Below are 72,089 nucleotides of genomic sequence, written 5' to 3' on the forward strand. Positions count from 1 at the left end.
CTTTCCTTACTTGACATAAATAAGTATTCCCAGAAAAGCTGATTTCTTAAAATAGAAAGAACTCCAGTGATTCTGGTGGTCAATATCAGGCAACTACTGTTTTCTGCTGTAGAACAGAAAATGCAGTTTTTATTTAATGTGTATCAGGTATATTTTATTGAGTTGGGGCAGTTGTGAGATTGCTTGTGACAATTCATGAGTGCTTTTAGTTAAACAGCTCTAAGTGAGGACAACACAGGGTACAAATTCCTGAATCACTCTTATTTATGTAATTGTAGTGATAATGTCATCCAAATGTGATCCATGATCTCTCTCCCTATAAGAAAGAAAAATATGTCATCAAGGTCATTGTCCTCTTAAGGAAAACTGTGCTTTTATTTGTGTGTATTTTTGTTTGAAAGTAGTTTGTTTCATTGACTTGAGCTAATTAAGAAAAAAATAATGAATTTAAATTGTGCTGTTGAAACACATTGGCTGCCATGCTGTGGGGGGAGTTATTCTGTAGACTACAAGCCCTCATGTAAACTGTGTATGAAGAGTCTGCATGTATCAGCTTTGCCCACACAGTGTGAAGTCACAACAGTGCTACATGGACCTCACTTGGGTTTGGCACTTGTCCAGCCTGTAAATTAATCCATTTGAGTTGTGTTTCAAAACCACTAAAGATAAGACACTAATACACTGTTTAACTGTTTTACCATGTACCAGTGTTTACAGATATCACTGGCATTAGTTAGTTTTGATACTTTAATGTTTATTCCCAAATTATAAATTTGTATACACTTTCTTTCCCACTCTGGCAGAATTTATATTGCACACTTTTAGAACTCCTGTTGACAGAGACAGCTTCCTAGAGTGAATGGTGCACTTTAAGGCTTTCAGATATTTGATAATCTTCTTAATTTCTTGTCACAATTTGCAGCAAAGTTCATTTCACATCAATTCCTGGGGGAAAAATTATGAAAATGCAGTCTTCCATTATTTCTGTGTGGACTCCTACAAAGTTAATAGCAAATTCCTTTACTCGTAACACTATAGTGTTCTTTAACAGGAATTAAGATGAGTTCAATTGTCTGCTTTAAGCTAACATGCATCAAGAGATAATCATACATTCACCAGTTTGAATTTAGTTTGCCTGGGTTAATAGAGTCAACTATGGGATTATACTGTAACTTCCTATGGATTTTGACTTCATGGAAATTCTGCCTCCCTGATGAATACAAAATGTTTCCATCAGAAATTATGCCCTTATTGGGACTCTGCCTCATAAAGGAAAGAAATTTGCTGTCCAGGTAGCGCACTAAAGAGGTGTGTAAAATAATTTTTTAAATGTTATACGTATTTCTCTTGACCAGGAGTTCAATTATTGAACCCATATTGCAAGGGAAAGTACTTGGCCCCAGGATCTACCATCAAAGTATGGATGACTTTAATAACACTTGCTCTTGTTAATGTGTAACTCATACAAAGACTGTAAACCCAACAATTGTGACCCTTTGTCACATGCATTCCAATTATGTCAATTCCGCTTCATGCTCCATGAATTTCATAGTTACATATTAGTTGTCCATTAAACTCACAGAAAAAATTCAGGCTGGAATAGAACAATGTAGGTCCCGCTTTCAATAAGTTATATTCATACCATGTAGCTGTGAAAGATAGAAAACTAGAACTCCAGGGTCTCATTCCATTGGTAAACTCTTTAAAAATTTCCTTCCTTTACATCTCGCTCTTTTCCTTGTAGTTATTTATCTGTCTGTACCTGATTTGGCACTAATTCACCTTCCTTCTTGCATTTATTGAATATGCCTGCAAAAAAAAGAATCTCAGAATTGTATATGTTGACATATAAGTATACTTTGTTAATAAATTTAATTTGAATTTTGGTTTAAAGGAATATATGAAATAGAGGCAGGTGCAGTTTGTTCACTATAATTGGGGGTGAATTTCTATAGCAACGCTTCTCTATTATTTCCCTTAACCTTCATTTCCCTTATCTCAGAAAATCAATCAATCATGATTTTAAATATATTCAACAACTAAGTATCCTCTGCCCCCTGGAAATATTAAAGAGATAGATTTCTGGTTCCATTCCTCAAAATGTTCTTGTCAACAGTTCATGGCAAAATAATTGAGGAGGATAAGAGTCTGTAAGACCTTAGATATCCTAATTCAACACATTTTAGAGCAAAGTTCGAAGGACTGAATTTCAATTGGCTCAAGAGATGTTTCTAAAATGAAGGCAGAAAATAGTGTGAGGAGCAGAGGCAAAAAGAGCAAGGATCTCCCACCCGGAGTGAGATTATATGGAATGCTGAAGAAAGAAAGCTTCTGAAAATCAAAAAGCTGAACTGGAAACAAGTAGTATTGGGAAACAAGCAACAAGTTAGTCAGCATCTGAAAGAGTAAAACGTTTTTCCTTTGTTATCTAGAGAGCCAAATTTTTCAATATAATGGCATTCTGCCAAGGATAAATTTAACAAAACTTCAAAAAGTAATTAGCCACAACAGCCCAAAGGCAATAAACATAAAAATAATAGTCAATTTCCACTCAAGTAGGCAAGCTGAGTGCAGAGTGAATTAATATTCATGGATATTAAAGTTATGATCCAGAAAATATGGGCACTGGAAGGTGATATTATACTATAATGCTGTTGAAACCCATTCTAATCATATTATAATAATGGTGATAGGCTTAGTAGTAGGAATTTCTACTAAGCATCATGGTTGAAAAGAAAGCATCGACGAATGTACTTCAAGAAAATTTCATCTAATGAGCATTTCATTGCATGTAATGAGATACTTTGAAACTCACCCAATATTATTGTACTGACTATGCATTTCACAAATAACACAAAATCTTACAAACAATAAGAACTTTTTCAAGGCGGTATTATTGCCATATCAACAGTTCCTATTCTTACATTGGAACAAGGCTGTCTTCTTCCATGCTGTGGAAAATGTACCTATATATCTTACAAGCAACAGCCTCGTGCTTTAACATTGCAGCTGGAAGATGGCAAAACTGCTCTTGCATTTCACATGGTCCAGCCAACCAAAAATGTTGCTACTGGAGTACAGAGTAAATATGGGAAATGAAAACGTAAACCTTCATTAAATCATCAACTTTAAATGTGAGTTGGGGGATGGTTGTGTTTGAAAATGGTGAGGAGTATTAAAAGGGAAAAGAGGGGGTTTAAAGAGGGAATTCCAGAAATTACATGAATAATTGCAACTGTAATAATTGGATGCTGCCTAAAGTCACAATTACTATTCTGTGGTTAGATTGAACTACTATTAAAGTACTTACTAGTCAGCATTAGAAAATTATTAAACTTGAGAATTGAATGGAATTCTATGCCCCTTTATGCTTAATGGTATTACATTTTTGTTGTTAAGCCTTTTCACTTCTAAACACCAGAGGAATTCCATGATCCAATGCACCCAGCAGGGAAATATACGCACAGGGTGTGCTCACCAGACATTAAGGCTACATCTCTGTAGCCCTGAATCCAGTCCATGCTCCCTTCAAAAGTACCTCTCCTGCTGGGAGCATGATATCATGAAATTGACTCTAACATGTGATGTTAAGTTTTCCAACGGTGGTGAGGTGTTCCTCCAGCTCAAATCATTAATCACTCATTAATAGCTCAGACATATAATGACAGCTGAAGCTTGGGAGCCTGTTCCTGGAAGCTGAGAATTTATGAATAACAATTAAATGTTTAGTCTACTTTCTCAAGTTTGAAAACTAATAATAGCCAATTTTCAAGCTTGTTCTCCTTGGAACAAAAAGCTTTTTTCGATATGACAACTGAAACTCCTCACTCAAAATCTTATTCTGCTTGTTAACTTTGTAACATTGCTGGGTGGTTGCTGTCTGCTGCATCTGTTTTATTTCAAATCATAGGTGCTTACAATAGAAGGAGGCTATTAGACCTGTCCTGACAATGTTGGACTAATCCAAAAGCAACCTAGTTCCATTGCCACCTTCCCTGCTTCTGTCTCAAGCTTCAAATATTTAATTAATTTTACTTAGTGGTTGCAGTGGTCTTCCACTCAAATTCCTGGAGCAACCCCCTCTATAATTTAACAACTTGCTGTCTAAAGTACGTAACCTCATTCCTCTCTCTGAGTGAGCACGCATCTCAGTAACTCCTAATTTGCAGAAAATAAGTTAAACTGCAGAAAATTAATATTTTCTAAATTTTCTTTCCTACAAAGGAAACAGGTCCAATAACTCAAATCTCTTCAATTTGCACAATTTCGCGTTACTGGTATCATCCTGAGGAATATTAGCTGTAGATCTTAAAATTAGCTTTAAGGCCTTAATACTAGTTCTGCAATGCTGTGCTCAATCTGTACACAGTACTTGAATTGTAGTTTAGCTGTAGGCAAACACTTATATTCTTCAATCATATCATTATTTTCTTTTTATTAACTTACAGGGTATGCAATTCATGAGGCACCAAACTTGAACCCCACTGATAAACTCAACTCGCTTAGTGATCTTCAACTGCCTTACAACCTCTGCGTTTTATTGTTATCAACTATCCCCTTGCTTATGATGTACAATCCTACCCCAATTGCCTCCATCTCTGTCACCCCTTCTACTTCATGATATCCAAAACCCATCACTGTAAGATTTCCAACTTGGTCCCACCCACCCTGCTACATCAAGGGCTAAAGGGCAGGAAAACAAACCTGTTGAGATAATTTAAAAAGACATCATATGGTTGATTTTATTAAGGCATTTGTGACTGTTCCAGATTGTCCAGACTGAATTCCTTCCCTATTCCCTTTATAATCCCAAATAAATATTGGGATAATATCATTCTAGGAAGACAACTCATCTATATTTTTTCTCTCTCAAAAATAACATCCACCATTGGCCCTGTACCTAAAAAGACCATAAGATATACGCCATTCAGCCCATCAAGTCATGGGCTGATCCAATTCTTCCAGTCATCCCCACTCCACTGGCTCCTCCCCATATCCTTTGATGCCCTGGCTAATCAAGAACCTATCTATCTATGCCTTAAATACACCCAATGACACTCATGGCAACAAATTCCACAGATTTACCACCCTCTGACTAAAGTAATTTTTGCAGACCAAGGTAACATGTCTGCACAACTGGTGTCCTGTTGCACTCACCTCAATGATACGCAAATGCTTTGAGAGGCTGATCATGGACTACTCATCCAGCAGGCTACCCACACTGGACCCCCTACAATTCGCCTACCGATACAACAGATGACGCAATAGCCACAGCTCTACACACTGTCACTACACACCTGGAGAGGAGGGATGCTTATGTGAGAATGATGTTCTTGGACTACAGTTCAGCATTCAATGCCATAATTCCCTCCAGGTTTGACCAGAAGATCAGAGGCTGAGGCCTTCACCCTGCCTTGTGCAGCTGGATATTGGACTTCCTGTTAGATCACCAGCAGTTGGTAAGTGTGGGCTCCCTCACCTCTGCCCCTCCGACCCTCAACACAGGAGCCCTCTGGGCAGTGTCCCAAGCTCCCTCCTTTACCCTCTGTATACTCATGACTGTGTCGCCACCCACAGCTCCAATCTGCTAATTAAATTTGATGATAAAACAACATTGATGGGCCTAATCTCAAATAATAATGAGGCAGCCTACAGAGAAGAAGTCATCTCTCTGACACAGTGGTGTCAAAAAACATCCTCTCCCTCAATGTCGCAAAAACAAAGGAGCTGGTTGTGGACTTCAGGAGAAACAGAGATAATCTCAGCCCTCTTGATATCAATGGATCTGGGGTCAAGAGGATAAACAGCTTCAAGTCCCTCAGTGTACACATCACCAAGAATCTCACTTGGTCTGTACATACTGGCTGTGTGGTGAAAAAAGCACAACAGCACCTCTTTCACCTCAGACGATTGAAGAAGTTCAGCATGAGTCCCCAAATCCTAAGGACTTTAAACAGGGGAACAATTTAGAGCATCCCGACTGGGTGTATCACTGCCTGGTATGGGAACTGGACTTCCCTCAATTGCAGGACTCTACAAAGAGTGGTGCGGACAGCCCAGCACATCTGTAAATGTGAACTTCCCACTATTCAGGACATTTGCAGTGATAGGTGCATATAAAGGGCCAAAGGATCTTTGGGGACCCGAGTCACCCCAACCACAAACTATTCCAGATGCTACCATCTGGAAAATGTGACTACAGCTTTAAAGCCAGGGCCAACAGGCTCCAGGACAGCTTCTTCCACCAGGACATCAGACTGATTATTTCGAAGCTATATTGACTGCTCTGTTGTATATCTCACTGTACATACTATTTATTACAAATTTCTTTCAGATGAAGACGTAACATAAAGATTTTTACTCCTCACATATGTGAAAGATGTAAGAAATAAAGTCAATTCAAACTTGGGTTTATGGCCATTTACCAACCTGTTTCCACCTATCTGGTTCCTTAAGGTTGTTATAGCTGGGATGGTAATGGGTACAAGCTCCCACAACCTATTTAATGCTCCCAATGGTGTGTGCCTCAAATAGCCTTTACAAATGCCCAGCTCCTGGCCTTCACATGTGGCTTAGCTACTAAGCCCAGTGGAGCCATTTCTCTTGACAGGAGAAGGGTCAAAGGCGAGTTAGTGGTGCCTTAAAACCAGTCATTTTGGGCAGATGGGGCTCATCAGCTGAGGAAGAGGAAGAATACACCAAGCAGTTGGGCTACACCTAGGGACATCTTTGAAGAGTGGCCCAGGACAGAGGATTCTGGTGAAGCTGCTGGCCATGGACTAAGCCCCATTAGAGGTTGATGGGTTTAAGAAGAAGACCACATTTGTTCCCATTATATCGTGAACTAAATTTTAGGTCTAGAATTATGCCCAGGCTAAGTTGGAAATTCCGAACAGGTCAGCCCTTATACGTTGTGAAGAACATAACGATGTTTCAGGTCAATGACCATTCATCAGAACTTGTTAAGGAAAGACATTGAACTGAAATAGTATAACTCAGGGGTTCCCAACCTGGGGTCCACAGACCCTCAGTTAACGGTAGGAGTCCAACTCTCTCTCTCTCTCTCTCTCCCTCTCCCTCTCCCTCTCCCTCTCCCTCTCCCTCTCCCTCTCTCCCTCTCTCCCTCTCTCTCTCCCCTCTCCTAGGTTCTGACATGAAGATCATTTAATCATTAATTGAATACTGGGGAGTGTTTCACTATTAAGAGAACTGCACCCCGATATTTGTCAGGGTTTGCCAAAGAGAAACATTAAGTGGAGGGTAAACATCCGTAACTATTGAATCATGTAGCCCTCTGCAACATGTTTTAAATCAATCAACAAAGAAGGTTAATTAAAATTTAAAAGAAAGTATAGGAGATTATGTTTTATTGTGCAAAGTAAAATTGCTCATTAGAGGATTTTACTGGATATATGACTCCTTCTTTAAAAGGCGAAGAAGGCACCTGCTAATGAAGTGATGGCTTTCCGCTGTCCTTGCGTCTGGTTTTGTACAATGAGTTTTTTCAAATTCCAGGCCCTAGTTATCTCTCATTTTCCTTAATCCCCCTACTCAATTGGAATTAGCATTTGATCAAAACTACATAAAAAATAAAACCCTTCCCCCTCTTCCCAAAGAGAGGGATTTGGGGACACTCATCTCCCCTTTCCCACAGCTTGCCGAACGGGCCTGACCACTTCTGCCTCTAGCCACTGTTCTTTAACTACTGCCAATTAACATTGGCTTTAGCCTTTCAAGAGACTGAAAGAAAGTCGAGAGCCTCAGGACTCTTTGAACAACTGGAAGGAATTTCATTTTCTGTGGCAAGCCAAGGTAAAGATGCAAGAGCTGGAAACCTAATTAATCTGCACTCAGCTCTGGCACATATTACTGAGAACTTTCAGTAAGCATCAACTTCAAATGCTAGTGCTTGGGTTTAGAATGGAAATCCAGGACCCACATAAATAAATAAATAAATGGATCTTAATCCTTTCTTAGGTCATTTGATATCATGACGTACATTAATGCTGCATGTCTTTGCACAGTCCAGTCATTTTTGTCATATCACAGTGGAGAGCGACTACCAGTATGAAGCATTCAATTAAACTCTGCTTAGTCCTTTAATTAAATGAAAACAAACATTTGATATGCCTTATACAACAAGAGGCCAGAGGCATATAAAGTAGAACATTCATGCCACTGGCAGACTCTTTCATCTTCACAGAAGTTGTCTGCAGCTTTTACAATGCCTCAAGCTTAAAGCAGAGTGACCTATAGGTGGAAGAGGGATTGGAAGTCAGGTCAAGAACAACTTTAGATTTGTAATAACTGACTTTCTTCTCAGTTTCAAAGGAAAGATTTCATGTTCCTGTGGCCTGAGGTGCACTGCAGCTGAATTTCATGGTGAATATCATTCCAAGCTAATTGCTTTGATATGCAACATTCAGACAAAAGAGTCGAGTATTTCCCCTGCGAATTCTGGTGAACTATAGAAGTGTTGTGTTTCAAAACAACGTACACAAAAATATACTCCTCGTGGAGTGAGTCAGTATATTTTTTTCTTTTTCTTCAGCAGTCCCTAAGGGCTGTGGGCGACTTGCATCCACCCCAGCTCTGGGGAGGGTAGGAGGCTGACGTGGCTAAAGAGATTTACGTAGAATAGGCTGCCTCTCCCACAGGCAGAACAAGTAAGGATTAAACAGGGCAGGTGGATAGATTGTTGGACATCCTTCCCTATTATCTTGGTTTGCACATGCTCTCAGTAGGGAAACTCTAAATTCACATGACTTCAAGCTACCTTGAACAAAGAATTCCCTTATGATGGGGACAATATTATTGTATTTTTTTCATATCTGTTCTGAGGATGATGTTGAAGTGTTTTCTCCGTCCTCGTGAAAATCACTGAGACAGAGTTTGGAGAAGAGTGCTTGTATAAGTGCCCAATAAGTGGAAAACATGTCCCACCAATTGAATTATTTGAGTGTCATCAGAGTAACCATGTTGGGCACTGACATTGACTGGATAGAGTTACTGTGGAGAGGCTGTTTTCAGTAATGGGAAAGTCTAGGACCAGCGGGACTCGGAATAAAAGGACATCCCTTTAGAATAGAGATGAGGAGAAATTTCTTTAGCCAGAAGGTGGTGAATCTGAGGAATTCATTGCCAGAGACAGCTGTGGAGGCCAGGCTATTGAGTATATATAAAGTGGAGGTTGATAGGTTCTTGATTTAGTGAGGGTGTCAAAGATAACTGGGAGAAGGCAGGAAAAAGAGGGAAAAAATAGCTCAGCCTTGATCAAATGACACAATTCTGCTCCTACGTTTCATGGTTTTATATTTGTTCATCTTTCCTGCCAGTGCATTTGGGGGATTATGTGGAAGCAATGTTAGGGCTACCTTTCCTGTGCTTTGCCATGCCCAATAGAGTTCCTTCATGCATCTGTTGGTTACAAGAAAACACGGATCTCAGCTGCTCAGTTGACCATGAACTTGGTGCTGACTTTAAGGTTTGGGTTGCCAACAATTTTCTGCATTTTGGACATAGCAGTGGATTTTGGCGACTTCTGAAGTGACTCATATTGGCTAGGGTTCTGTCATAGAAACATAGAAAATAGGTGCAGGAGTAGGCCATTCAGCCCTTCGAGCCTGCACCGCCATTCAGTATGATCATGGCTGATCATCCAACTCAGAACCCTGTACTTGCTTTCTCTCCATACCCCCTGATCCCTTTAGCCACAAGGGCCATATCTAACTTCCTCTTAACTATAGCCAATGAACCGGCCTCAACTGTTTCCTATGGCAGAGAATTCCACAGATTCACCACTCTCTGTGTGAAGAACCTTTTCCTCATCTTGGTCCTAAAAGGCTTCCCCTTTATCCTTAAACTGTGACCCCTCGTTCTGGACTTTCCCAACATCAGAAACAATCTTCCTGCATCTAGCCTGTCCAATCCCTTTAGGATTTTATACGTTTCAATAAGATCCCCCCTCAATCTTCTACATTCCAGTGAGTATAAGCCTAGTCGATCCAGTTTTTCTTCATATGAAAGTCCTGCCATCTCAGGAATCAATCTGGTAAACCTTCTCTGTACTCCCTCTATGGCAAGAATGTCTTTCCTCAGCTCAGGGTACCAAAACTGCACACAATATTCTAGGTGCAGTCTTACCAAGGCCTTGTACAACTGCAGTAGAACCTCCCTGCTCCTGTACTCAAATCCTTTTGTTATGAATGCCAACATACCATTTGCCTTTTTCACTGCCTGCTGTACCTGCATGCCCACCTTCAATGATTGGTGTACAATGACACCCAGGTCTCGTTGCATCTCCCCTTTTCCTAATCAGCCACCGTTCAGATAAAAATCTGTTTCCCTGTTCTTGCAACCAAAGTGGATAACCTCACATTTATCCACATTAAATTGCATCTGCCATGAATTTGCCCACTCACCTAACCTATCCAAGTCACCCTGCATCCTCTTAGCATCCTCATCACAGCTAACACCGCCACCCAGCTTTGTGTCATCTGCAAACTTGGAGATGCTGCATTTAATTCCCTCATCTAAATCATTAATATATACTGTAAACAACTGGGGTCCCAGCACTGAGCCTTGCTGTACCCCACTAGTCACTGCCTGCCATCCTGAAAAGGTCCCATTTACTCCCACTCTTTGCTTCCTGTCTGCCAACCAATTCTCTGTCCACATCAATACCATACCCCCAAAACCATGTGCTTTAAGTATGCACATTAATCTCCTGTGTGGGACCTTGTCAAAAGCCTTTTGAAAATCTAAATATACCACATCCACTGGCTCTCCCCTATCCACTCTACTAGTTACATCTTCAAAAAATTCTATAAGATTCGTCAGACATGATTTTCCTTTCACAAATCCATGTTGACTTTGTCCGATGATTTCACCTCTTTCCAAATGTGCTGTTATCACATCTTTGATGACCGACTCTAGCATTTTCCCCACCACCGATGTCAGACTAACCGGTCTATAATTCCCCAGTTTCTTTCACCCTGCTTTTTTAAAAAGTGGGGTTACATTAGCCACCCTCCAATCCTCAGGAACTAATCCAGAATCTAAGGAGTTTTGAAAAATTATCACTAATGCATCCACTATTTCTTGGGCTACTTCCTTAAGCACTCTGGGATGCAGACCATCTGGCCCTGGGGATTTATCTGCCTTTAATCCCTTCAATTTACCTAACACCACTTCCCTACTAACATGTACTTCCCTCAGTTCCTCCATCTCACTAGACCCTCGGTCCCTTACTATTTCCAGAAGATTATTTATGTCCTTCTTAGTGAAGACAGAACCAAAGTAGTTATTCAATTGGTCTGCCATGTCTTTGTTCCTTATGATCAATTCACCTGTTTCTGACTTTAAAGGACCTACATTTGTCTTGACCAATCTTTTTCTTTTCATGTATCTATGAAAGCTTTTACAGTCAGTTTTTATGTTCCCTGCCAGCTTTCTCTCATAATCTTTTTTCCCTTTCCTAATTAAGCCCTTTGTCCTCCTCTGCTGGTCTCTGAATTTCTCCCAGTCCTCAGGTGTGCTGCTTTTTTTGCTAATTTATATGCTTCTTCTTTGCACTTGATACTATACCTAATTTCCCCTGTCAGCCATGGGTGCACTACCTTCTCTGGTTTATTCTTTTACCAAAATGGGATGAACAATTGTTGTAGTTCATCCATGCGATCTTTAAATGCTTGCCATTGCATATTCACCATCAACTCTTTAAGTATCATTTGCCAGTCTATCTTAGCTAATTCACGTCTCATACCTTCAAAGTTACCCTTCTTTAAGTTCAGAATCTTTGTTTCTGAATTAAGTATGTCACTCTCCATCTTAATGAAGAATTCCACCATGTTATGGTCACTCTTACCCAAGGGGCCTCGCACCACAGGATTGCTAACTAACCCTTCCTCATTGCTCAATATCCAATCTAGAATGGCCTGCTCTCTAGTTGGTTCCTCAACATGTTGGTTCAGAAAACCATCCCGCATACATTCCAAGAAACCTTCTTCCTCAGCACCCTTACCAATTTGGTTCACCCAATCTATATGTAGATTGAAGTCACCCATTATATCTACTGTTCCTTTATTGCACGCATTTCTAATTTCCTGTTTAATGCCATCCCCAACCTCACTACTACTGTTAGGTGACCTGTATACAACTCCCACCAGCGTTTTCTGCCCCTTAGTGTTATGCAGCTCTACCCATATCGATTTCATATCCTCCAGGCTAATGTCCTTCCTTTCTATTGCGTTAATCTCCTCTCTAACCAGCAATGCAACCCCACCTCCTTTTCTTTCCTGTCTATCCCTCCTGAATATTGAATATCCCTGGATGTTGAGCTCCCATCCTTGGTCACCCTGGAGCCATGTCTCTGTGATTCCAACTGTATCATATTCATTAATAACTATCTGCACGTTCAATTCATCCACCTTGTTACGAATGCTCCTCGCATTGACACACAAAGCCTTCAGGCTTGTTTTTACAACACTCTTAGCCCTTATACAATTATGTTGAAAAGTGGCTCTTTTTGCGTTTTGCCCTGGATTTGCCTGCCTGCCACTTTTACTTTTCACCTTACTACTTTTTGCTTCTACCCTCATTTTATACCCCTCTGTCTCTCTGCACTTGTTCACATCCCCCTGCCACATTAGTTTAAAGCCTCCTGAACAGCAGTAGCAAACGCTCCCCCAGGACATTGGTTCCAGTCCAGCCCAGGTGCAGACTGTCCTGTTTATACCGGTCCCACCTCCCCCAGAACTGGTTCCAGTGCCCCAGAAATTTGAATCCCTCCCCCTTGCACCATTTTTCAAGCCACGTATTCATCTGAAATATCCTCCTATTTCTACTCTGTCTAGCACATGGCACTGGTAGTAATCCAGAGATTATTACCGTTGTGGTCCTACTTTTTAGTTTATCTCCTAACTCCCTAAATTCACCTTGTAGGACCTCATCCCGTTTTTTACCTATATCATTCGTTCCTCTGTGGACCACAACCACTGGCTGTTCACCCTCCCATTCCAGAATGTCCTGCAGCCGCTCAGAGACATCCTTGACCCTTGCACCAGGGAGGCAACATACCATCCTGGAGTCTCGTTTGTGGCCACAGAAATGCCTATCTATTCCCCTTACAATCGAATCCCCTATCACTATAGCTCTCCCAATCCTTTTCCTTCGCTCCTGTGCCGCAGAGCCACCCATGGTGCTATGAACTTGGCTGCTGCTGCCTTCCCCTGATGAGACATCTCCTCCAACAGTATCCAAAACAGTATATCTGTTTAGGAGGGAGATGACCTCAGGGGACTCCTGCACTACCTGCCTACTGCTACGCTGTCTAGTGGCCACCCCTTCCCTTTCTGCCTGTGTAGCCTTTACCTGCGGTGTGGCCAACTCACTGAACGTGTTATTCACGACTTGCTCAGCATCGCAGTTGCTCCAGTATGAATCCAATCGCAGCTCCAGATGCTCAATGCGGTCTGCCAGAAGCTGCAGTTGGACACACTTCCTGCACACATGGTCATCAGGGACACTGGAAGTATCCCTGATTTCCCACATGCTGCAGGATGAACAAACCACGGGGCCGATCTCAGCTGCCATGACCTACCCAATACTTGCCTCAACTTTTGAAACTTTCTCCTTTGAAAGGAACTTACCTGGTCTTACCTCACTTGGAGTGAAGCTCGTCCTCAGCCTCTTCTCGTTGAAGCCTCTCGAGTCAAAGCCTCAAATCTCCACTCCTTCACTGGCCACTCCACTTGAGGTATCCCTCTATTTATTTGTTTGAGCTTTTCAAACTGCTTGGTCACCTGATTGCCCAATCAGCTGCTTTCTGCTGAGTCTGAACTATTCAAATCTTGATTGTCTAATCAATGGCTTTCTGCTGAACTATTCAAATCCTGATTGACTTGATTGCACAGTCCAACTGCCAAAACTGCCAGAATCTCTCGAGTCAAAGCCTCAAATCTCCACTCCTTCACTGGCCCACTCACTCACTGGCCGCTTTCCAGAGGCCGCTGTCATGCAAACAGTTTGGCAAAGGACTTTTCTTCTCCAGATGCTTAGTGTAAGGCCTCTCACACAATTTGACGCAATGACAGTTTGGAGCTCAGCATCAAGGGCACACAATTATTTCCATATGCATACTGTAAATCAAAGTCTGACCTTGTTTCCAGAGTGGAGACAACAAAGTTGGAACTGTTTCCGCCTCGTCCTTCAGATTAATTCCATTTCATCGTAGAGCCTGATGTACTACAAGGAGGAAGATTGAAAAAAGTCATGGCTAAGTGCAAGTTAGAGGAACATCTCACATTCCTCCTTGGTAGTCACCAAACTGGGCATGGACATTGAATTCTTCATCTTCCAGTAACCACACTCCCTCTGTGCCTTTTCACTATTCTGTTTCCCCTCTTCTCCTGATCCACCAGACCTCCATCACCCCATCCCATACCTTGCCATCATCCTCTCCATCAGCCCATCACCCATACACTGCTCCCACTGGCTCTCCTTCCCACCTCTCTCTCTTTATTCCTTTTTCCACCTTCTTCTCCTGTCAGATCAACTTCAGCCCTTTGTCACTTCCATCTATCACCTCCCAGCTTCTGATATCATTCCTGGTTTCCCCTCCTCTTTCATCTGCCTATCATGTCCGTCACTGGATCCACCAATCACCTGCCACCCCTTGCTCCACCTCCTCTCAACACCTTGTTTTAATCTCCTCTCTTTCAGATCAGATGAAACATCAGCTGTTCACTTTCTTCTATAAAAGCTGCCTGACATGTTGCATTTGAAAAAGATTGTTGCAGAGTCACAGATTGGTTTTACCTATTCTGAAATGGCTTAGACTAGAATCGCTCTATTATGGACCCAATCATAAGGATAATGGTTTTTAGGTTATCATGGAGCAGCTGGTGAATGGTGGTGAATTTTCAGGGACAGCCAAGAATCCTCCACAATCCATCTCTGTTGATAGGATTATAGACTTTTGTAAGGCAAAGGAAGAAAACATACAGTTCTCGACTTCTTTTCTCAGATTTGTCACTCATTGAAGTTCATATCCACTGTATATCTTGACAGCTGGAATCCACATTACAAATCTGGAAGTAGGTATTGAGTACGATTTCCGTGACGGGGAGCTGAATGATCCCGACGGGAAGCCTCAAGTAGGATATCTCTTCTCAAAGTTTCTAACTCACAGATAAAAACTGGGAGGGTGAACATTACCACTACTTTCTTTATGTAGGTCAAGGAGAGGACCAGTAACACCCACCACTGAAAATCAGACTGGCACGCAGCAACTAAGCTCCTACGTGAAAACTTGTCCCCAGTGCAAGGAAATGAGGGACATCTATTGTCTGTGGAACTGTATCCCTGGGTTAAGCTGCACTTTCGGGAAAGAAGAAAGGGAGGAAATGGGTGGAAAGGGAAGAGCTGAAGAAACTTATAACATTGTTTGGAAAAAAAGGTGAAGAGGAAGGGAAAATTGTAAGGAAAAGATGGAAAACACAAAAAGCTTTACTTCTTCTTAAAGAGCATTAGATCAATCAGCCGCCTGTCAAAGAAAATACAATTCTCACGACAGACACCAGCTTCTATGTGAGCTCGTTTATGAATTATAAAAGTTTCCCCTTTTAATAATATCTTTAAAGGTAGTACTTATATCAAATTACCAGACTCATAGCAATCCTTTTCAGGGACTGAAATGGAACAAGATACAAGTCAGCTAAGTGCATGCAGAATGTAAATACTATTAATACAATAATTTTTTATTGTTTGTACCATACAAACATGACCATTTATTTGATATCTTGTTAACATCATCTTTATTGTTATGACAGGTTCTAATTTCAATAGACATTAAGTAAAAGCTTTTTTAACAGTGGATTATGGATTGCTTTGCTCCCCAGTGAGCTGTGGAATTTTGCTTTCACGGAATATCAAAGACTGTTGAAAGAAGCCACACCTCGCATATTTTGGCATTAATATTGCTTCCAAAAGGAGTGTTATGTCGTCTTGCGTTTTAGTTTCCATATCATTTCAAACATTGCTTCAATAGCATTACTCAAAAAAGTTGTAATCGTAATATGGAAATATCATTATAATATTGTTTATATTTTCCATAAGTGAAAATCTATCATATGCTCCATATCCTCTAGACATTGGCAAAGGAGTTTAAAAAATTAACTCTTTATTTGTCTTGCTGTTTTAAAGGTCTCACACACACCTACGTAAGTTCACGCGTGCCTACGTACACTCGCTCAATGGATACACACACATATATCAACATGTGTACCAAATTCTGTGCAAGCACACACAGAAGCATCTAGGCAGACTACTCATTTACACATGTTAGTGAAAATGTAGACAAGAGTGTACACATAAACGCATATGGTCTTCACCACTTAATCTACCATCTCCTTGTATTCTTTTAGCTTTTGCAGGGTTATAGTTCTAACAGGGCAGTATCTCATCCAACTGTTCATTCTCAAATTGCCGGGCTATGCTGATTCAGAGCTAACATGCCATTGAAAGACCTGTCGACTCCATCTTCTGTGGATTTCACAGTCTGTTTTGGCTATTGGCTGGCTTCTCCTGGATTGACAGAACTTAAATGAACGACACAGAAGTTTTAAGAGCTCTCATTATTTCCTAAGTATGGCTCACACTCTCTGCTAATCGTATATACATGATTCAGTTTCACAGGAAAGGCAATAATTATGCTTTGTACCATTTGCTGGTCATATTGATCTGGTTAGTTTCCTGATAAATTAAATGAGTCAAAGTTTTAAAATTATGCCTTTTGGTACGTGCACTACCAAAAGGACCAATTTAGTTCACAGAGCCACCCACATTGCTAACTGGATGCACTGATGAAGCACCACAGCCAAGCTCTGGGCCACTGCAATAGTAAGAGGCAATATTAGTGGCCCAATATTGGTGCAATACTGTAAAATATCTGAACTGGAACTATCATGCTATGAGGTAGGATCCAGCCAAAATTGAAAAATAACTGGGACTGAAAATGACTTAAAAGCAAGTGGAGAAACGGGTGAATGTTCTCCATTTGTCGACAGATGTTGATATCCCCACTGGGTCCTTTGAGCACTGAGCAGCACTTAAAAAGAGTGTTGGCTGGGAAATTATTTGTTTAAATGGAACAAGGTTCAGCACAGAGGCCACGTAATTCAGGTGAATTGGAGTATCAGATCAGGCAATCAGCGGCTCTGTATTTTCACTAATGCCCTGTTACGTTCCCAGTCCCTTTATGTGGTAATCAATTAGCTTTTACAATTCTGAAACCGCAAAATAGGTTAATTTTCAAAGAGCTTGGTTTTGTGTTTTTGGCCTACACACAAATATTTGTATGTTTGCATTTCACTCAGCTGGTTTTAGAAACCAACACGACAAAACAAAATTCAATGAATGTTAGATTTATATCAAATTTTCCTCAGTCCAAGCTGCAAACAGACAATCCTTTTCAAACCATCATCCTGCATCAGGCTTGGGCCTAGATCTCACGGGTGGTGAAATATGAGCTAACTTACTTTGTTCCTGTTCCATGTTCCTGTGTGTACAGACTTGGCTGTATTTTTATATTACAATAAAATGCCACATTGTGAATGTACAGCAACATGTTTATCAAATATGGGACGTGAACCAGTAAAGAATTAAAGCATGAAATCCTAATAATATTCTGGTTGAACGCCTTCTCCATTACTGCATTAATACTCTGACTGAAGCAGTAATTATCCCATTCCATTCCAAAACATATTTTAGACTGTTACACTGACTGCAGAGTGTGAAAGTGATTATGTATCTGTAGAATATTAAACAATGAAAAAAAGTATGCGCTACAAGGACTAAAGTGTTCTTGTGCCAAATCCTGTATAATTTATTCAGCAAAATAGTATAGAGAGTAATAAATACTGCAGATGGGAGAGAATGTAAGCTGTAAGAAAATTAGAAGTTATGAATAAAATTTTCAGGCTTCATTGCCCATGTCATTACATCATAAGGCACTCTCAGTCATGTTGCTGTCTTGAATTTATTCTGTTAGCTATCCATTATTGTGAACATAGTTTACATGTGCTTTCAGCAGGAATGTCTAAGCAGCTGCCAGAGAAACTGCACGAGTCAAGGTTACAGTGAATGAAGCCTAGAAACTGGAGCCTTTCGTCTGGGTGTGATAAAGAAACTAAACACCTGGAAATAGAGCTTATCTCGGCCGTCCTCTACTGCTCCCCATCTGAGGTCTGCTTTATCTTCCCACCAGAACATTAGTGCAGGACTGAGAAAAGAAATCACAAAATGGCTAGTCCAAATGAAGCAACAAATCGCAAATTGACATTGATCCCCGGCCAGCATTAAAAACAACAGACTGTTCTAAAACTTAAATTGTACTCTTTGGAACAGCCGTTGTACTTAAGTTCAGTCGCTTTACACACAATGTTCCTCAGATTTTGCCAGGAACTGTATTAACTCGAAATGTTGAGTTTGATTATTTTGGCTGCATGCTTTTTAACTGAATAGTCGTTCAGAGTGTGGCCCTTGAACAGCAACACGCTGGTGTGTGAGATACTGAACCGGGGAACTGAAAATAAATTGCAGTCTCAGCGGACATTCAGTCTTCCTCAGGGCTTAGATATTTTTTTGTCAGTTTTGGAAGATAAATTAGAATGAGCATTAATGCCAGGGAAAACTAATGAGGGGGAAATATCCTTTTTCATTTGCACAAATGTCTACTAGTGTCAACCAATAAGCAGAGTTAGAGAGGATCGTGAGAATCGACAAATATTCTTTCTTCACTGATACCAGTGGATTACTTGATAGTGACGGCTTAAGGCCATAAGCAGATTGAGGCCCGGCTCATGACTGTCAGCAATGAACACTTTGCAGCCTTCTACCAGCAGAACATCAGGGGCCCATAGGCTAAGCAGATAGGTCCAGTGTGAGAGGAGTGCTGGTCATGGAGTTAGAAGAGACCTGGTGACAAAAAATTATAGAAATAACATGGAGAAATGCTTCTGCTCTTCTTGCCCCACAAAGGTAACTTGCTTATCTTTTTGACCTTCATTGGCTGCATCACCAGTTAAAACTGGGTTGCAGTCAGGGCCTACAATCTGATAAATTGATCTGCAATTGGGTTCCCACTGTGTTATGGCTGTGCCATTTGCTGTGCAAGTCCTACATTGTTTCTCCTTCTTCCTCTTGGGCCTTTAGATCTCAGTGGAGCATTGGCCATCGATGACTTCCCCTCGCTATTCTCCTCGGTTCTGAGACAGCCTCTCGAGGGTGCTTCCCCTCTTCACCTGACCAAAATGAATCATTTTACATTTGCCAGTGCTAAATTCTGTGCGCGTTGCACTCACGGCACAAGACAGAGTCATCGCTGCCAGTAACCCAAGAAATGCAGCTACGATCCACACAAAGTCATCAAGGCAGCAAAACAACAACACAGGGACAGGATCCAGACACAACTCTCCACCAGCAACACACGCAGCTTCCGGCAAGGTCTGCAGACCATTGCAGACTTCAAAGTTAAGCGCAGTGATGCTGCCAATATTACTGCCTTGCTCCATCTTTTTTAGGCTCGTTTCGATGTCACCAACACTGAGCCCCGAAGGAGAGCCGCGGAAGTGGCCTGCACCTTGGTCACCTCTGAGGCTGAAGTACGCAGGTGTTTCCGAGTGGACAGCCGTAAGGCTGCAGGACCAGATGGTGTCCCAGGGCTGGTACTCAGATTGTGCATGGCACAATTGGCTGGTGTGTTTGCAGGCATTTTTAATCTCTCCCTCTCCCAGTGCAGAATGCCCTTCTGCTACAAAACATCCACCATTGTCCCTGTACCTAAAAAGACCAAGGTATCATGTCTGAATGACTGGTGTCCTATCACACTCACCTCAATGATAAGCAAATGCTTTGAGAGGCTGGTCAAGGATTACATCTGCAGCTTGCTACCACCCAAACTGGACCCCCCCTATAATTCACCTACCGACACAACTGATCAACAGATGATGCAATAGCCACAGCTTTACACACTGTCTTTACACATCTGAAGAAGAAAGATGCTTATGTGAGAATGCTGTTCTTGGACTACAGTTCAGCATTCAACACCATAATTCCCCCCAGGTTCGACAAGAGCCTCAGAGGCCTCGGCCTTCACCCTGCCTTGTGCAACTGGATCCTGGTCTTCCTGCTAGATCGCCAGCAGTTGGTAAGAGTGGGCTCCCTCACCTCTGCCCTGCCCCTCTGACTCTCAATACAGGAGTCCCCCGGGGCTGTGTCCTAAGCCCCCTCCTTGACTCTCCATATACCCATGTCTGTGCCACCACGCAGCTCCAATCTGCTAATTAAATGTACAGATGATGCTACATTGATTGGCCTCATCTCAAATAATAATGAGGCAGCCTACAGAGAAGAAGTTATCACCCTGACACAGTGGTGTCAAGGAAACAACCTCTCCCTCAATGCCACAAAAACAAATAAGCTGGTTGTGGGCTACAGGAGGAATGAAGACTGGCTCACCCCTATTGATAATGGATCTGAGGCTGAGAGAGCGAACTGCTTTAAGTTCCTCGGTATACACATCACCGAGGATCTCACGTGCTCTGTATTTACCAGCTGTATGGTGGAAAAAAAGCACAACAGCATCTCTTTCACCTCAGATGGTTGAAGAAGTTTGGTACAAGTCCCCAAATCCTCAGAACTTCCTACAGGGGCACAATTGAGAGCATCCTGACTGGCCGTATCACTGCCTGGTATGGGAACTGTGATGCACCATCAATAACTCACTCTCAGACGAGAAGGCGAGATATCGGCTTTTATTGACTGGAAGAAGGAACCAGCAGTGAGTGACCACCATACTACATCCTGGAGACTGAGAGGCCGGGCTCAGGCCTTGATCGCCTTTATACCGGGGTCTGTGGGAGGAGCCACAGGAGCAGTCAGCAGGGGGCGTGTCCAGACAGGTATATGTAGTTCACCACAAACTGTACTTCCTTCAATAGCAGGACTCTGCAGGGAGTGGTGCAGACAACATCTGCAGATGTGAACTTCCCACTATTCAGGACATTTACAGAGACAGATGCATAAAAAGAGTCCGAAGGATCACTGGGGACCCGAGTCACCACAACCACAAACCACTCCAGCTGCTGACATCCGGGAAATGATACCGTATCATAAAAGCCAGGACAAACAGGCTCTGGGACAGCTTCTTCCACCTTCAGACTGATTAATTCATGCTGATACAACTGTATTTCTATGTTATATTGACTGTCCTATTGTACACACTATTATAAATTACTATAACTTTCACATTGCACATTCAGATGAAGATGTAACGTAAAGATTTTTACTCCTCGTGCATGTGAAGGATGAAAGAAATAAAGTCAATTCAGTTCAATTCAATTCAATTCCATCTGCTATATTCATTTGCCCACTTATCCAGTGGATCAAAATCCTGTTGTATCTTAGACGACCACCTTCAGTGTCCACCACACACCACTTTTGGTGCTACTTGCAAATTTACCAACCATACCGTTTACGTTCTCATCCAGATCATTAACGTATATGAAAAAATACAGCACTGATCGCTGAGGCATAGCACTAGTCACAGGCGTCCAATCTGTAAAACAATCCTCCACTACCACTCTCTGACTCCTTCCACAAGTCCATGTTGTACGCAGTTGGCTAGCTCACCCTGACCCCATGTAATTAAATCTTCTAGACCAGTGTACCATGCAGGACCTTGTGAAAACCCTTGCTATAGTCTATGGAGCCAACACCTTCTGCTCTGCCCTCATCAATTCTCTTGGTCAACTCTTAAAAATTCCACTAAATTGATTAGGATTAGTTGCTTATAAATTCATCTTTAATGTGATTAATCTCATTATAATGCTTTATGCTGGTGAAGTTGTTTTGCTGCTTTGATATCACACTGATAGAGTAATGTATTTATTGGGCTCTGTATTACTTATTACTGTCCATCACACTGCTGTTATTTAGGGTAGCAATGAAAGTCCTCCAGCTCTGCTGGTGTTCAGGGTTTCGTCATGTCAGTAACTTCTTGGTAGGGTTTGTACGACTTTATATAATTACTGCATTTAATATTAATATTTCATATTTGCTCAGAAAGCTCGGTGAATGAACTTGACAATTATTTGAGCACTGGCAGTAGGCAGCAAATGATAACTGCATGAAAAGTAAAGATAATTAAAAGCCTATTTTTATCATGCTCCTCTTTGGACGAATATTTTTCCTGTTGGAATTTTTATTTTTATTTTCGCATCATATCATTACTGCCATTTCCTCCCATACCATCACTATGCAAAATATCTATTGAAATGTACCAAAGTTCTCATGGCATGTGCAGCATTTACAATTGCACATTGGGCAATATATTTCTTATTTATTTCCCTAACAAAATGCCATCAACAGCTGGATTGCAATAAAACTTACGACCGTGATTTACCGTTTTCTTCCTACGAATGCAGTGGGTAGTAGACAATTCTGCAGTTACTTGGCTTCAAAGCATTATATTTTTTTTCCTCTGCTCTTAATTTACAGTCGTGATTGGAATCATAACTCTGTTATTTCTCCACAGGGGAGCTAGCTTTGCAGAAAGAATCCTTAGAAATTTCAATGGGCTTAGATTTGAATATTTCACTTTTCAGGCTTTTAAAAGTGAAGTGAAGCTTAGTGGGTGGTCAGTAGGTAACTAAATCTATTCAGTTTAAAATGGTGGAACTTGCATCTCTTATTAGAAAACAATTTGAATGCTCTCCTGTAGTTAAAGACTCAAACATGGGTTTGAGGATAAAACTTGACTCGATTTAATTAATGCTCTTGTGAATCTACTAATCAATGTGTAAATTGCATACTAAATTGCTATTTCAATAAAAGTCATCAGTGAAAGCCTGCCAAGTCATAAAAGGACATAAATATAAAAGGAGAAACTGTGGCTTGGGGGTGGGGGTGTGGAAAGAAAGTCTTGGTGTAGGACTTAGTCTTGGTTCAGTCTTACTGAAGTATTTGTTAAAAGGCAGACATGCTCAGTAAAGGAAGGGTTATAGAAAGGGCTGCAATGGCCAAGGACTTTATGCCTGGGTGTTCCAGCTTTATTAGACATTTTTGTTGGTGTAAGGCCCCTCTTTGCAAAAAAAAAGATTACACTAGCAAACCACGAATAGAATGATAAGAGCTGATGTAAAATGTTGTCTGTTTGGATTTAGCAAGGCCTTCGACAAGGTCCCACATAGTAGGCTGGTCTGGATGGTTAGGTCACATGGAATCTAGCAAAAGCTAGTCAGGTGGTTTCAAAATTGGTTTGGTGGTGAGAAAAAGACAGCGATGGTTGAGGTTATTTCTTGGAATGGAGACTGATGACTAGTCACGTCCCACATTGGTCAGTGTTGTAATCCTTGTTACTCATTAGTTATATAAATGATTTGGATGCAAGTGCAGAAGGTTCTATTCCTTGGAAGGTAGAAGTAAGAAGGGGGCAACCTTATACAAATGTTCAAAATTATAAGAGAAATACACATGGTGGACAGTAACAGTCTTTTCCCCAGGATAGGGAGGGCAAAACCTGTGGGCATAGGTTTAGGATAAGGGAGGAAAGATTTAAAAGGGAAAGGAGGGGCAACTTCTTCATTATGAGGTTGATGAGTTTGTGGAATGAGCTGCCAAAAGAAATGGTTGAAGCAAGTACAGTATAGTATTATTAAAGATGCACTTTGACAGAGAGACAGGGCTTGGTGCTACTGTATATTGGCCGAACGCAGGAAATTTGGACTATTTCATTTAGCTGCATGATCAGCATGGACTTGTTGGGCCAGCAGGCCTATATCTGTTCTGTATTGCTCTGTGATTCTAAGGTGAGATTGGTTATTATAATGGAGCCTCTTAGTAAACTCTCCAATTATAACATGTGGTTTAAGTGACGCTGGGTGAAATAGGACACATGAATGTAAAATGGCAGAAACATACAGCACAGAAATGGTCTTTCATCACACCTTGTCCACACTTACTGTGATGCATATCTACACTGATCCCATTTGCTGATGTTAAAGCCTCTTTCTATTCAAGTACCTGTCCAAATACCTTTTACACATTTTGTAATTCTATCTGCCTCTAGCACCTTCTCTGGCAGCCTGTTCCAGATATTCACTACCCTCTATTTGAAAATTTAAAGGAGATCCTCCAATTTCCTTTAAATTTTTCCAATCTCATACTTGTGCCTCCCTTTCCAGATTCTTAATGCTTGTCATAAAGTCTGAGGATCTAGATTTACACAGGAGGGAAGCAGAACCTTTAGCCCAACCAGTCTCTGAGTACCTACACCATTTATGTCCCTAATAACTTTATAAACCTCTGTGGTTTCCTCTCAGTCTCCTATATTCAACTGGGAATAAGCCAGCCTATCCAGTCTCTCCTTATAATTGTATTCCTTTATTTCCAGGCAATATCCTGGTGTATCTCTTTATTAATCTCTCTTTTGCTATCACATCTTTCCTGTAGTGAGGTGACCAAAGCAGTGAAAAATACCCCAACTGTTTTGGACAGCTATAAAATATGATGCCCACCTCATCAAAACCTTGGTCTATGAAGGCAAGCATACCACATGCCTTCTTCAAGACTTTATCCACATGTGTTTCCACTTTCATGGATATGCACCCCAGCATCCCTCTTTGTATCAATGCGCCTGCCTTGCATTCTGTATAATTGACCGGATTTGATTTCCCAAGGTGACATGAATCTTGTGTTTTTTGAGTAATCATGGAAAGCAGCCCTCTCCGGCTCTGAATCTGTAGAAGAGCAGATATCAAGTTGCACCAAGGTCTTGAAGGACATCTATGGACAGTGCACAGTAACATGCACATGCCCCTTGACAGAAACAGTCAGCTGCAACAGGACACAGGTTCTCGCCTTCTTGCAGGCATGTGACAATGACGACCATCTGGGGTGCTGCGGGCTGCCATCTTCTCATGAGCAACACCGTTTGACCAACAGCAATGGCCAGACAGGCTGCTTGCTTTGCTGCACCGTCATTCATCTAGAGGCCTAAACCAGCATCTAGAAATCGCCCTCCATTCATCTGCCACTGCTCAGTGCTGTGCCCTTTGGCCCTGACAAGAGTGTTGACGGATTCAGATCCTTTCAATGCTTTCCAGATGTCTTCTAAGTGTTTTCCTTTGCTTCCCAGTATTAATTGGCCCCATCTTTTCATATTTGCCTTTCTGACCAATTATGCTTCTTGGGCTTATCTGACTATAAGCCCAAACTAGTAAATAAATATGCAAGTAGCTGAATCTGTGATTGTGAATAATTTCAGTAAATCGTACTTCAGGCACAGGCAAGTACAGAAATTGTACCATGGGATCTCATTTTTATTCACCTCTAAGTGAAAACTGGTCTCATCAGTTTTAAGAAAACGGACAAAATAAATCAATAAGAAACCAGGAGGTTGTGCACAGTATCAGATCCTTTACATGCAAAAATACAACGATATAAATTAGCAACTGAAGCCAATCACTTTGCCTCTTTCTGTCTTAAATGGTGGTTCTTCATTTTAAAAAGTGACTCTCGGTTCTAGATTCTCCCTGCAGAGGAAATATGCTCTCTATATCCACCTTGTCAGTTTTTTAATGTTTCATTCAAGGCCCTTCTTTCTGCTAACCTTCAATGATACAAGTCTGCTTTTAATCTGCCCATTCAAGGTATCAACGATTTTTGGACAGTTTACTGTGCACATTGCCCACAGAGAAGAAGTATTTCACTGACGCATAGCATTGTTACATTGATATTCAATTCCCTAAACAATAAACAATAGCATTCTCTTCACTCTCTTAATTATACATTCTGCCTGCATATTAGGCTTTTGCTGGGACATCCAGACCACTCCACATCTCAGAACTCTGCAATATCTCACCTTTATGCTTCTTTTTTATTTTGTTTTCCTGCCAGAAATTGACAATTTCATGTTTTGCCATATTATAGTCCATTTGCTAGATCTTTGCCAATTCACTTAACCCATCTATATGACTTCTTCACAGCTTACTTTCCCTACCCTGGTGTCATTAGCAGATTTAGCAATCATACCTTCATTCATGCCATTTATATAGAACGTTGAAGGCCGAAACCCATAAACCAGAGAAATCCCAATTATGCCTACACACTGTTTTCTATTAGTCAGTCAATCTTCATTCCATACCAATATGCTGTTTCCTACACAATGAGCTACTATTTTCTCCAGTATCTTTGATGTTACACCTTGTCAAATGCTTTCTGGAAATTTTTGAGTACTTTTGTTGGTTCCCACGTTACCAGTTATTTTTTCAAAGGACTGCAAAAGAGTGACCACTTGGATTATAGTATGTTGTTTTTTTTTCGGAGTTCGCCTATGACATCTACAGTATACTAATAGCTTCTAAATTTCTCCCTAAAGTTAAACTTTCTGGTCTGTACTTTTCTGTTTTCTGTCCACTGCACCTCTTTTGAACAAATTGGCATTTTCCCAGTTTGATGGAACCTTCCCCGGTTCCAGGGTAATGTAGATAATTCAAAGTAATGCATCAACCAACTCACTAGACACAGTTTTTAAGATCCCAAATTGAATTGATCAAGTCTTGAAGATATCCAAAGCAAAGGCAGATGAACTATCAATAGTTTAAGAATAAGGGAGAAAACTCTCCAGATCTTGAAATCCTCCGTTGGTCCAATGGAACTTCATAGATCAAGGATGCTTTCATTTAAATAGTCCTATGCCAGTAGGTAAGTCAATAATTTACAGTCAAAAGGTTCACTCAAATGTATTGCTTTGCAACACACTTAACTCACTAATTTACATAATATTTGGGGTTCTATGTCATAAATCAGCCTCTGCTCCTGGATAATCGTCCATTTGTCTTCTTGCAGTGGGCAAAACACTTAATATCATTGAGGCCTTCTCAAGGGTAACTAGGGATGGGCAATAAATGCTGGCTTAGCTGGTGGCACCCACATCCCGTAAATGCACGAATAAAAAAAGAAGAAATTCCCAGTTTTATTCCATTTGACATCCTTATCATTGTTTAGAGCAGCGTGATTTTCACCTCATACAAGGCCATACAGCAGAACCATCCCAGCTGGAATTGAAACAGATTTTCAGTCCATTATTTCCAAGATAGTCATGTATTGTAAATGGACGATGAGTTAGACCAGTGGTAATTCTTCACTCACATATGTCTTGTGATGATTAAGTGCCTTGTAGAGAGGTGAGTATATCTTTGTTGTAATTTAAAGTTATGGTGACCAGCAACCAACTTGGGTAGCCTCCAACCTGATGGCATGAATATCAATTTCTCAAACTTCCAGTAATGCCCCCTACCCCCACCCCCACTTCACCATTTCCCACCTCTTTTCCCTCTCTCCTTGCCCGCCCATCTCCTCCGTCTGGTGCTCATCCCCTGCCCCCTGCCTTCTTCTTCTGATTGGTACTGCGCAAGCACCGTCAGACAACTGTTATAACATGCAGTCGATGTGAACGGCGTGAGAGTTAAATTGTAAAGTGAGCTTTCTTGACTAAATCCCCTAAATTGATTTGATTGAGTCTATCTTTAAAAATATTAATGTCAGAAATACTGCATAGGTCTGGCGGCAGAAGATTCTCTTGTTGATCTTGGGTAGAGGGAGTACTGGTAGCAAATCTTGTTGAATGAAGGGGTTTCCAGTATGTAAGGTCCAGTTTGCTGTCGAGTTGAACTGACCCTGTGACAAGTTTGGATGTTTATTGGTGTGATGTTGTGAACTTCTTTGAAAGTGGAGATGAACCGTAGTTTAATACGACGGTTTTTCAAGTGGTTCCCATTGAAGGTTAGAGAGCATGTTGGTGACACAGGGTTTTCTGCTGTAATCGTTTAACAGAAAGCCAGCAGCACAGTATTGGATTTTTTCAAAGGACTCCTTATTGTTAGCTTGATGGGGATCCCATGTGGCTGTGCAAAGCTCAAGCTTTGGACGGACGAGTGTCTTGTATGCCATGCCCTTGACGGATTTACTACATGAGTAGAGGTTTCTTCACAGGATAACCAGCATTTTGTTTGCTTTGGCTGTAATCTGATTGATGTGGCAAGCCCAGTTAAGATCCTTGCTAATTTCAACACCAAGATATGGGTGGTGGGTGACTGGTTCAAGGATCTTTCCTTTCATGTTATATGTTGTGTTGATTAGTTTAACTTTGTGACTGACTTGCATAGCATAACATTTAGATGTTAACCTTTTGTCTCTTTCACCAATCAACTTCCCAGTTCTTTACTTCATCCCTCCCCCTCCAGGTTTCACCTTGTGTTTCTCTCTCCCCTCCCCCCACCTGTTAAATCTACTCCTCAGCTTTTTTCTCCAGTCCTGCTGAAGGGTTTTGGCCCAAAACGTCGACTGTTTACTCTTTCCCTACGTGCTGCCTGGCCTGCTGAGTTTCTCCAGTATTTTGTGTGTGTTGCTTGGATTTCCAGCATCTACAGATTTTCCCTTGTTTGTGTTATATTTTCCAGCAGAATTGAGATGATCAACCATCAAGGAATTACTGACAGCTTTTATACTGATATTTTCAATAACTCACTTTTGCTTTTTTTATATTGTTAAATGTTACTCTGTCCTGAATCTTTCTTTATGATTATATCATCATAATGCTTTACATTCCTGATAGGATTTGTTGCCCAGAGCCCTTCTGGCAGTTGACTTGTTTTCTTTCAGAATGGTTGATTATAAATCTAGTTTGGATTGTTGGTTGCAAATATGATTTGCTTTGAGGAACATAGAAACATACAAACGTAGAAAACCTACAGCACAATTCAGGCCCTTTGGCCCACAAAGTTGTACCGAACATGTCCCTACCTTAGAAATTACTAGGCTTACCCATAGCCTTCTATTTTTCTAAGCTCCAGGTACCTATCCAAAAGTCTCTTAAAAGACCCTATCATATCTGCCTCCACCACTATTGCCAGCAGCCCATTCCACACACTCACCACTCTCTGATTAAAAAACTTACCCCTGACATCTCCTCTGTACCTACTCCCCAGCACCTTAAACCTGTGTCCTCTTGTGGCAATGGTTTCAGCCTTGGCAAAAAGCCTCTGACTATCCACATGACCTATGCCTCTCATCATCTCATACACCTCTATCAGGTCACCTCTCATCCTCCGTCGCTCCAAGGAGAAAAGTCTGAGCTCACTCAGCCTATTCTCATAAAGCATGCTCCCCAATCCAGGGAACATCCTTGTAAATCTCCTCTGCACCCTTTCTATGGCTTCCACATCCTTCCTGTAGTGAGGCGACCAGAACTGAGTACAGTACTTCAAGTGGGGTCTGACCAGGGTCCGATATAGCTGCAACATTACCTCTCAGCTCCTAAATTCAATTCCAAGATTGATGAAGGCCAATACACCGTACACCTTCTTAACCACAGAGTCAACCTGTGCAGCTGCTTTGAACGTCCTATGGACAAACCCCAAGATCCCTCTGATCCTCCACACTGCCAAGAGTCTTACCATTAATGCTATATTCTGCTGTCATACTTGACCTACCAAAATAAACCTCTTCACACTTATCTGTGTTTTCTACAATTTCTCAGAATGAACTGGGTTCATTTAAAAATCACAAGCAGGACAGAGGGAGAGAATTCTTTCTGGACAATTGTAGATACTGCAGTCACCAAGGTGGAATATAATCACAATTTTATAAAATATCATCACTGTCATCATGGATGTGAAAAGAACTATACCTGCTCCTACACCTCCTCCTGTACCACCGTTCAGGGCCACGAACAGTCCTTTAGCTGAGGTGACAGTTGACCTGCGAGTCTATCGAGGTCATATATTATACCAAGTGTTCCCAGTGTGGGTACTCAACATCGATGGGACCCTTCACAGATTGGGGGACTGCTTCATCAAGCACCTTTGCTCTGTCCACCACAGAAGGCAGGATCTGCCACAGGCTACCCATTTCAACACAGTTTCCTATTCCCATACAGACATGTCTGTCCATGGCCTCCTCTACTGCCATGATGAGCCCAAACATAGGTTGGAGGAGCAACACCTCGTATTTCAACTGGGTAGCCTCCAACCTAATGGCATGAAAATCAATTTCTTCCCCCTCCCTCACTCCTCTCTTTTTTCTATTCCCCATTCTGATTACCCTCATGCCCCTTCTTTTCTCCTCACCTGCCTATCACTTCCTTCCCTTACTTCTATGTTAGATTGCTTCTCCTTTAGCCCTTTACCTCTTCCACCTATCCCCTCACTGGTTCTTACTTAATCACCCCTTCCACAACCCCCCCCCCCACATACCCACCTCTTCCCTCACCTAGTGTCAACTATCACCTACCAGCTTTTACTCCTTCCCCTCCCCTCACCTTCTCATTCGGGCTTTTGCCCCTTCCTTTCCAGTCCTGAAGAAGGTCTCAGCCCGAAACGCTAACTGTTTATGTACCTCCATAAATGCTGTTCTCCAGTGTTTGTTTGTGTAACTATCACTGTCAATTAATTGGCTCATATGTGTATTCATTGATTAGCCATGTAATTCACTTCACTGTCCAAATCAATGCTCTATCTGAAATGTTTTAGATAAATCTCCATTTCTACTGTGCTTACTTGTGCTGCTGTACATGTGCAGACCATCTTTTCAGGAAAAAAAATCCTCAACAGTGTCTATTTTCTTTTGGTATTTTTTCATATTTTTAAGAATGAGCTTTGGATGATTGGTTACAAAGTCAATATCTGGCATTCTGTAGCATGAATAAAATAGACTTCAGGAAATTCTTCCCACCTTCAGAGGTGGAGGAAACTAGAGGACATCATTTAGGGTGAGGGGAAGAGATTTAGAGAGCATCTGTGAGGGACCTTTTCCATCCAGAGAGTGGAGAACAGCTGGAATACACTGTCTGGGAGAAATGTGGAGGCAGAGCTGCTGACAGTGTTTAAGAAGAGTCTAAATAAGCACAGGAATTGCTTAGAGATTGAGGGTTATGGCCAAGTGCTGGGAGATTGAAATAATACAAATGGATCTTCTTTGTTGGTGTACATAAAACCTTGTTCCGTGCTTTATGACTTCAGACTGCTTCAGCTGGTGAGCAGATTCTCTCATTTGGGTGAATGAGAGCCATGGTATCATAGCTGTACAATGAAAGGACAGTTGCATTCTCCTCTAATTTCAATAGCAGAAGGTTTTTCCATCTTTGACGACTGCTTGTAACTGAGCTGCAAATGTTTTGGGAGTGATCTGACACACAGGGTGGATTGTGTATTTGGATTAGCAGGGCAGCTTTGACTAATGAATTTGAAATAGCAAGGGACATGGAGGCAAACGTTAAGAATCTAAATTTGACTGCTTTTGGGAGGAATGTAAATCCCTCATATACACATATTGTAAATGTGCCTAATAATCAGTGGCCCTTCTGCCTCCCCCACAACCCTACGTGCACTCCTAACTGCTGGCAGCAAAATGATACAAGCATTCACCCAAAATCACCTAACACACACAAACAGTAAATCCGAATGCATCAATTGGATTTTCATGAGCTACTTGTAATCAAAATGCAGAGTGGTTTCATGTAATATATCTAAACATAGACTCCCGAAAATTCAGTAAGTACAGGGGAACTGTTCCTAAATCACATACTTTGCTTACTCTCAGACGCATGTGCTGTCTGCTCAGTGTAAGAGTGTAAGAGAATGCTGTTCTTTTTCTGAAATTCGGTTCTAATGATTTGAATCCAGGTAAATCTCAAAAGCACAGTATAATGTGAGCAATTCTAAGCTGTGTAGGTTATGCTTGTAAATGAGAACCAATTTCTACATCACATGATGCACACAATTTAGTGGTTGGCCATCCTATTTGAACAAAATCTCTGTGACTCTAGCAACACTGGCTTTTAATCTGATATATGAATGTTGTATAGTTCTAAACGCACAAAGTGGGATGTGTGAACTTTTGAGGATGCATATCACTTCTATATTTTTTAGCTTTATTGACAAAATTGCAGAAGGCGCTTGTCTGACTGGTCCTTACCTGCTTTAGATTGTATATAAAAACTTCTCTTTACTGTTGTCTATCATAAGGCAAGCCCTAATATAAGCTTCACGTAGAAGGTTTCTGACTCAGTCACAAGGAAAAAGCCCTGAAGAAGTCTTTCATTACTCTTCTCAAAATGTTTCATCCATGTCGTGTTTTCTGCCACTTACACTGCAGTCAACTTTCATGTGACTTTAACAATGGGTTTGCCTTTGCATGGATACACAAGAATATGAAGTTGAGTATTTAATATTTCAGTAATTGATTAATATTATAAATATATTGTTTGATTAAGCATTATTTGTTGTCTACATAATGCAATGCAGCTTATATGTAAAAGTATGTGAATGGTACACTTCATTACGTCACCACATCGTAAGTGAATTCCTCGTTTAAAGTAAGAATGAAATTAAAACACACATCTTTGGGCTTTGTGTTTTTCTTTCAATTAGTTTTATATTTTGGAGTTGCAAAAGTTAACAGTAGCGATGAGTAAGTTTTAAACAAACCTGAGGTGACTACCAACCAGTTGAAAGCAGCGAGATGTTCAAGCTTTAAAAAAAATAGTGCTGAGAGACGTTCAAGTTTTAAAAAAATGTTTGTCCATGGAAATCCAGAGTAACACACAAAAAATCTATCTGATCTCAGCAGACCAGGCAAATGAATGGAAAAGAATGAACAACTGATGTTTCAGCCTGAGATCCTTCATTAGGAAGGAGGAAGAAGTAGAGGGAGGACAATCTAGAAGCTGATGGGTAGATGGAGGATGGATTGTGATGTTAGCAGCAAGGAGGTGATTAGCAGAAAAGGCAAAGGGCTGGGGAGGAAGGAACTTGATGGGATAGAAGAGTGGATCTTAGGAGAAAGTGAAGGAGGAGGGACACTGAGGGGAGGTGATAGGATGGTGAGGAGAAGAGGTAAGAGGCCAAAATGGAGAAATGAAGAAGAATCAGAATTACTGTTGTATATAGTGAAATTTGTTATCTCTGTGGCATCAGCACAGTGCAATACGTTACAATAGAGAGAAAACGTAAATTACACTATATATTGAAATAGAAGAAGAAGCTGTTTCTGAATTGTTGAGTGTGTATCTTCAGGCTGTACCTCCTGCTAGATGGTAGCATTGGGGGGTCTTTAGTGATGGATACCACCTTTTGTGAGGCATTTCTCCTTGAAGATGTCCTGGATACGACGGAGGCTGGTGCCCATGATGAAGCTGATTAAGTTTATAACTCTGCAGTTTATTTCAAACCTGTGCAGAAGCCCACCCACCCCACCCATACCAGACAGTGATGCGTCCAGTTAGAATGCTTTTCACAGTACATCTTTGGAACTTTGCAAGTGCCTTTGGTGACACACCAAATCTCCTCAAACTCCTATTGAGATATAGCTGTCATTGTGCCTTCTTTTTAGCTGCATTGATATGACACCTGTGAATTTGAAATTGCTTGCTCTTTCCTCTCATGAGCTCACTATGAGGACTGGTGTGTGTTCCCTCGTCTTACTCTTTCTGAAGTCTGCAATCAGTTTTTTGGTCTTACTGACAGTGAGTGCAAGGTTGTTGCTACGACACCACTCAACTAGTTGATATATCTTGCTCCTTACACTTTCTTATCACCATCTGAAATTCTACAAGCAATAGTTCAGCAAATTTTTGATTGCATTTGAGTTGTGTCACACAGACTTGGGTGTAGCAAGAGTAGAGCAGTAGGCTAAGCACACATCCCTGAGGTGTACCAGTGAAGGGAGAGTGGAGAAAAAATTACCCGAAGTTGGAGAAATCTTATGTTCATGCCAACAGGATGGAGGCTACCTCGACCGGATATGAGGATGAGAGGTGACCCGATAGAGGTATATAAGATGATGAGAGGTATTGATCGTGTGGATAGTCAGAGACTTTTTCACAGAGCTGAAATGGCTAGCATAAGAGAGCATAGTTTTAAGGTACTTGGAAGTAGGTACAGAGGAGATGTCAGGATTAAATTTTTTACACAGAGAGTGGTGAGTGTGTGGAATGGGTTGCTAGTGGTGGTGGAAATAATAGGGTCTTTTAAGAGACTCCTGGAGCTTAGAAAAATAGAGGGCTATGGGTAAGCCTAGGTATTTTCTAAGGTAGGGACATGTTCGGCACAACATGTTCGGCCTGTATTGTGCTGTAGGTTTTCTGTGTTTCTATGTTCTTTGAAGGGAAAAGGCAGTCAAGTTTTAAAAATAGGCAGGAAACAAATGTATTTCATTGGTTCATAAACAGTGAGTACCAGATGTTAATAATAACAAGTCTTTAAAAGGCAGAAATAGCTGGCTACATTGGAAAGATGAGTTCGATTGCACAACAAATATCTGGTTGATGTTTACGGAGTGAACTGAACAGTTACCTACATGACTTCTTGCAGTTCATTCGTGAAACTGTTTAATTTCTTCTCCTTTAATGTCTCTTTTCCCCTTTTAAGGTGGCTGCGGTCCTGTCAAAGTCCATGGTCTACACCTGCATTCAAACTATAGTTCTTCCGCGCAGTGTATTTGCACTCTCAGAATTCATCAAGCGGAATCTCCACGTGCAGCTTGGAAGATGTGTGCCTTTGGGGTGTGGCCCTTTAGATAACTCAATTCCTTGCTGGTGTCACTAACTGAAGCATCATGGGTGATTGTAAAATTGAGGTGGCAATGTACGCTGCTGTCGAAAGAAGACCCTCGAGTTGGGGAACTCGATTAAGTGACGCTGCAGGTTGTAACATCGAAACAGTGAGTTGTTGGTCTCCCCCTCGTCCATTGCAGGAGTGATACCTCTCCCTCCCTTGTTAGTGAAAGAGAAAAAAGTGTGTTTGAGATGTCAAAGTGTATAGATGGACAATAGTTGATGATAGACTCTAGATCATGGTCTCTGGGGGCTTTGCTGTTGCTTGCATGGTGGGTGGTGGGGTTGATGCTTTGCGTCTACTTGTGTCTGAGAAGGAGGGGGGCTTTGTGGTTCTAATGTTTTCTGTCATTCATTCTCTGTAGTTTTTTCTTCTGTTTCATGGATGTCTGCAAAGAGTAAGGATCTCAGGTTGTATGCCTTATACATTGTCTGATGTTAAACTGAACCATTGAACCACTGACTGCCCCAACCAAACCAGTTGAAGTGAGCTTTGTTGTTATCATGAAAGTAATGCAGGAACATTTTAAACCAAATTGTAGAAAGCTTTAGATGTGCAAATTTCGAAGTAAATTTATTATTACAGTACATATTTGTCACCATATACAACCCTGAGATTCATTTTCTTGCAGACATACTTAATAAATCTATAATACCATCATAACTATAATAGAATCAATTAAAGATCACCCCATCTTGGGCATTCAAATAGTATGCAAATGACAACTAAGCAAATTCATAAAGAAAGAAATAATAATAATAATAATAATAAATAAATAAGCAATAAATATCAAGAAGGTGAGCTGAAGAGTCCTTGAAAGTGAGGTTGTGGGAACACTTCAATGATGGGGCAAGTGAAGTTGAGTGAGGTTATCCCCTTTGGTTCAAGAGCCTGATAATTGTGGGATAATATCTGTTGTGAAACCTGGTGTTGTGAGTCCTGGGGCTCCTGTACCTTCTTCCTGGTGGCAGTAGTGAGAAGAGATCATGACCTCGTAGTAGAGGTCCCTGATGATGGATGCTGCTTTCCTGTGACAATGCTTCATGCAGATTGTCTCAATGGTGGGCAGGGCTTTACCCACAATGGACTGAGCTGTATCCACTGTGTTTTGTAGGATTTTCCATTTAAGGACATTGGTGTTCCCATACCAGACAGTGATGCAGCTAGTCAATGTACTCTCCACCACACATCTATAGAAGTTTGTCAAAGTTTTAGATGTCATGCTGAATCTTCACAAACTCATAGGGAAGTAAAGGTATCGCCATGCTTTAGTTTCATAAGCAGAATCAAAAGGAAAGGGACTCTATTTCACTGTATGTGGCTGAATTGAAGAGCTTATCCAAGCATTGTCAGTTCAATGCTGGGCTTAATGATGTACCGAGAGATCATTTAGTTTGTGGAATCTTACGAGAAAGCATTCAAAAACGGCTCCTAACTGAAACACAACTTACATATAAAAGAGCAGTTGTAATCTCTGTATCAATGGAAACAGCAGGTCGAGATGCAATTGAGTTGCAGTCAGGAATGAAAGTGAGCACGAACAAAATTGCAGCATCTAAACAGAAGCCAGTCTGGCTGAACAAATTGTGTTACCATTGTGGCAGGAACTCACATACACCAGACCAATGCAGGTTTAAAGGTAAAACATGCAGGGAAACACAACTGAGTAGGACATATATAAAGAGCATGTTGGACAAAGAAAAATAAATGGACTGCACAGGGAAGACAGAAAGATAAATAGTCAAGTTGCAGATTCAAAAAGAGCACTAATCTGCATGCTGTTGATGAAAGATTGACACGGAACTAGGTAGCCTTGAGATTTACTATGTGAAAACGGATAGCAATATGGTTTACCCCAGAAATTAACAACAAATTAATTAAAATAGAATTGGATACTGGCTCGGCTGTTTTAATCGTTCCACAAAATGAGTTTGAATAGCATTGCAAAGATACTGAATTGAACCTGCAGATATCCAACTAAGAACTTATACGGGAAAAAAGATAACGTGTGGGAATGGCAATTGTATCAGTGAAAAACAACAACTAACAAGCCACATTGGGCTTGCATGTTGTAAAAACAGGAGGACCAGCATTGTTGGGCCATAATCGACTGAGACAACTACAACTTTATTAGAGATCCATCCACCATTTGCATGCTACATCCCCTGCAATAAAGTCAACTGAAAGCAAATTAAGAAAGGCATTGGATAATGCCACAGCAGTATTCAAGGATGGCATTGGAAAACACAAACATATCAAGGGTAAAGTAGTGTTAAATGAAAATGCCACACCCAAGTTTTACAAAGCCCATCTGGTTCCTTACTAGATAAAATAGCCAGTCAGCCAGATCACACAGAGTCTGAAGGAATTCTTTCCAAGGTTGAGTGGAACACATGGGCAATACCCGTGGTCCCAGCAGCTAAGACTTGATTGATACTGAAGATCAATGCCCGAAAGTCAAAGACCAAAGTTGGCAAGCCCAGAAGCTGAGGCACAATTGCCAAAACCCTGGGACAGCATATCTGGAAGTTGGAGACACGACGTCTGCAGGTCCACAAGCCCACTGAAGGCTGGGGTCTGATGGTAGCCTCTCCTGTCTGTGTGTGTGAATGGGTGGGTGAAAAGGATTTGTTTCACTTTTGTTTGCTTTGGTTTCTGTTGTTGCCTGTGTTATTCTGCTGAACATTGTAGGCAGTTGCACTAGCAACGGAATGCATGGACTGTCCGCAGCACACTACTAGGTTGTATTGGTTGTTAATGCCAAAAGACACATTTTACTGTTTGTTTCAATCGACATGTGATTAAATGAATGAATCTGAATCTGAATCTGAATCTAATAATTTGTCAGTAACTATTATGTACATTATAGAAAATGAAACATATTTGCCAACATCTGATTTGCTGATTACTAATTTACCTTTAGGTGTTTTTTTTGCTTTCTATAGCGGTCATCTGCTGCAGGTTAAGTGACTCCATTCACTTCAGTGGTGGGAAACATTATGAAGAAGTTCAAAATTTCGGAGTTCAAATTGTTTATTATCAAAATACGCATATACTACCCAGAGCTTTATTTTCTTGCAGGCATTCACAATAGAACAAAGAAATGCAATAGACTCAAACAAAGTGAGAAATAACCATTGCAGAAAGGAAGGCAATCTATGCAAATACAAGGAAGAAGAAGAAGAATTAGAAAAATAAGTAAATAAATAATGCTGAGAACATGAGTTGAAGAGACCTTGAAAGTGAGTCCACAGGTTGTGGAATCAGTTCAGAATTGAGGTGAGTGAAGTTTTCTACGCTGGTTCAGAAGCCTAATGGTTGAAGAGTAATAGCTGTTCCAGAACCTGGTGGTGTGAGACCCAATGACAGCAGCAGGAAGAGAGCATGGCCTGGATGACTGGAGGTGGAGGGAGCCATGGTCCTTCATGATCGATGCTGTTTGCCTTTTGTAGATGTGCTCAGTGGTGGGAAGGGCTTTTCCTGAGATGGACAGTGCTGTGTCGGCTACTCCATTCTTGGGCATTAGTGTTTCCTACCAGGCTGTGATGCAACCAGTCTGGATACTCTCCACTGTGAATTTATAGAGGTTTTAGGTGACATGTTAAATCTGTGCAAACTTCATGAGACTGTAGAGGCACTGCCATGCCTAATGGCACTTGTGTGCTGGTCCCAGTTCAGATCTTCTGATGATAATGCCAAGTAATTTAAAGTTAATGACCCTCTCCACCTCCAATCTCTTAAAGAGGACTGGCTCATGGACCTCTACTTTCTTCCTCCTGTCGTCAATAATCATCTTTTTTAATTTTGCCGATGTTGAGTGAGAGCTTGTTATTGTGGCACCATTCATCCAAAATTTCAATGTCCCTCTATATGCCAGTTCTTCACCACCCTTGATTTGGCCAACAGCAGCGTTGTTGTCAGCAGATTTAATTATCGCATTGGAGGTATACTTAGTATTTATACTTAGCCATAAATATAAAGCGAGTAGAGCCGGGGGCTAAGCACACAGCTTTGTGGTGCTCCGGCACTGATGGGGATTATGGAGGCAATATTGGTGCCAATCCAAACTAATGGGAGTCTGCAAGGGAGGAAATCAAGGATTCAGTTGCACAAGGAGTTATCAAGACTGAGGTCTTCAAGCTTATTGATTAGTCTGAGGGGATGATAGCGTTGCATGCCAAGCTATAGTCAATGAATGGTGTATGCATTTTCACCTTCCAGATTTTCCAGAGATGAGAAAAATGTACTTTCATGTATAGTTTTAATTAATTGTATAAACATGGATGTTTTAACTACTCTGAGAAGGTTTCTAGTTGGTTTTAAATGTCCTGATGTATCATTTCTAAAATAAAATATTTTTTAAGATTTTGTTAAAAATAACTACTAACATTTTGTTATGAAAGTAGATAACATTTCATATCTCAGAAATGGCTTCATGGCCCACTTTGTCATGGAAGATTATTTCCAAGTAAGCACTGATGCAGTGAGTATATCTGGGCTATACATTTCTGGCCCAGGAAATGCCAATCATGAGATGCTGAACTCTAATGCTCGAACTCTAGACTCACATGCACCAACAACCCCAGGATGCACTGACCTGGTGGAGGGTGGGGGGGTGTGGGGGGGGTTGTTAGCTGCCCTTGTACCTCTTGTCAGCACAGAATGCCAATCCCAGGATGCACCAAGCTGGGGGGTTCACCAGTTCTTGTCTACGGGGCTTAAGCTCGGTCATTGCCTACTGGGTTAACTGCTCTTCATTTGAACCCACTGTCTATGGGGATCACTGCCCTTAGCTGCAGAGTTCTCTGACCAGGAGTCCAGTCTGACCTCTAACTCCCCCTCATCTCCATCTGTAAACCCTAACCTAGTCTCGAACTCCTTGTGCTGTCCTCAAAACCATCCCTCTGAACCTAAACAAAACTAAGTCAGAGCAATGAACTCAACAGCCTGGTACCATCTTGACCAGTGCTGGAGTATGTAATGATGTTCTCCCCAATTTGAATTTATACTTAAGAAATGACACTGCAAAGAAATGTCATTTTGCCTGATCTCCTTTAATGTGTGTATAAAGATTAAGTTTAGAGATTAGCTTTATTTGTCACAAGAATATCGAAACATACAATGAATCTGAGCAAATCAGCGAGGTTTGCGCTGAGCAGCCACAAGCATCACCATGCTTCTGTCACCAGCATAGTATGCCCACAACTCATTAACCTTACCATATGTCTCTGGAATGTGAAAAGAAACAGGAGCACCCAGAAAAACCTATGCAGTCACGGGAAAAACTTAAAAGTTCCTTACCGACAGTGGTGGGAATCAAACCCCAATCTTACAATTCGTACTGTAAAGCATTGCACCAACCGCTACTCTACCACACTGGGGTGGTCAATGAATATCAGCTACCACAAGATGAGCTCACATCTGCCAGATATTGGATAACCTTTTATCAAAAGAGAGAAGTTACCTTTGGCAAATCTATCATTCAGACCCAAGATTAGAGAAAAAATCGGGGGGATTATTTTGTCTTTGGTAACATGTTACCCTAGGATGAAGAGCAAGTCATTAGCAAATCACTTATGACGTCTGCCACAGCTACATCCATCCCAAATTCATGTAGCTATAAGTATAAAAATTGCCATTTACTTTGATTATTAGGTGCTGGTTAAATGAGGCACTGTCTTAGCAGTGAAATGAATACTGTACATGTAGGTTTGGTAGAAGTGGGGAGAAAGGGTCAAACACCCCTTTCTAATTTCTCTGCTCTTCTTTTTCAATCAACTATTAATGCTTCTGGCCCTTGAGTGACTGGAAAACTCCCAAATGGTTCCCAATCAGATTACCAAACCGTTAACATTCAGTTAACTGCTTACATGGCAGAAAATATAGAATTGCTTATTAGCTTCCAGGTTTTCTGCTGTAAAATAGTGTAAGATAAAGCTTAACATATAGTATAACATCTGAAAGCAACTTCAGGGAGAGGTGTTGCTGTGACTTTGCCTTTAATCAAGAAGCTTGCCTGGACTAACTTTCAAGGCCGACCTGGGAAGCAGTCAAATTGGCTGTGTTGTGGTAAAGTGAAATCTGTAGGGAAGTCAAATATACATTATGAACTGTACCACAGGGGTTAACTGAAAAGGAGAGATTTTCAGAAATGAAAACCTGAAACAGGCTGCCCTGTGTAACAACTGAACATAACAGCTCAAAACTGCTGGATATCATTGCCCCCAGAGACTCAGGCCTTTAAGTTTTGTAGAATTAAATAGTTTGCAAATAGGTTAAGGTGATAGTCATGTTACTATAGTAACATCTATTGATCCATAACATAATTTTGAATCCCACCATGGCACCTGAGGTACTTAAGTTCACATGATTAAATAAGTTTCTATTTAGAAAGGTGTGACCATGATACAACTGGACTGCTATGTAAAAAATCTGGTTCACCAATATCTGTTAGGGACTCTGTCTACCAACTTTACCCAGTCTGGCCGCTGGTAACTCCACACCAGCAGATACTGTTTATCTCCCCAATTCAGGCAATCAGTGAAGAATATCAAAAGCTGGCCTTGCCAATAAACTCCACATCTCAGAAACAGATTCAAATCCGCTGCTTCTGCAGACTTAAATAGTGAAAGCAAGTTTATTAGATGTACAATAATGTGCTTAAATAGCTGTCAAAGCACAGCCACTGAACACCACTTCTTTTCCAAAGCAGAGATAGCTATAAAGCAGACTGAATGCTGATACACATCACTCTCTCAAGAAAGAGTCTGATTTGTTTTTGGCTGCAGTAGAGAGCATCTTCTTGATAGATGTTTTGTAGTACTAATCAGGAATCAGGAAGAGCCTTAGTCTCTGAAAGATGTTTGAGGAAATTTGCAGATTTCATTCCCCTTAGTTCAACTAGACTTTCAGCTTTGATTTTCGACTCTTTCTGCAGACTACGTAGTCCTGGGTGAGTGGAGAGTGTCTGCACCATGATTTTTGGTAAATCATTCATATTCACAGCGCTGGGTGTGGCTCAATGACGAAAGGCTGTGGATCAATTCCTCCCTCCAGAAGCCTGAGTAAAATATCCTGGCTGACAAAAATGCTTTTCTAGGCTAAGGCAAAATGCAATAATCTGATCTTCATCATGCTGCTTTTTGTGGGAACTTTCTGTGAACAAATTGATCTTTCTGTTGCTCGCACATAAATGTAACTACACTTCAAGAGTACTTAACTTGCTAGAAAATGCTTCAGGGTCTCCTGACGTTCTGAGAGGCTCTATATAAATGCAAACTTTTCTTTGGTTATTTAACTCATTTTGAAATAGAAGCATTGATAATTTCTTACTGATTTCTAACTTTATCTGTTTTGCACTGTCTAGTCTGTTGCATGGTCAGTCCAATCTTAACTGTCTTCTATGTTTCTGCATGTCAAGGGTGAAGATGGAACAAGAGAAATATAAGTACAGAAGCAGGGTAAAGTAAAAAAAAAGTACATTTGTATTTAGCCAAGAACTTTTGTACTGAAAATTACATTATTCTCCAAGAGGAAATGGCAATAATTGGTCTACTTTTAATATTAGTTCTGTAGTTGATGTCCCCGGAGGCAGCCGTAGCCATTGAGTTTATAGCTGAGTTTATTACCACATTCTCTTAATGCATCAATTGCTATAATGGGTCTCTGCAGAGCTCGGGGTAAAGTTACTCCATAGCGGTTGCCTCTAAGCTCGAAATAACCAGAAACGAGATTGCAATCTTTCAGAAGGATTGTTATATAGAAGCAAGACATGGTTGTGCAGATGTAAAAGAAAGCAAAGAAAGTTAGTGCTAATAAATCGCAAAGAGCTCAGGTATGCCAGAAGTGTTTAGTTTCTGTATCAGATCTCCTGCAGAAAGCAGCAGCTGAACACTTACTTTCTTTTTTTTCCCAGAGTCCAAACTTCCTTCACTTACTTGAATCCTATGTTCAGACACTCAGTTCATTTAAGAAGATGAAATGGTGACCCACTCCTTCTGTCAGTGCTGCTCCATTTCAGACCAAGGAAGGTTTAGCACAGTAGCTCCTCACTGACGTGCTCTTCCTCCTATCACGGGGCAAGAAGGTGGCTTGTAGTAGTTTGGACGAAATCAGCACATAATTGGTTTGTGGGAATATCTTCTTCAAGGTCCAGAACTAGATGAGGATGGAGCTCAGCAGAGGAAGATCACCATATCACAGGTGTCCATGACAATAGGGTATGAGGGGAAGGTCCAGGAAGTTTCATTTCATCATGGTGTTTAGAATCTGAAATGCATTGCTTGAGGCGTGGGTGGAGGCAGGTTACAACACTTACGATGAGCTCTTGAATCACCTGGGCCTAGAAAACCATGAAGCAATACCAGTAATGAATGGGATGAGTGCCTGATAGCTGACATGGAACTGCTGGGTCAAAGGTTCATTTCTAAGCAGTATGATTCCATGATTCCATCACAAGTCTAAGATGAATCTTCCTCGCGATGAAACTTCATTGAAAGTCTTAAATGTTTCAAGTACAGATGCCTTTTATCAAAGTTATCAAAGATAGATAATCCAACTGTTTACTCTGTCCCCCACTCCATTGTCATTGTGTTCTGGGCATCCTCACTGAGAGGTTCCCCAATCCTATTAATGCTTCTGTGGGAAAGCCAGCTTTTGGCTAAGGGTTAGAAGGGAGAGGGAGCCAGAGCTGCCAAACAATAAGGAAAGAAAAAGTACTATTCCTCTTATGATTTTTGGTGGGATGGGGAGCGACTGGGGCTTTTGCCAGTACCTTACTGGAAAATTTTAGTGTACATTTTTTTCAGTACTAACAATGATAATAAGAAAGATGTGGGCAAGGTACTTGAATTTTCCAGTAATCTGCCCAGTTGAATAAAAGCCCATGAAATTCTGCACCGAATGAACAGATGAGTTTTTCTTCCACTGAAGCTGATGGGTTTAAAATGAGGTAAATCTCCATAATGAGAATGTGCTTCTTATCCTTAGATTTCTCTCTTAACACCGAGCGTAGAAAAAAGACACAAAATGTGTCCCTGGATGTCTGCATTAGTTAAGAAAACCACCATTATTCAATCCTTAGCTGGATCAGTGGTAACACTTACCTTTGGCTAGAGAGCCTTTCCACAACATAGTATATGTTTTCTAATTAAATAAAGGTTGATGATAAACCTGACTGCCTTTAACAAGAAATAATTTCTGGCATTGTGAGCAGTCTCACAGCTGTTATTCTTCAGTGAAATATAACTCAATATCAAACCAGGGTCTCTGTTATACTTTAACAGGTAATCTGATACTACCAGGTTTAAATTATGCTGAAGGGAAAAAAAACAAATAAAAAGCAAATGGCCCAAAGTGAAAGATGCTAATTGATATTTATGTTAACACCATACTAGTCAATAGATAGTGAATTTTTGTCAGCTGTTGTGAATCATGTAACACTTCATAAATGGTTTCAACAATAGAAATAAAACTGAAAACAGTGGTTAAGGTTATGTCCTTTAAACACTCTTGCCACAACCCATACTTTAGAATGGAAGACAAAAATTTCTTAGTAACTTCATAGAGTGGTAAATACAGTGCCAAATAAATTGTTTATTTTTTGGTCTGGCCAAACAAAAGGTGCCTTCCATTTCAAAACATTTCTTTAGCTCAGTTTCCAGTCTGTCTCCATCTGCTTTAATGCCTTGCATTTATATCTATTGATAAAATATATTCTCTTTTACTTATTCCAAGGAAGCATATCTGATGTGAGAAGACATCACTTGACAGTGAGAATCAGGGTATAACATCCTTGATGACCAGCCCTCCTTTTCCATTGGAAAATTTAAGTGTCAAGGTCAGGTAAAGGCAAAGAGAAGGTTGGCTGGAACCCCAATCCCTGTCAAAGAGCTCAATGAACAACTCTCTAGGTTCACACCAAAGATCTTCCTGTTGGCTTGAAAGGTAGCTCTGTTTTTTGAGGGGGAGGGGGTGGAGTCGATGTTTTTGATCGTTATGCAGTGGTTTGCTCCTGAGAAGAACCCATGTTTACTCTTTGGGATCTGGTTCAACTGCAAAACCTCACTAACTGAACAGACTTTTAATTCACATTGTCAATGGTGCATACCTGAGAGAGGTGTCAGATTATGACCAATCCCACAGAAGTTCACTCCAGCGAGAACTGAAAGCAAACGCGATGGGCAAGCAAAATAAGGAAGCAGAATGGACCGTTGCTGAAGCGAGTGATTAAAAACAGAATTATCTTTTCACTTCATCACTATCTCCCCCCTGCCCAATTTTCCATTCTGTTGATAAAAAAATTGTAAAATTATTTATTTAGTTTGTGAAGGTAGAAATACGGCATTAATCCAATTACTAATTTTTAGCAGCGGAAAAAAGCCTACAAGTTTGTGCTTGATGTCTGTTTGCTATAATTCTTCAAATGTCTGGAAATAAGACAGAATATAGCATTAATGGTAAGACTCTTGGCAGTGTGGAGGATCAGAGGGATCTTAGGGTCCGAGTCCATTGGATACTCAAAGCTGCTGTGCAGGTTGACTCTGTGGTTAGGAAGGCATACGGTGCATTGGCCTTCATCAATCGTGGGATTGAGTTTAAGAGCTGAGAGGTAACGTTGCAGCTATATAAGACCCTGGTCAGACCCCACTTGGAGTACTGTGCTCAGTTCTGGTGCCTCACTACAGGAAGGATGTGGAAACCATAGAAAGGGTACAGAGGAGATTTACAAGGATGTTGCCTGGATTGGGGTGCATGCCTTATGAGAAAAGGTTGAGTGAACTCGGCCTTTTCTCCTTGGACCGACGTAGGTTGAGAGGTGACCTGATAGAGGTGCACAAGATAATGAGAGGCATTGATCATGTGGATAGTCAGAGGCTTTTCCCCAGGGACTGAAATGGCTAGCACGAGAGGGCATAGTTTTAAGGTGCTTGGAAGAAGGTGCAGAGGAGATGTCAGGGGTACATTTTTTATGCAGAGAGTGGTGAGTGTGTGAAATGGGCTGCCAGCGGCAATCGTGGAGGTGGAAACAACAGGGTCTTTTAAGAGTCTCCTGGATGGCTACATGGAGCTTAGAAAAATAAAGGGCTGTGGGTAAAGCCTAGGTAGTTCTAAGGTAGGGAAATGTTCGGCTCAGCTTTGTGGGCCGAAGGGCCTATATTGTGCTGTAGGTTTTCTATGTTTCTAAGACATTTTATTTTATTATTGCCCAGCCAACAGTTTATCAATGTTGGATTGGAAATTATCAGCATGAAATGGCATAAGTAATATGGTGGATAAGGCTGTAACGTAGACAAATTGTGAATCAGTAATGCCACATGTTTGAAATGAAGAGTTTTATCTTTTGTTATTAGGTTGACCCAAAGGGGCTGTCAATTGCACATAAACCGGGAGCTTAAATCTGAACTCACAAGTTTACGACAAAAAAGAGGGCAGAATCTAAGCTTTTGCAAAGAGGATTTGATAAAATTGAACAAAAATAATATTGCAGAGTCTAATTTTCAGCTCAAATCCTGGATATTTTGAATAGCTAGAATTTAATATATAAAAATGAAAATTAAAAAATGGAAAAGCTGCAGTATATTGTTTTATAGTAACATATTCAGTATTAAACAAAAAGATTTAAATATTAATGTTTTTAATTTTGATCTGGTGGGAGCATACTTATCGGTATCATCAAAATTTAAGGGGAAAGGAAAATGTTCAAAATCTGAGCTAATGAAGAGTCAGTTTCTAACGTTAACATTCTTCATCTTTCCACTGACCTGCTGTTTCTTATAACATTTTCTGCCACCATTTCATTTGTCAGGAGGCCCTCAGAATTTTGCAGAATGTGCAATGGTATCTGCATCAGGAAGCTGAGAAGGTATTTATAATTGAAAATCTGACATATCTTACAAACTGATTTCAACAGAACCGTTTGGATTTATTTTTAAGAGTAAATACATCATTTCCATTTGAAAGATAAGCAGAGTGGAAATGTCAGTCCTAGTGAAAGACACTCTGCAGGCTTAAATCACACTGGGCATGTACATTGGTTTCATTCAAAAATTTATTCTTCTTTTAAATGAAATATTATGTAAATAGAATAAGGTTCTTATTAATCATGGGTAAATGTAAAAGGAGCAACAGCCAAATAGAAGCCCAATTTTTGATTTTGTGTTTTAAATAGTAATCTCCAACAATTATTCTTGTCCTGGGGCATCATGAATAGTAGAAAAATACAATGTCATTTATCTCTAAATCAAGATTATGAATACGAAGGTGACCACATCATAACATAAGATATGAGAACAGCAGTACATCAAACCTCCCTCAGAAATAAATTTCATTCATTTTATTGACTGATAAGACTATTACCATCTACTAACTTTCCAGGATGTTCCCTATTATATTCCTCTGCTATTGTCAAAAATCTGCTTTTCTCAGTCTTAATGATTCAATGAGTGTGACTCTCGTGAACAGCATTTGAAACAGCTATCACTTCACAGTTCCAGCAATTCAGGCTTGATCCTGATGTCTGTGCAACTTGCGCAATTTCTCTGTGGCCAAGTGGGGTTCAAAGTTCAAAGTAAATTTATTATCGTCACTGTATCTGTGCTAAGATTCATTTTCCTTGGATTAATTCCCTTGAGTGTTCCAGTTTCAAAGAAGTGTGTTAATTAGAACTAAATTGCCTAGGCTTGTTGGTCAGTTTTGGAGTTGGTGGAAAGGTGGCTAAAGTCGGGCACAAGGAAAAGTAATAGGGAATGGGATTGCTTTGTGAGTTGACGTAGGCTCAGTGGGATAAACAGCCTCCTATTTTGTAAGGAAAGGTAGAAACTTGAGAAATTTTCAATAACTTTCACAGCTCTCCCTATTTGAGTTTTAAATGGAATATCTTTGATTCTGAAATTAAGCCTCCTAGATTCCCCAATTTGTACAGTTTGGAAGTACCTTAAATGCTTTAACCAAAAAACAAGCTGCTAGAATTACTTGATGGGCCAAGCAGGACTAGTGGAGGGAAAAAGATATGAGCATTTCCCTCCACAGATGCTGCCCGACCCAGTGAGTTCCTGTAGCAGTTTGTTTTGTGCTCCAAATTCCAGCATCTGCCATCTCTTGTGTCCACAAAAGCTTGATTAATTCTTTTATGAATTATCAAGATAATAAAAGGTTAATCTGAGGTGTAATAGTTGGTGTAATGCTTTACAGCAGCAGCGATTATGATGATCGGGGTTCAATTCCTACCACTGTCTGTAAGGAGTTTGTAGATTCTCCCCGTGACCACATGGGTTTCCTCCCAAATCTAAAGACCAATGGGTTAGCATTAGTAAGTTATAGCCATGCTATGTAAGCACTAGAATCATGGTGACATTTGCGGACTACCCCCAGAAAATCTGCGTTCATTGATGCAAATGACACATTTAATTGAACTTTATGTTTCGATGTTTCATAGTTCTGTAACAAGTAAAGCTGATCCTTTAATCATTAATCAGAGTTGGCAGGTGTTTTGTTTTGCAGAAAAAAGGACATCACTTTTGTTGATTTCAGCAAGAATGCTAAATTTAATATGAATATCTACTTTTCTTCCAACGTAAATGAATAAAGGTATACTCCATTTTAGCACATCCACTGAACTGAATAATGACATTAATATTTAACATGACAAACTAGAGAGATATTAAGAGCCAAGATTTATAAAAAAGGTTACACTTACCAAATGCTGATTTCTAGAGAGCAAGCTAACTCCAAACCATAGTGATGAGAGTCTGTGTACATCTGCCATAAATTTTGTCACATTGTGTTGGGGAGTGTTGGAGAACAAATCCAACCTTCAAGGAAGATGAAAAGCTTTCTGTTTATAAACTATGCCATGTCTCTGTCAAAGGAATTGGAACACTATGTAGATATTCTAAACTAATCAGCACCCAAGAATATATTATTTAAAATTAATTATTCAATAATTAAAAAATAAAAAATGTATCTTTAAATATTTCAAAACAATTTGAAACATTCAAACTATTAAAAATATATAAATTTGCTAAGATTTACTCTAATACCTTACCCGCTGCAAGATTTTGCGGTTAATTCCACAATGTATGTGCTGGGAACAGCTGCAGCCTTACGTTCACACACTGTGTTTCTCGATCCTTCAATGAACTGTGACCAGGAAATTTGGAAGTTCCACTGTCGTGCTTGTCTACACAGGAATCCTGAATCCTGCAACGTTTATGTGAGGGAATTCCAGCTATTCTACACAAACTAGCAGCATTTCCTCACAATATTTGGGCTATTCATTCATAAATATGTAAATATGGGCAAAGCACGGGACCTTCTGCCTTCCTTTCCCAGGCGAAAGTTGTCTTCACTTAACCACCTTTTGATTAGAGAAGCATAGAAGTTACTTCTTTTAGTAACTGACGCAGTGTCTCGGCCCGAAACGTCGACAGCGCTTCTCCCTGTAGATGCTACCTGGCCTGCTGTGTTCCACCAGCATTTTGTGTGTTTTGTTGTTACTTCTTTTAGTGTTCAGTTGTTGGTCCAAATTTTTGACCAGATTTAAACACTGGTTTAATTTGAAATATCAGATCCAGTAATTTTATTGATCATATGTAAAACAACATGAATGTGAGTATTAGATAAAAACAGCAAGATGTATGGATTATTCATTACTGTCATATTCTGATATTTCTGGTAGCGTCTTATCCCCTACTCTCTTGCTAAAAAATTAATAGTTGCTTGTTCAGCTTTGATATTGCTGACCTTGGGAGCTTATGAACAACCATCCAAATTGGTCCAAAGTTTTTAAAACCTTCATGTCAAAATCCTTTCTTTGGCAGTGTGTTTGGTCATCAATTCCATGAGACTGAACTAAAAAAGAAATCATTTCTGAGTTGTTTTGCTTCCCTCTGGAAATATGTTGGGACTCCTTTGGCCTGATTCCCACATCAAACGTGCATTAAAAAAATAATGATGCCACACACAAAATTCCACCTCAAGCAAAGTGGACAAAATTAGTCCATGAACTTTCACTAACTAGGAGCCCACTAATGTGTCTCTCTTGCCTTTTATCCATCATCCCATGACAGCATATTACTGATTGTCTCTCTATTACCTCACACATCACAGCAGACTCTCCAATGAAGCCAAACCCACAGAGTTCATCAAGCCCTGGTATCTGCTAATGCCCTGATCCACTCACATCCCCCCCAGACCTACAGATTTTCCACATTTAGAGCAGGAGGTCCCTACCTTTTTTATACCATGGATCAATATCATTAAACAAGGGGTCCATGAACCCCAGGTATTCCTCGAGTACTATAGCACTGTAAAAGGGCCCTTTGGCCCATCTAGTCCATGCTAACCTGATATTCTGCATAATCCCACCTACCTCCACCTAAACCATATCCCTCCAAACTCATCCCATCCATGTATAGTGCCTATAAAATGTATTCACCCTCCTTGAAAGTTTTTATGTTTTGTTGTTTTACAATATTGAATCAGAGTGGATTTAATTTGGCTTTATTTGACATTGATCAACAGAAAAAGACTCTTTTGTGTCAAAGTGAAAAGAAATCTCTACAAAGTGATCTAAGTTAATTACAAATATAAAACTCAAAATGATTGATTGCATAAGTATTCACCCCCTTTAATATGACACACAAAATCATCACTGGTTTTAGAAGTCACATAATTAGTTGATTGGAGATCAACTTGTGCAGTCAGGGTGTTTCAATTGATTGTAGTAAAATTACACATGTATCCAGAAGTTACAACTGCTGGTGAGTCAGTATCCTGGCAAAAACTACTCCGTGAAAACAGAAGAACACTCCAAGCAACTGCACGAAGAGGTTATTGAAAAGCACAAGTCAGGAGATGGATACAAGAAAATTTCCAAGTCACTGAATATCCCTTGGAGTACAGTTATGTCAATAATCAAGAAATAGAAGAATATGGCACAGCTGTAAGTTTGACTAGGGCAGGCTGTCATCAAAATCTGAGTGACCGTGCAAGAAGGGGACTAGTGAGGGAGGCAACCAAGAGACCCATGACAACTCTGGAGGAGTTACAAGCTTCAGTGGCTGAGATGGGAGAGACAGCGCATACAACAACTGTTGCCTGGGTGCTTCTCCAGTCACAGCTTTATGAGAGAGTGGCAAAGAGAAACCCACAGTTGAAAAAAACTCACATGAAATCTCAGACAGAGTTTGCCAGAAGCCATGTGGGAGACTCTGAAGTCAGCTGGAAAAAGGTTCTATGATATAATGAAACCAAAATTGAGCCTTTTGGCCATCAGACTAAACGCTATGTTTGGCATAACCCAAACACCACACATCATCAAAAACACACCATCCCTACCGTGAAGCATGGAGTTGGCTGCATCGTGCTGTGAGGATGCTTCACTGCAGCAGGCCAAGAAGGGCTTGTGAAGTTAAAGGATAAAATGAATACAGCAAAATACAGGGAAATCTTGGAAGAAAGCCTGATGCGGTCTGCAAGAAAACTGCGACTTTGGAGAACATTTATTTTCCAGCAAGACAATGACCCAAGCATACAGCCAAAGCTACACAGGAATGGCTTAAAAACAACAAAATTAATATCCTGGAGTGGCCAAGTCAGAGCCCAGACCTCAATCCAATTGAGAATTTGTGCTGGACTTGAAAAGGGCTGTTCACTCACAATTCCCATGCAATCTGACAGAGCTTGAGCAGTTTGGTAAAGAATGGGGAAAAGTTGCAGTCCAGATGTGCAAAGCTGTTAGAGACTTATCCATTCAGACTCAAGGCTCTGGTAGCTGCCAAAGATGCATCTAATAAATACTGACTTGAAGGGGTGAACACTTCAGCAATTAATTACTTTGTGTTTACTAATTGTAATACATTTAGATCATTTTGACACAAAAGTATTTTTCTGTTGATCAGTGTCAAAATAAAACAAATTAAATCCATTGTAATTCAATGTTGTAAAACAATAAAGCATGAAAACTTCCAAGAAGGGTGAATACTTTATTTAGGCTACCCAAACATCTTTTAAATTATACAATTGAACCCTCATCCACCACTTCTGCTGGCTGCTCGTTCCACACTCAATTCCCTGAAAATCATTTCACCTTTCACACTAAACCTAGTCTTAGTCAACTTGAAGGGGAAAAGCCTGTATGCATTCACCCTCTCTATCTCCCTCATAGTTGAGCATACTTCTGTAAGATCTCCTCTCATCTGCCTGTCCTAACCTATTTAAACTTTCCCTGTAACCCAAGTCCTCAAGTCCCCGTGACTTTGAGCTAGTACTGTTGCTTATCGCCCACACAAATCCTACAATCTGCAACATGCATGTTATTCCTGTAAAAATATATCATTCCAGGACAGCTGTCAAAATTGGTAGAGGACTCTGTGCATAGTTAATTCAGTATAAATTTTTTGTGAATTGAATAAGTTCTAACCTATTAGGTAAACATGTATTTTAGCACTTCAGTTCAGATTAACTCAGTTTTCTTTCCAGGGATTATTGTGTCCAATCCTGCCAAATATGGAATGATTTTACAATGCGCATCGTTGTATTTATTTGCTTGCAGATCCTCGAGGAATGTGTGCATTATTCTGAGCTCCATTCTGAGTTTGATTCTATTTCTCTGTGAGATGTACAGTACTCTAACAATGGAGTTGAAGATGTGCCAGAATCAATACAGCTGAGAAAAGCTAGAGCCTACCAGGTTTTTTTTTGTATATAGGCAAAAGCATTCTGAAATGAAAAGTATTATGTTTCCTTTAAGGAAAAACAGTCTTTTTAATGCAAAGCTTCCCTGCCCCTTGAGGGTTTGAATTTTCAAGGAATCTAAAGAACTGATGATAATGTATCAGCTGCATTTAAGCAGCATTTTTCATAACATAGAACACTATAGCGCAGTACAGGCCCTTCAGCCCACAATGCTGTGCTAATTTTTTAACCTACTCTAAGATTAATCTAACCTTCCCTACTACATTGCCCTCCATGTTTTTCAACCATGTGCCTATTTAAGAGTCTCTTAAGTGTCACTAACGTACCTGCCTCTGGCACCACTCCCGGTATGGCTTTCATGCACCCACCAGTCTCTGTGTAAAGAATTTACCACTGACATACTGCCCCCATATGTTCCTTCAATCACTTTAATATTATGCCCCCTGGTATTAGCCATTTCTGGTAAAAAAAAGTCTTTGGTTATCCACTCAATCTAACCATCTTGTACACCTCTATGAAGTTACCTCTCATCCTCCTTCGCTCCAAACAGAAAAGCCCTAGCTTGCTCAACCTATCCTCATAAGACATCATCTCTAATCCAGCCAGCATGCAGGTAAAGCTCTGCCCTCTCTCCAAAATTTGTACATCCTTCCTAAACTGGGGTGACCAGAATTGAACAAAATTTCAAACTATCTGGGTTTTATAGAGCTGTAACATAATCTTGTGGCTCATGAACTCAGTCACCTGATCAATGATGGCTAACACACCATACACTTTCTTAACCCCCCTATCAACAGTGCAGCAACTTTGTGCTCGTGGACCCCACGATCTCTCCGTTCCTCCGCATTGCCAAGAATGATGCCATTAACCCTGTATTCTGGCTTCAAATTCAAACTTCCAAAGTGAACTACTTCATACTTCACACACACAAAATGCTGGTGGAACACAGCAGGCCAGGCAGCATCTATAAGGAGAAGCATTGTCGGCGTTTCAGGCCAAGACCCTTCAGCTCGAAACGTCGACAGTGCTTCTCCTATAGATGCTGCCTGGCCTGCTGTGTTCCAGCATCATTTTGTGTGTGTTGTTTGAATTTCCAGCATCTGCAGATTTCCTCATGTTTGTACTTTGTACTTCTCTGGGTTGAAACCTATCTGACAACCCAGAGCAGTTCACAGCCAAGAGGTTACTTTGGGTCTGTGGTCACTTGTGTTGTGAAGGAATTGTGTCCAAACGTTTGTATGCAGATGATGATAAGATGACTAATTTGTAATTTTGTAGAGTGGTAAATATTGGATAAGGTACTTCTTTAAAGTTTCATGGGGTCTTTTAGAGGGCAGCAAAGCCTTGCAAAACATTTAATAGCACAGTCTTGTTCAGTCCATGGGGACAACTCAGTTGCTATCACTTAGTCCCATCTTACCCAGCCTGTCCAGGGTCTCCTTCACTATTCAATGAATTCCAAAGTAAGCTTGAGGAACAGCATCTCATCTGCCATGTGTGTGCTGCAGCCTCCAGGAACCATCACTGCATTGACCTGTTTCAGATAACTTGGGTCTTTTTAATTGTATCATAATTAGACTGTTCGACTGTAGATTATCCACTTCAGAATCAGAATCAGGTTTATTATCACTGGCATGTGACATGAAATTTGCTAACTTAGCAGCAGCAGTTCAATGCAATACATAATATAGAAGAGAAAAATAATAACAATAAATAAAATAAAAAGCAATAATAATAAATAAATAAATTACAGTATACATGTATTGAATAGATTTTAAAAATGTGCAAAAAACAGAAATACTGTATGGTTCAATATCCATTTAGGAATCTGATGGCAGAGGGGAGGAAGCTGTTCCTGAATCACTGAGTGTGTGCCTTCAGGCTTCTGTACATCCTACCTGATGGTAACAGTGAGAAAAGGGCATGTCTTGGGTGCTGGAGGTCCTTAATAATGGATGCTGCCTTTCTGAGACACCACTTCCTGAAGATGTCCTGGGTACTTTGTAGGCTAGTAGCCAAGATGGAACTGACTAGATTTACAACCTTCTGCAGCTTCTTTCAGTCCTGTGCAGTAGCCCCTCCATACCAGACAGTGATGCAGCCTGTCAGAATAGTACATCAATAGAAGCTTTTGAGTGTATTTGTTGATATGCCAGATCTCCTCAGACTCCTAATAAAGTATAGCCACTGTCTTGCCTTCTTTATGACTACATCAATATGCTGGGACCAGATTAAATCCTCAGAGATCTTGTCACCCAGGAACTTGAAACTGCTCACTCTCTCCACTTCTGATCCCTGTATGAGGATTGGTATGTGTTCTTTCGTCTTATCCTTCCTGGAGTCCACAATCAGCTTTTTCATCTTACTGACATTGAGTGCCAGGTTGTTGCTGCAGCACCACTCCACTAGTTGGCATATCTTGCTCCTGTATGCCCTCTCGCCACCATCTGAGATATTAACTCATCACCTTGTAATATTAACTCATTTTTTTCTCTCTCCACACACACTGCCTGATCAGTTGAGTATTCTCCTTTTGGCTCCAATAACAGCTTTGACATGCCTGCGCCTGCTTTCTCTCTCTTCCTGTTCTAATCTATTATCAAGCCAGCTCGCTAAATGTAAGAATCTATAGGCAAACCCTGCCCTCACTCTATCAGAAATATCCTTCCCTTCCTCACTTTGCCATCCCTCTCCCAACTCCAACCTTCTCAGTAACTTAAAACCTACTTGTTTGCTCACTTTCCCCCACAAAGGGTAGAAGTGGTGAGCATGGGAAAGAGCAGGAGAGGCAAGGGAGGAACCAAGTGCTCCTGTCAGTTCATATGAGATCTCAAGGTGAAGAAATGAGAGGGGTGAGCTGTTCCAAGGGCCAACAAACTAAAGAACTTTTCATATAACTTATTTTAAAAGCACATGACAAATCATTGGCAGAAGCTGTGTGCAGATGTTAATGGATGAACTTTTTTTTAATATTAGGCTTCCAATTCCAATGCCAGTTTTCCTTTCAAAGGCATCTTTAATTTTCACTGTTAAAAAAACACTTCGGTCAAGCAACGCAAAGAACATTTGATTCTAATTTTGAATTAAATTCTGAAATTCCTTTAATTCCCCACAATGCTTATTGGTGTTTTTGTTCACCGTATAGAATATAGCTGTGCAAGCACATATCTGCCATAACACAATATCATTCTTTTTACAGAAGCAAAGTCACTTTATCTGTGATGGAAGTGTCCAGAATGATGATGAAAGCGTGGAGGTAGACTTTGAGCTACAGCTACACAATGACCCTGTACAACAAGCAGGTAAGTGAATACACGGGATAGCGGGCAGACACGCCAGTGGGGATATTGAAGGTACCTGATGTGATGATAGCCAGGGCAATTGGAAAGTTGCCTCTCACTACAGCAGAAAGTAAAGAGAATAATGAGGCCCAAAGAGAAAGCTGCTAATTTTTATAAGTTCTCTAATAAGTTGCCATTTGCAGAGGAACTTAATATCTTCAGGGATCAATTAACTCTTCCTGGTGCGGTGATGGGCCTTTTGTTAGTCACTGGCCAAAACTCCCACCCCTCCTTCATTGCAATTTCTGAGGGAACTCACACAGAGCAGAAATCTAATAACATTTCAGTTTTCAGTTTGCAATCTCCTTCAACTTCTGCTGGAGCATCTGATTCAGATTTCCCAACTACTACCTACCTGTACTCCCTCAGAATTTAACCCACCGTGACTTCCATAATTGTATGAAATCAAGATTTATTTTAATCAACTGGAGGAACACAAAGGGTCAGGCAGCATCTACGGAGGCAGAAGGATGTTGATGTTTCAGGTCAAGATCTTGCATCAGAACTGAGAATGTAGACAGCAGATAGCCAATGAGGGTGTGGAGGGGGTTGGAGTGAAGCAGGGGCTGGCAGATGATAGGTGGAACCTAGTGAGGGGATGATAGACAGGTGGAGCCAGGTCAGGTGGGTTTAGGGTTGAGGAGATGGCCGCTGGTCAGTTACAGCTGGAAGTGGGATATGGAAACAGTGCAAGGAAATCAGACACTGTCAGGTATGGGAGGGTGGTTGTGGGAGATGTGGAGTTATGAGACAGCAGCTGGAATATGATAAGTGGAGATAAAAGAAACTGCAGCTGTAGGATCTGGTGTAATGAAGATGCAACTGGAATCAAATAAGGGCGACAGGGTCAGCAGATGGAACCAGGTAGGAGAGATGAGCAGTGTTGGTTGGGGATTGAGAATGGCTGAGAAATGGTTGGATTAAGAGAAATGAACACAGGAGAGTGAGGATTACCTGAAATTGGGGCCTTCAATGTACATACTATTTGGCTCTAGGTTACCCAGGTGGAACTCTTCTACATTGCACTTGGCTTTGCCCTGGCAGTGGAAGAGGCTGAGGGTGGACGGATCTGTGTGGAGATGGGAGGGGCAGTTGAAATGGTATTCAACTGGGAGCTCAAGATGACCAATGTGGATGATGTGGACATCCTCTCACGTAGTTCCACCCGCTTCACCCCTCCTCTCAACTCTTCATAGTAGCATCTCCCCTCTACCTTCTGAGGCAGCATCTTGACTTGAAACTTCAAAACCACCCCTCTGCCTCCACGAATCTACCTGACTTGCAGAGCTGGTTCAGATTACAGCATCTGCAGTTTCTTGTGTCCACATTATGTCCACATTGTGTCCACATTAAGCGGCATTCATTGTATGCCGATGTTATTATGCACAAGGTATGCTGCTCAGTACTGTAACCAAGACGACAAAATGCATCTGGTGATAACATGTAAAATCTTAAATCATTGTGTGACATGGGAGAGTGATAAAAAGTTGTGGAGGTTATTTCATTCTCATCTTTTCAGGTAATCTGCAAGTATATTTCTTCAGTCACATACATTTGAAATAAATTGTATATGGATAATTTGTTTTATTAGGCTCTGCCTGAGAAGAGGTGATAAATAGTTTCCACAATAGATGTAATGGGACAATCTACATTATTTTCTCAATGATATACAACAATACTGTTCCTCTTCTTCCGCATTTGCATTTAGTAGCTACTTATCTGAGGAATGAATCCTTCTAACCAATCTGGAATTGAAAAGTTCCGGAAAACTCCCAACTAGTCTCCATGGAAACCTCTGTAGAGCTGAAATTTGTTTTTCTGATAAAGGTCACCAGTGATGCAAGAAAGCCACAGTGGCAGGCCAGGATGGGAAAGCAAGTGACTGTCCAGTTTAGTGGGAGACATTGAATCAACAATCTCCTTCACATCTTTTCAGAAAGATATCATGTGCGTCAGCGCACAGCTCCAAGCCTATTCTAGTATCTGGACTGCAAAGGATAACGTCAGAGGACTAACTTCATCTTGTCCTGTACTTTATGTTCAGTTTAAAAGCTAAATGTTAATTATCTGCTATACTGTTCTTTGTTGGATGTAATCGATAGTTAAAATCTTTAAATATGATTAATGAATTGAAATAACAGACTAATTCTACGCTGTAATCTGCTGCCTGGAAGAGTTCCTCTTGCCAAGAGTCTCTTCATCACTTTATTATTTACTGTCAAAGTCATCTCATGTACAGATAGTTCTGTACCTAGTCTATCATTATATACAATCAATTATTTATATAGGCTAATCTTTGTATATACACCCACACTCTAACAGTTATTTGTACATTGTATTTTATAGGATTTCTTTTATATTTATATTTATTGTGCTCTTTTTGTTTTTTTAAAGTATCCTTTCTCCTTATTATGTTGTGTTTATGCAGCATCAGATCTGGATTTAGCCATCATTTTGTTCTCTTCCGACTCGTGCACTGCAGTTGACAACAGGCAATCTTGAAGCTTTGCTGTATAATTTCTACTTGTTTTCAGTGTCCTCAGCATGTGCTGGGTAGAAGCCACACAGGTTTTGTCTGGCACCTGCATCAGAGATTTACAGACCGGGGAAGCAATAATCAGGCCAAGCATCCGTAACCCCACATCCTTCACCCAATCACCCCATAACACCACCACCACGATAACTGCCCACCCATTATCACTCCAGAAGCACTGTCTTTCATTCATTTGCTTACTTGTATTTATAGATACAGGCCCACCCTGCCCACTTGCTCCACCAACCCATACATTCTTGGAATGTGGGAGGAAACCAGAGCCAGAAGAAAGTCGCACGATCACAGGGAAAAAGTACAAACTCCTTACAGACCACGGCGGAATTGAACCTGGGTCACTGGTGCCCTAATAGTGCAACACTACCACACAGACCCCAAATTTCACAGGTTCATCTGTCTCCCCCTGCATTCTCTCCTCATCCCTAGCCCCTGATCTTCCCTTCCCCACATTCAGATCACTTCTCAACGTAACGTCTGAATAATCTCTGCTCCCTGTCATGATGGTGTCTCGCGCTGTTTGTGCATGAACAGTGGGTACTGTCTTGGGGCTGATGATAATGGAATCATTGAGGATGAGGAGAGAGTTATGGAGCAGCAGGTATGTAGAAAACTTCATCTGAAGAGCTGAAAGAAATCGAACCTTATTATCGACTGCTGTTGCAGAATCCCAGCTATGGTCTGTAACAGTCTCTTAGGCCTGACTTTCCTGTACATGGTCACCACTGTTCATATGCAAGTTAACTTGTATGCACAAATGTGTACTGCATAATGACTGATGTTACGTCTGTGTGTCCAATGTACTTCAGGCCAATGTCCATCACACGTATGGAAGCATAGGTCTAAATTCAAAACGTGCCATGTACAACACTATAACAGTCTGGGGCCTTCCAGAGTTCGGAGTTCAATTCCGGCACCATTCCATAAGGAATCTCTATACCTCCTCCCTGTGGAATGCCTGGGTTTCCTTGGGTGCTCTGGCTTCCTCCCACAGTCTAAAGATGTACCGGGTAGATTAACTGGTCATTGTAAATGTCCTGTGATCAGGTTAGGGTGAATTGGGGTTGTGGGGTGCTGGCAGGTTCAGGAGGGCCTACCCCACGCTGGATCACTAAGTAAATAAAATTAGTAATAAATATTTAGTGATGCAATTCATACTTGGTAAAAATCACGTGGTGATTGGTTGAATTCCCAGTCCTCAGAGTGTCTGGAGCATCCAAACAATTTGACTGTGAAGGCAGTCTCCTTCTCTCACCCCAGATAATGTGCAGGCACATTCCAAACTGGGGGTTCTCACCGCCCCCACCCCCAGCCCAACCGATTGGTCTAAGGAACCAGCTGGACATGGAAGATGGCAGAGAACCCTCCAAAAGGCTGGAGAATGGAGGAACAATCTAACAGAGTTGCATTATTGATCTAAAATTGTTAAGTCTGAAATTCTAAAGTCTAAAATTGTATTTTTATTATCAGTCCCCTTGATAAGGTCTCCTTCCTGCAATAAAATTTTAGCTCTAGCCAGCTTTATGAAGACTATGTACCCGTCCAGACAGTAGCTGAACACTCAGCTAACAGTGCACTACTCAGGGCAATTGTCCTGTACCTGAGTGGCTGCAGATGCTCACCCCGTTGAATACAAGGGCAATGCCACCCCACCAGCTCTGCCTCGCAGAGCCATCTGGAGGGATTTGTACCTGTTGTTCAGAGCCAGGTAGCAAGAAAAGAATTGTGAGCAACCCTATGTAACTCCCTGGTTAAGATTTTTACTGCTGTGCAGTAGGTTTCTCATTTTAGCAGCTCTGTAAGAGTAGTCGGTTCTGCTTTCAGCCGGTTTGAGCTTGAGTTGAGATACGGGGCTTTGTCGCTCCTCCGGAATGTGGTGTCAGCCAATCAAGATGGTGGAATTGGGAGAAGATTCGAGGGAACACTGGGCAGGGAGTTTGTGTGAGGGACACTGGGGGTCTTTGTTGGCGGGAGCCGGGAGCAGACAGGAGGGAAGGTGGCTGAGGGTGGTGTCCCTGTTGCAGAAGGTGCTTTGTGCAGATGAATGGCTTCAAGGAGGAAGGCCAATACTCCACTGGGGCAGCCCATCTGGTCAAGATGGGTTTTGGGTGACACTTGGAAGGTGCAGTGTGTATGTCGAAAACAACGGCTTCTGGAAGATTTAAGCTCCACTGTGCACATGTGACTGTTTAAGTATAATGCATCCTTGTTATTTTTTTCTTCCTTTCTTTTAATAACTGGTTACTTAAATTAACATTCTTAAATATAATTCTTTATAATTGTATGCAGTGTACAATCTATTATTTCTTGCCGACAGGACATTGCTGGGGGCAATAAATCACACAGCATTCACCCCAACCGGGGTTTGGGTGGGTGAGACATCCTAACCTCACGGATTTGATGGGTCGAAGTTGTATACGCTCTAGACGTACCGAGCCTGAGAAAGGTGAGTTCTCACTGCACAGTCCAGTGGCTGTTAACGAGGGGCTAACGAGCCGTGTTTCCAGAGGTGCCCACTAAAAAGGGGTTTCACTTTTATAGGAGCCAAACTAACAACTCAGAACTTAGAAATGATGAAAATCATTGGAATTTCAGAGATGGGCAGTATAATTATCTAAAACATGATGAGCTATCATAAACAAAACCTCAAATTATTAAATATATACCTGTTTTTGGTAAAATATTTAAGATTCTGGTACTAATTATGATAGATGAAGGAGTTCAATTGGCAGAATTGGTGATATCAATAATGAGTGTCCATTATTGTAATAAAGCCACAAGGAATCTATTCTAACTCAAAGCAATGTGTGCAGCTATTTTTGAATAAATGATCATGTGCATTGTACATAGTTACTCTGGAAGAAACAGTTGTATAATAGAAGAAGAGAGCTGATGTCAAGGAGCTGAATGATACCATGTTCATTTAAATAGTTATCTTGCCATACTTATTGTTGTTTATTAATTTTGCTCAGATATGGTATGGATTACCAAAATGCAAATAGTTGCAGATGTTGGAAGATAGAAATAAATATTGGAATTATTTAGCAGGTCAGGTAGCATCTGTGGTCTTTGAAGAACCAGTCTTTGACCTAAAATATTAATTTTCTTTGTTTCTCCACAGATGCTGCCTGACAATACCTCCACATTTTGCTTCTGTGTGCAGATTATGTTCTGCGATGCAGCTGAACCTGTGACTCCCAGAGTTTGATTTTCAGCCCTGCTCTAGTCTATTTGATGCATTATTCAAAAGAAATAACAAGGATCTGATTAGCGGAAGTGGAGGGGAATATTTTTACAAAGTCGGCTCAATAGAAATTATCGTCAGTTTTGTTCACTTGATCATTTTTTTCTATACAATGTTTTACATTTTCATTTCACTCACACTCTAGCTTGTCTATCTGTTGCAATGAAAGGAAGAGCTCTGTGTTGTATGGGGTTTTCCTCTTTACTTCCAAAGCGGTGAGTGGGTGAATGTAAATTATACGTTGACGTACTAGGGCTACAATTCATAGCTGAGTGTACAAATTTGCATTGTTTTAATTGACTGTTGTGTAGAACAATTCAATTCCAAAAACAAAATCCTGTAGTATAATGTAAGATTTACTTCAGCATTATTACAGCATTAATTTCCTTTTTTCCTTTTGTGGAAACATAATGTTTAAATACGAGATCACAAACTTAAAATTGCCTGACCTGTCAAATAAAATCAATAATACTGAACAGACATGCAGTGGGGATGGAGGATTGTAATTGGGTTTATCTGTCCATCAACATGGTTTAAGAATAATACACAGCTGCTGTCATCAACTTGCATGCTGGGTGACCTCAACAGCCAGTTGTAGCCATTTGCTTACCACAGTGAATGGAAAGAGGCAGGTCAGCATCAGTGCCATGGAGACTATTCCATAACACAAGGACTAGATGTAGGGATGAGGGGAAGATGAGGCATGCTTGGGGAAAGGTGGAGATGTGCAGAGCAGGCTTTCCTTGTGGGGTCGCAGGGGACCCCAGATTGTGTTCCTGTCCCACTCAGCACTCAATAACTTTGGATGGCTCCCTCTTCTTCCCTCTATGACAAGCTGCTGAAATACTATCACACTGCTACTCTGGGAGGACGAATCTTGACACAAATTGAGGAAATGCTGGTTAGACCTTACAGACACTCCCAGATTAAAATAAATACTGGATCAGAAGCTGAAAGAACTACGAGATTCCACCTAATTTATATAAAACAATATTTACTTATAGACTACAGGCTACTGTTAATGAGCAGCTAAAGTAGCAGAGAACCCCATCAAATAAAGCAGTAGGTCCACGTGATTTTTTTAAAAGAAACTCTATGTTCAGCATAACCACTTAGAAGAAACGAGGGTTTCCATTCACCTGGACGTAATCCAGTAAATTGGTCAAGGAGCTGAGAAGGGGCATCCTTGCTTAATTTCATAGGATCTTTGTTGCATAAATAAAAATACTGAAGGCTTAGGAAATGAAGCAGTTTATTTGACAATGTTGCTGGTTTAAAGCAAGTTGCAAACTGGAAATACAACTGTCAGATTGACCTTGTTCTCAAGCCAGAGAATATTAACACGGTTAATATAGAACTGATGTTTTCTTGTAAATTAATCAATAATAGACCTTAAGGTGCAAATTAAATCTAATGGATATTGCAGCTAATCGAAACACTGTTCAGCTTAGCTCATTCAAAGTTACACTCCAGTAGGTACTGTACATTAATACAGCATAACTGACCGGTGAGCTTATAATGCTGAAATTGATAAGAGACAGTAATATATTGTGAGTTAATTAGGTGGCCATGGAAATAAATAAAATTTACAGAACTCTAAATTGCTGACTACATTTTTGCAATCTTGTTTCAAGCTGACTTAATACAGAAATAATTAATTTAGAAGCAACTGACCTTCCTATTGCTGAATATTAAGAGAATGAATTAATTATTCTGACATTTTTAAAACTCAAAGCGTAGTTATGTAGGGATCTGAATGAGTGAAAATGAATAGCTTAGAAAGAGGGCGATCATGGCAAGACAATCATTTTGAGCTTCTATTCACGACAATTTCCCATTGACTAATCACTTGGATATTTATCGCATTTCAAACAGTCTGAACAGTTTAAAACTGGTCACGAGAATACCAGTCACCAACCTTTGTATCGAGTATTACTCTACTCATCTGGTAAACAATTGCAGTTTGTGATAGTAGAGATCTACATTAATACATTGAACAAATTAATAAGCATTCATAACAGATATTGTTGAAAGTAATTTCACATCATTACTAGCCTTTCAAACACAACGGAATGTACTTATTGGTTAGTTTTTGTAAATGCACAACTTTCATGAAACAAATTTCTGCATTTTCAAAGTAGGGAAGATAAATGTCTTAGCCTTTTTAAGTATACTTCTTGAAACTAAGTAAGCAGAGATGACTACACTTTCTTTAAAAAGTTGAAAGTAAAAGAGTTTATGAGCTTTTAAGAGATGCCAAACATTTTTCCATTGCTTGTTTATTTCTGTAATTTCCAGAAAATTGCAACTTTTTTTTAACACATGTTCAATCCAGGAAACGTAGTAGGCTTTGCTAATTGCTCAGGAATCAGCAAGATGGGAAAAGCAGAGGAAATGCAAGGAATGGCAATGCTTCCTATTTTAGTTCATGGCTATAATGCTGCTGTCAGGAAGGGGTTTCTAATTAGAAAAGTGAGTGCAGATGGTAGTCCGGAGTACTCTGAGAACATTTGCTCAATGATTAGTTGAAGGTTAGACTTAGTGGGTGGGCAGCATTGGCTCTCACTGGGCTTTCAAAGCACGGCCATTCATGGCCAGCCTCAGACACTAACCAGTTTATTTATTTAAATAACAAACATCCAACCCTGAAACAAGTGCAGCAGCAGAGGGCACATCCTGAATAGGATGAGACAGTGTCTTTATTGTCGCCCACCCACATAGCCTCAGACATGTTTCATAGGTGACTTGCAGCAAGGAAATGCCAATATCCATTCACACATCAACTAGAAAGAAGTCACAAATGCCTGTTTTACCACAGTCAGTTCCTGTTCACTGAATGTCCACACTGTTTTAATCGCTTTTGATAAATATTTACTTCAAAGGAATTCACACTGAAATATCCGTGTATGTTCTTTAGTAAACTAATCTCTTTTGAATCAGTTTTTGCAATATTTCCTCTTTCTCCTGAGTTAACTCACAACATTCATGTTAACCTCTTTGTCAGGTAGACATGGAGCCTTTCATGCAAGTTTTTCCAATATTTTATTTGACTTAACCACCAAAAACTCAACTGCAGCTATGGGGGAAATACCCCACCTCCTCTCCGAACTATTTCCTGCCAGGACTCAGGACAGGTAATGCTCTCACTCCCTGGAGTGGGACTGTGGCTATTACACAAGACTGGATTTGATAGCTGGTGTTTAATTACAGTCCAAAGATCTGACTTTCTAAACGATGGTTCATTTTTAATGTTCTTCCACATGAAAGAGGACTTTGAAAGGAAGATTAGTACAGAAACTTCAATTTAAATAAATAATCTTCATTCATGACTCTAAGGAACATGGTGCAATTACTAACAGGTCATTTTAGTTTTCTCTCTTAAACCTTCTCTTTGCCCATGTTTGCTAATGGCAATTTAGTATGAACTCATACTGTGCTTGCCATATGTCTGCTTCTTGTAAACCTGCAGGGAAACAAAAGCATTTTTCAGGTTTTTTGACAATAGGGTGCTTGCCCGATGAATGCACACAAGGGTGCACATTTCACTGGGTTCAGAACTTGCTAAGTATCCATTTTCTAATCCCGCTGCATTTCCCCAAATCTTGGGTCAGTCTTTATAATATTGCTTGGTACGCTGAGCTTTCTCAGAGCCAATTCCCAGGGTTGAAATGGCCACTATTAGAGGCATGCATTCAAAATGCGATGGGGTAAGTTCACAACAGATATGGGAGACAACTATTTTTCATTCAGAGAGTGACAGGTACCTGGAGTGCCTGGGGCAGTGGTGGAGGCAGATAGAGATGTTCAAAAATCTTTTAGATATGCACATGAGTGTGCAGAGAAAGGGAGCTATGGACATTACGCAGGCAGAAGGGATTAATTCACATAAACATTTAATTAGTTCGGCACGACATCATGGGCTGAAGGCACTAGTCCTATGTTGTACTGTTCCATGTTCTGTCCTGGGGTTTTAAACTCAGGAGTAGATTTCTAAAATTTCATAGAAGTATCACTGAACAAAAAGTAATGTTTACCCCAAACTGATTAGGTTTGGGGTAAAGTGGGTTTACAATGAATTCTTGGCATTCATTAATATTTCTATAGAATGGGTGTAAAGAGATTGACGTTGACTTGGTAATAAGAAGCAGAGGGAAATGGTGAAGAGTTGTTTTTGTAATTCGGGTCCTGTGATGTGGGGGTTGCAATCGTTACTAGGAATTACTGCTTATGGTATACATTCAGAATTTAGATGCAAATATAGGAGGTGCAGTCAGTAGGTCTGTAGATGACCAAAAATGGTGATGTTGGTAGTGAGGAAGATACTCTTAGAACACAGACTGATGTTGATACATTAGTACAACCAGCATAGAAATGACAGGTGGAATTTAATCCTGATAGGCCGGCATGGTAACGTAGTGTTTAGCATAATAATTTTCAAGCACCAGCAACCCAGGTTCAATTCTCCCTGTGGTCTGTATGCTCTCCCCGTGCCTGCGTGAGTTCCTTCAGGTCTCCTCCCATATTCCAAAGATATACAGGTTAGTCGTTTCTGAGCAAGCTCTGTTGGCAGTGGAAGTGTGGCAGTATTTGCAGGCTGCAGTATTTACAGTGAAATATGCTATTTGTGTCACGACTAACACAGTCCAAGGATGTGCTGGGGGCAGCCTGCAAATGCTGCCACGCTTCTACTGAAATGTTCAGTTGAATTCTAGGTTCAACTAGAACAGGCATGGGCAAACTACGGCCCGCGGGCCATATGCGGCCCGTTAAGCTTTTTAATCCGGCCCGCAGAACTTGATGAAATTATATTAATAAACCTTGTTAACGTTTTTCCCCGCAATTCTGGCGTCTTCCCAATAGATGACGCACTCTATATACATTGACCTTTGTTGAGGTGCAGCGTATTACTCCACATTTGCGCTTTACTTTGTGACCTTGTGGCGACCCATTTCCTGGCACATCCGAACCGGCTCACAATTAGCCAGCATTCCGGCTAAGGGAGATAGCCTGTGGGGATTTGCGAGCACAGAGCTCCGCATATTGGCGCGCTCTCACTGTTCTGTCATTGTGCAGGTCGTTGTTGAGTTTTGGCACAGGGAACAATTGAATAAGAAGGAGCAGGACAAGTAGACCTGCATCTCCTACCGTTTTTGAAATAAAGACAGTCAGGAGGAGAGTGATGATGATAATATCTTGAAGGATAACAGAATTTTCAGTGCTTTAAAATAATAACTGTTACTATTAAAAAACGCTGTATTTTAATCATTTAATTTTCAGTGTTTTAAAAGACATTTCAATAAATAGCTAAATACCATGGGACTTCAAAGACAGATATTTTGTTGTAATGCATTTGTTCATTTTCAATTGAAATTAAAGCACGTGTTTTCTACATATCCCATGATATTTTATTTTCTCTTATGAGGTGTATTACCAAAACACTCCGTCCATCTGCTCCTGGTCCGGCCCCCCTGTCAAATTTTAGAACCCTTTGTGGCCCTCAAGTCAAAAAGTTTGCCCACCCCTGAACTAGAATCTAGGTCTCTGAGGGAGGAAGTTGACCAAAGTGTGATTGCTGTAATGAGATGGAGAGTTGGCTGAGAGTGGCAAGCAGAATGGCTTCCTGCTGCTTCTGGACCTTGTACTCATGTCAGCAGATGCTCTTCTTTAGGCAAGCAAATTCAGCTGAGTCAATCACAGGTTTACTCATCCTGTCAGGAAATGCAGAGCAATGGAGACAATTTAACAGTGGACAATAACTTTAAGAATAAACTACAAAATAACAAGACACAAGGGACCACAAAACAGGAGAGAACAAATACTAACACAACAAGGCAAGAAGGTAATTGAAGGTTAGGAGCAACTGGCTGAGGCTGGCTGGTTCGATGGGTGAACAAGGATTGCAGATGAGAGTTGGGTTTAAATAGGCTGCAGGTGATGAATTGGAAATGAGTGGCAGGTTATTCCTCTTAGATGGGTGGAAACTGGGAGAAGCCTGCCTGTGCAGGCCTGAGAGTGTCAATAGTGAACGTAATGAATGTGGTGTCAAGATGGTGACCAATATAGTAGATTGCTCTGTCCTAGGTAGTGGTAACCTTCCTGGTATTGATTATTGTTGGAGCTGCGGTTATCAAACTAACTCATAAAGTGCACTGTAGATTTTAGGGTGTCTTGCTGGAGAATAACCTGTCTCTGACTTGCTTTTGTATCCTTGGGACTTAAGTTTAGCTTCCAGTCAATTTTGACCCTCTAGAGTACTAATAGTTGGATGTCAGTGAAGAGAAAGCACATGAATAACAGGGTTGCATTCTTTTTTTATTCTTTGAGGTGATTGGTGCCAGTCAATTAATGATGTTACTTACCACTTAACAGCTCATGCCTACATATTGAATTTGGTGCTTTCCTCTTGAGAAAACAGTGATGTTTTCTTTGCAGAACAGTAACTAAAAAAATATGCAGAGCAACATTTTAAAAAACGGCAATACAAGCCAACTTGTGCAGGAGTAATTATGTGATTCTTTCATGTTGCTGTGAACAACCTGATGACCAAATTTCTCAGCAAGATGATCGATTGTAGACTGCAGATGGAATATGTGCCTTGTCGGACGGGGATGCAAGTAAAGCACACATCTGAGGGCTTCTAATGAGTGAATATTTACATCTAGAGATTGACAATATTTCTCAAACTTGGTCCTTTACCCTGGTAAATGGTGTGACTTGTAATCTTATCCTGTCACAATCCTGCTGCCCTGCTCCCCATTCCAGTTCTATGGATATGGTACACACAGCTGAGCCATACTGCCACCTTCTGACAAGCAAAACCCACTGCTGCCCTCCAGGGAGGAGACTCCAAAGTTTCAAACAAGCTCGCCCCCTTCACACCGAACTCACATAGCATAATCCCTACTTGTCACAACTGTAGAATCAGTTTCAACCTTTTAAAATGCCTATATATTGAAAATTCTGTTAGCCGTGACATAGGCTGATGAGAGTTTCAAAATATTAAAATCACATTAAAGGCTTAACTTCAACTCCAAACATACCATTTATCTTGATATGATTATATGTAGTAAGATTTGATATATTTGCTATTTTTGCATTCTGCATTAAGCTACACTTGATGCTAAACAAAATGACATTCATTATGTTAATAAGTTAAACACTGCTGAATGATGGCTCCATGTTCAATTTAATTCTGCTTTACTAGAACAGCATTACTGACTCACAAATTCCACCATCTATTTTACCAATCAATTCAACAAGAGGTATCTTTTCATTCATCTACTATTGAGCAACCTGCACAAACCAGACCATCGACAAACAAGTTGATTGAATTTGCTGTATATATGAGTCTACTGCCTGTTCACTACATTGTTATTCTCAGCGTTTTCTCAAAGTGAGGTGGGGGAGAATGGCAGGTAGGTGTTGTGGGCATCACTGAGTCATGGCTGAAAGAAGATTATAGTTGAGAGCTTAATACCCATGGATGCACACTGTATCAAAAGGATAGGCAGGGGGTGGTTCTGATGGCAAAAAATAAAATAAAATCTTTAGAAAGATGTGACATAGGATTGGAAGATGGAGAATTAAGGAACTGAAAAGGTAAAAAGACCCTGATGGGAGTTCAACACAGGTCTCCAAACAGTAGGCAGGATGGGGACTACAAATTACAATGGGAAATAGAAAATGCATGTCAAAAGGGCAATAATCATGAGGGATTTCAATATGCAGGTGGATTGGGAAAATTAGGTTGGTGCTGAATTTGGATACCTAGAGAAAGAATCTGTAGAATGCGTAAGAGATAGCTTTTTAGAGCAGCTTGTGGTTGAGCCCACTAGAAAACAGGCAATGCTGGATTGTGTGTTGTGTAATGAAATGGATTTGATCAGAGAGCTTAAAGTAAAGGAACCCTTAGGAAACAGTGATCATAATATGATGTAATTCACCCTGCAATTTGAGAGGGAGAAGTTAAAGTCAGATGTATCAATATTACAGTGGAGTAAAGGGAATCACAGAGGCATGAGAGAGGAACTGGCCGAAGTCAATTGGAAGGAGATGCAAGCAGGGATGACAGCAGAGCAGCAAATGCTGGAGTTTCTGGGAGCAATTCGGAAGGTGAAGGATAGATACATCCCAAAGAAGAAGTAGGATTCTAGAGGCAGGATGACAAAACCGTGGTTGACAAAGGAAGTGAAAGCCAACATAAAAGGAAAGGAGAGGACATGTAATATAAGAAGAATTAGTAGGAAATTAGTGGATTGGGGAGTTTTTAAAAACTAACAGAAGGCAACTTAAAAAGCTGTAAGAGGCAAAAAGATGAAAAATAAAGGTAAGCTAGTCACTAATATTAAAAAAGATATATAAAGCTTTTCAGATATATAAAGAGTAAAAAAGAAGTGAGAGTTGATATTGTACTGCTGCAAAATGATGCTGGAGAGGTAGTAATGGGAAACAAGGAAATACTGGATGTATTGTGGAAGAAACAAGCAGTACTCAGAATGTTCGAGAATGTTAATATGTAAAATGTATTTAAGAAAACTAATAAAAGAATGTTCGAGAATGTCAGAGGGCAAAAGTGAATACAGTTCACTTTTGAGATGGTGCTTGGGAAGTTGAAAGATCTAAAGGTAGATAAATCACTTGGACCAGATGGACTCCACCCAAGGGTTCTGAAAAGGTAGCTGAAGATATTGTGAATTGTTAGAATTTGGCATGGTCCTGGAGGACTGGAAAATTGCAAGTGCCACTTCACTCCTCAAGAAGGGAAGAAGACAGAATAAAAGAAATTATAGGCCAGTTAGACTGACCTCAGTTGGGAACTTGTAGGAGTCGATTGTTAAGGATGAGGTTTTGAGGTATTTGGAGGGACATGACAAAATGGGCCAAATGGGTCAATATGGTTTACTTACGGGAAAATCTTGCCTGACAAATCTGTTACAGTCCTTTGGGAAAATAACAAGCAGGATAGACAAAGAAGAATTCATGGATGCTATCTACATGGATTTTCAAAAGACCTTTAACAAGATGTCACACATGAGGCTGCTTAGCAGGATAAGAGCCTGGTAAGTGGTAAGTGGTATTACAGGAAAGATACTAGCATGTATAGAGCATTGGCTGATTGGCAGGAAACAAAGCGTGGGATAAAGGGAACCTTTTCTGATTGGTTGCCAGTCACTAGTGGTATTCCACAGTGGTTGGTATTGGAAACATTTCTTTTTACTTTGTGTGTAATTATTTAGATTGATGGCTGGCTGGCCAATTTCCAGAAAATACAAAGATAGCTGGAGGGGCAGGTAGTGTTGAGGAAGCAGGGAGTCTGCAGATGGACTTAGACAGATTTGGAGAATGGGCAAAGAAGATGCAGATGGAATACAGTGTTGGGAAGCCATGATTATCCACTTTGTAGAAAGAATAACAGCATAGTCTGTTTTCTAAGTGGGGAGAAAATTCAAAAATCTGAGGTGCAAAGAGACTGGGAATCCTTGTGTTGGATTCCCTAAAGGTTAACTTGTAGGTTGAGTCAATCGTTAGGAAGGCAAATGCAATGTTTGTATTCACTTCAAGAGGACTAGAATATAAAAACAAGGATGTAATGCTGAGGCTTTATAAGGCATTGATGAGGCCTCACGGGGTATTTTGAGCAGTTTTGGGCTAACATTGGAGAGAGTTCAAAGGAAGCTTACGAAAGTGATTCCAGGATTGAAAAGCTTATCGTATGAGGATCATTTGAAGGCTTTGGGCCTGTACTCACTGGATTTCAGAAGAATGAGGGGGGGCGGGGGGAGTCTCATTGAAACCTATTGAAAGTTAAAAGGCCTAGAGGGAGTGGATATGGAGAGGATATTTCTTATTGTGGGGGAGCCTAGGACCAGAGGGCACCACCTCGGAACAAAGGGGCACTGTTTAGAATGGAGATGAGGAGGAATTTGTTGCCACAGGTGGCTGTGGAGGCCAATTCACTGAGTGTATTTAAAGTGGAAGCTGATAGATCTTTCATAAGTCAGGGCATAAAAGATTGCAAGGAGAAGGCAGAAGAATGAGATTGAGAGGGAAGTGAATCAGCCATAATCAAATGGTGGGGAAGACCTGATGGACCAGAATGGCCTAATTCTGATCCAATGTCTTATGATCTTATTGTCTTGTTATTGTTGACCATGAGGAAGAAATAGAGGAAGGTGAGTTGAAACATGAAGGAATGCTGTCAATTGCAGTAATTTTAAACACAAACAGATCCAAACTGGAATGCTGAACTGCATGTGGTGTAATCCAATTTATTGAGATACCTTTCCATGGGCCTTATTATTGTGCAGTGCAGATTGCAGGCCTTCTACAGAGGACAGTTCATGCCTCGGGGGTGTGAACAAAGTTACAGTGCCTCCGGGAAAGATGATAGGCGTGGTGAAGGTGAAGTCAGTGACAGGAGCCAGAATGCACATCCCAAACTATGAGAAGCAGGTCAGGGATGGTTTTAAGCTCGATTTGGCCAAAACCAAGAAGTCAATGGCAGGCCATTTCACACTGCAGTCTGGTGCATTGGGCGGTCTGAGACTGGTTGCCATGGAATAAGATTGCTTGTACTGCAGCTGCAA

At 40.7% G+C, this 72,089-nt stretch overlaps 2 long non-coding RNA genes across 5 annotated transcripts; one reads left to right on the forward strand and one right to left on the reverse strand.

Moving 5' to 3' along the window:
- Positions 1 to 820: 820 nt before the first annotated feature.
- Positions 821 to 49,011, reverse strand: LOC132394112 (uncharacterized). Of its 4 annotated transcripts, XR_009512180.1 has the most exons (5): positions 48,718 to 49,011; positions 48,370 to 48,484; positions 13,650 to 14,244; positions 1,643 to 1,809; positions 821 to 945 (listed from the first exon to the last, which is right to left on the reverse strand). It is a non-coding gene; the product is annotated as an uncharacterized LOC132394112 (long non-coding RNA). The 4 variants fall into 4 exon arrangements; XR_009512178.1 differs by lacking the exon at positions 821 to 945 and having other exon boundaries at positions 1,302 to 1,809; positions 13,660 to 14,244; positions 48,718 to 49,010; XR_009512177.1 differs by lacking the exon at positions 821 to 945 and having other exon boundaries at positions 1,302 to 1,809; positions 48,718 to 49,010.
- A 6,419-nt stretch (positions 49,012 to 55,430) lies between these two features.
- On the forward strand, positions 55,431 to 67,018 carry LOC132394115 (uncharacterized). Its single transcript, XR_009512184.1, has 3 exons — positions 55,431 to 55,672; positions 60,577 to 60,705; positions 61,381 to 67,018. It is a non-coding gene; the product is annotated as an uncharacterized LOC132394115 (long non-coding RNA).
- Positions 67,019 to 72,089: the final 5,071 nt, after the last annotated feature.

The sequence above is a fragment of the Hypanus sabinus genome, chromosome 5 (assembly GCF_030144855.1).
Source record: "Hypanus sabinus isolate sHypSab1 chromosome 5, sHypSab1.hap1, whole genome shotgun sequence".
NCBI classification, from domain to species: Eukaryota; Metazoa; Chordata; class Chondrichthyes; order Myliobatiformes; family Dasyatidae; genus Hypanus; species Hypanus sabinus.